Raw genomic sequence first — 71,739 nt, 5'->3', positions numbered from 1 at the left:
GTGTGTGAAAACTATTTTACTAGTGGAGTTCCGTAGGATAGCATAGCCAAGAGTCAAAGCTGGCTTGATGCAATAAATCCACCACCTTCTTGAGAATGAGCATGTATAGTAGGTTCTGATGTAAGACTTGCTGAGTACCTTGTACTCATGTTTGCTTATTTACTGTTTTCAGACGACAACACCGCCCCCTCCGATGGGTTCTATGTAGACCTTGATGTCGATGAGTGACTAGCCACACAGGTGGTGATCCTAGCCATGGAGGGCCCTATGTAGATAGACAGGCTTCGAAAGCCTTCTTGCTTTCTAGTGTCTGTACCCAGACTATTTACTTCCGCTTGTGCTTGTATGATTGTATGACTTGAGTGTTGGGTCGTGTGACCCCTACTTGTATGAACATGTTATGTATGGCTCTCTGGAGCCTTTAAATAAAGTACTTGAGTTGTAGAGTTTTGTTGTGATGCCATGTTGTATGTACTCATATCGGGCATATTGTGTGTATGATTGAAATGCTTGGTATGAGTGGGATCCGACAATCTAGTTGTTTATCCTTGGCAGCCTTTCTTATGGGGAAATGTAACCTAGTGTTCCTCGAGCCATAGTAGTCCGCTACAGCCTGGTTCACCGGAGTCCTGCTAGCCTAGCACTACTGCTCAGGACACTTGACTGGCTGGCATGTGTTTCACTTCGTTCCTATGTATGTCCCTTCGGGGAAATGTCACGCGGTGAAATCCGGAGTCCTGCCTAGCCTGCTACAGCCCGGGTTCCCCGGAGTCCTGTTAGCCCAGTGCTACAGCCCGGAATCACTCGCTGATGACCGACATGCTCGATGTGATTCATGTATGCCTGTCTCCATAGGCCTATGCCGCTTTGGGTTCACGACTAGCCATGTCGGCCCGGGTTCTCCGTCATATGGATGCTAGCGACACTATCATATACGTGAGCCAAAAGGCACAAACGGTCCTGGGCCATGGTAAGGCGACACCCGTGGGATACCGTGTGTGAGGCTGCAATGTGATATGAGGTGTTACCGGCTAGATCGATGTGACTTGGAATCGGGGTTCTAACAGCATTGGCATCAGAGCCGGACTGCCTGTAGGTTCGTTGAGCCAAACTGGTCGATGTCGAGTCTAGAAATGCTTTAGTTATATGTAGGGGAATTGATTGTGGGAGAGAACGTAAGGCTCTTTTACTCCTTTACCTTATGCCCTCTGATCTGAGTTATTTTCTTCTCATTCAACGTGGGTTAAGGACTAGGCTCTCTCCTTCTATCAGGTTCACGTGTTACTAATCCGTAGTAGCTTATAGGATTGGTATTACAAGCCTCAGTACAGTTTCTACTACTTTTAGTATGTTGCCAGTTGAATCGGAACCTTGATATGATATTGTTGAGTGGTATTGCAAACTGTTGTGGATGTCTCAAATCTCTTTCTGAGCATTTACAGCTGTTATGCTGTCCAATTTTCCCTAGAAATTCTAATGTCTTTGCATTGTGGTTGTGCTTTCAGATGGCCACTCGTGCTCAAAACCAAGTGGTTCGCCTGACCCGGTGCCTTGATGTGCCCGGTCATACTGCTATGTTAGTCCGGGTAATGATCGAGACGGGTTACCGTTGGTATCCCGAATACACCGTCGAAGAGCAATTCTGAGACTTTAATCAAAGCCAATATTTCTGCACCGTCGGGATATTTCCTTCTTATCCTGGATCTACCGAGCCCCTTCATTGTTCCTATGGACTCGGGGTTACTATTGAGATGGCTGTGCAGGATGCTGCCTATTCCATGATGACCATCATGCGAGTCAGGACTGGCCTGCTTCGGAACACCGACTTCCGTTACATGCCAGCTTCACTTCCGGGAGTGCAAGGGTATCTCCAGGCTATCTATGCTGACTCCACTCAGGAGGACTCACTAACTCATACCACGGCCGAGATGCTCGAGGATAAAGACCGAGAGAACTGGGCCTTGAGGCTGGAGCTTTTCAATACCCGTGCTGATCATTGGGCCACATTGACTCGGTTTGCACCTGCGGTGCAAGCTGGATGTATGGATACAAGGGATCTGTATCCTGTGAGATCTGCTTTGCCAGACATGGTGGATTGGCGTGATGTAGGAGGCATCACCCCACCCCGTGGTCCCCGCAGGCCACCGTTTGTTGGTCCAAGACCTCACCCTAGCCCCTTTGGTCCACAAGCTCCTCAGGACCGTCTGTTCCCGGATGATCACGTTGAACTTCCAGGCTATGGAGGTGACTTCTATGAGGACTACTACGGAGCCGTCTAAGTTAGCAGTAGTACCACTAGTATTGTAATAGTTGTATCTTCACTGTCCTGCGTGACTTGTGGAATATGACTTTGTGTGTAATCGATTCCGGAGGTGTAGACAAATAATGTATAGGAGCTTGGAATGCCTCTGATGAGATGTAATGTCTTTCACTGTAGTTGTACTCTAGCCTGGGCTTGTACTAAACTATGTACGGTGTGTATGACCAATGGTATATATATGGCAGTTTCTATATTACCATGTCGTGCAATGAACATCTTAGCATTCCATGTTATCCATTACATTCTGCACTTCCTTGCTAAGTTGTGCCATCCTTATCTAAACCGTTGTCTTGTTTTCTCCTAGGATGGTCAACACCCGCAGCAACCCTGCTGCCCCGGAGCAGGGGGAAGCCAGTGCAGCTAGGGGTGAAAATCTGCCTCACCCGCCTTCCCTGGCCGAAGTGATGCTGGAGGCGGAAAGAAACAAGCGTGAGACTAACCGCCTGCTGGAGCGGATTGAGCAGAACACTGCACGCCATCAGCGAAATGACTTGGTGTCAATCAATGACTTTATCAAGCTGTACCCACCAAAGTTTAACCATTCCGTCGAGCCCCTCAACGCGGATGACTGGCTTCGCAGCATCACCCACAAGATACGTTCTGCCAACGTAGCCGAAGCTGATAAGGTTACTTATGCTTCCTACCATATCGAAGGCCCTGCTAGCCTCTGGTGGGAAAATTTTGAAGCTATGCGCCCGATCGGCCAAATCACTACTTGGGCTGAATTTAGTGAGGCTTTCCGTGAGCATCACATTCCGGAAGGTCTCATAGATCGCAAGAGGGAGGAGTTCTGCAATTTCACCCAAGGAAGACTGACTGTGGATGCTTATAGTCATGAATTTGGGAATTTGGCACGTTATGCTCCTGAAGAGGTATCTACCGATGCTAAGAAGTAGGCAAGGTTCCGCAAGGGACTTAGCCCTGAGCTTCGCCGCGATCTTCGTCTGCACGAGTGCACATCTTTTCAGAAGTTGGTCAATAAAGCCATCAGTGCTGAGTCAGGCCAGTCTGACTATGACGCTTCACGCAAGCACTCTCGTGATTTTGGCTCTGCATCTGGCTCTGGGGCTCAGAAGCGCCGGGTGTGGATCCCAAGCACGGCACTGCCACCCAGGTTCATTCCGAGGCCATCCTTTGAGGCGCCTCGTCCCAACCAGCAGTTTGCACCGCCCAAGCCCTATGGTGGCCCCGCTGCTAATGCTGCTCCACGCCCCAATGTGGTGACATGCTTCAAGTGTGGAGAGCCGGGTCACTATAGTCGAGAGTGTCCCCAAAACAACCCCAATCAGTTTGGAAAGTCCGTTGGCCGTGGTAAGCCAGCGGGAAAGACATTCTACGCCAAGCCGGTCACCACTGCACGTGGCCATGTCAATTATGTTTTAGCCGAGGAGGCTCATGAGGATCCTAACGTCGTCCTTGGTACGCTCCTTGTTAATTTCCATCCGGCATCTGTTCTTTTTGATACTGGAGCATCTCATTCATTCATATCCGAGAACTATGCTCGATTGCATAACACGACATTCTGTGACATGCCCTCTACCATGGAAATTCAAACCCCTGGCTCTAGATGGCAAACTTCAAGAGTAAGCCATGGGAATGAAATTCTTGTCGATAGACTGGTCTTCCTTGCATCCTTAATAGCTCTCAAGTCCTCGGACATAAACATCATCTTGGGTATGGACTGGATGTCAGCTCATTATGCTAAGATTGATTGTGCCACTAGAACCGTTCAACTTACCCACCCATCGGGCAAGACATTCAATGTCTTAACTCGAGTGGCCAAGCGCCAGCTTTACTCCCTAAATGCCAACCCCCTTCCAGACCTTGAGGATGTTCCGGTAGTCCGGGACTTCCCAGATGTCTCTCCCAAAGAACTGCCAGGTGTTCCACCTGACAGGGATGTCGAGTTCGTGATAGACCTTGTCCCAGGAACCGTTCCAATTTCTAGGAGACCCTACAAGATGGCACCCTTAGAACTAGCCGAGCTTAAGAATCAACTCGATGAGTCCTTGAAAAAGGGTTTCATCCGTCCTAGTTCCTCTCCTTGGGCTTGCCCCATCCTCTTCATCAAGAAGAAGGATGGAACGGATCGAATGGTTGTAGATTACCGACCTGTCAACCTGGTCACCATCAAGAACAAGTATCCGCTTCCCAGGATCAACGATCTGTATGATCAGCTCGCTGGATCCTCAGTCTTTTCCAAGATGGATTTGAGGTTAGGCTACCATCAAATCAAAATCAGAAACGGGGACATTCCCAAAACGGCCTTTGTTATCGTTATGGCCAATACGAGTACACCGTTATGTCCTTTGGTTTAACCAATGCCCCAACTACCTTCTCTCGGTTAATGAACTCGGTCTTCATGGAGTACTTGGATAAATTCGTCGTAGTATACCTCGATGACATACTCATCTACTCCAAGAATGAAGAGGAACATGCCGAACATCTAAGGCTGGTATTAATGAAACTTCGAGAGCATCGCCTTTATGCCAAATTCTCCAAGTGTGAATTTTGGTTGCCAGAAGTGACCTATCTAGGCCATCTAATCTCTGGTAAGGGTATTGCTGTCAATCCCGAGCAAGTTCAAGTTGTCCTTGATTGGACTCCACCTAAGACGGTCAAGCAAGTTCGGAGCTTCCTTGGCTTAGCGAGCTACTGCCATCGCTTCGTCGAGAATTTCTCCAAGGTTGCTAAACCTCTAACTGAACTCCTGAAGAAAGATAAAAAGTTTGAGTGGACTCCACAGTGCGAGTTCAGCTTTCAGGAACTGAAAGACGCCTGACATCTGCTCTCGTACTGGTACCACCGGATTTCTCCAAGGACTTTATTATCTATTGCGACGCCTTGCGACAAGGACTAGGTTGCATACTCATGCAAGATCGTCAAGTAATTGCCTATGCTTCACGGCAATTACACCCACATGAGGAAAACTATCCCACACATGATCTAGAGCTTGCAGCTGTAGTCCATGCACTCAAAACATGGCGACATTACCTCCTCGGTAATCGTTGCGAGATCTTCACCGATCACCAAAGTTTGAAATATATCTTCACCCAACCGGATTTGAATCTCAGGCAACGACGTTGGGTCGAGTTGATCTTGGATTACGACTTAGGAATAACTTACACCCCAGGCAAAGCCAATGTCATGGCTGATGCGCTAAGTCATAAATCTTATTGTAACAACCTGATGTTACACCAAAGCCAACCACTTCTCCATGAGGAATTTCATAAGCTTAATCTTCACATTGTTCCTCGAGGTTTTCTATCCACCCTGGTGGCAAAAGCTACCCTTATGGATCAAATCATAGCTGCCTAGAAAGCATGATAAGGGCATATTCCGGATTAAGGAAAACATTGCTAGCGGAGTTGCTAAATGTTTTTCCATGGATGAGCGGGGTGCTGTCTTCTTCGAGAACCGTTTGGTGGTTCCCAAGAAACAACATCTACGCCAGTTGATTCTCAAGGAAGCTCATGAATCCCCTCTCACCATTCATCCCGGTAGTACCAAGATGTATCAAGACCTACGCCAGAGGTTTTGGTGGACTAGGATGAAGAGAGAAATCGCTCAATACATTGCTAATTGTGATGTTTGTCGTCGTGTCAAAGCAGAGCATCAGCGGCCTGCTGGCACCCTTCAACCTTTGGCTATTCCTGAATGGAAATGGGATAAAATCAGTATGGATTTCATCACCGGGTTTCCCAGGACCAAGAGAGGGAATAATGCCATCTTCGTCGTGATCGACCGTCTTTCCAAAGTAGCCCACTTTCTACCTGTTCGTGAGAGTATCACCGGTAGCCAGCTAGCTGAGTTATACATCTCCCGAATAGTGTCACTTCATGGTGTCCCATTGGAAATTAACTCAGACCATGGGAGTCTCTTCACCTCTCGATTTTGGGAAAGTTCCCAAAATTCTATGGGAACTCGTCTCTCTTTTAGCACCACCTTCCATCCTCAATCAAGTGGTCAAGTAGAGCGAGTCAATCAAATTCTGGAAGATATGCTCCGAGCTTCTGTCATCTCGTTCGGAATGGGTTGGGAGAAATGCCTTCCATTCGCGGAGTTTGCTTATAACAATAGTTATCAAGCTAGCTTGGGCAAGGCTCCTTTCGAAGTTCCCTATGGACGAAAATGTCGAACGCCTCTTAACTAGTCAGAAACCGGGGAAAGACAACTCTTTGGCTCGGATATGATTCAGGAAGCAGAAGAGCAGGTTCACGTTATTCGTGAGAAATTGAAAACGGCCCAATCTCGTCAAAAGAGCCAATATGACCGTAGACATAAGCTCATGACTTATGAAGTCGGCAAGAAGGCTTACCTTCGGGTTACTCCGTTAAAGGGAACCCATCGTTTCGGTATCAAAGGCAAATTGGCTCCTTGTTACATCAGACCCTTTCGCATTCTTGCCAAACGAGGAGAAGTTGCCTACCAATTGGAACTACCTTCGCATCTTTCCAGAGTTCACGATGTCTTCCACGTTTCTCAACTCAGGCGTTGCTACGCGGATCCTATCCGTGGAGTGGACCACGAAACGCTTGATCTACAAGATAACCTCTCATATCGGGAATATCCCGTTCGTATCCTTGATCAAGCCGAGCGTACCACTCGACGTCATAATATCAAGTTTCTCAAGGTTCAATGGTCACACCATTCCAAGAAAGAAGCCACTTGGGAAAGGGAGGATCGTCTTCGACTCGAGTACCCCACCATCTTTCCGGAGGATCCTAAATCTCGGGATGAGATTCTTTTGAGTGGGGGTGAGTTGTCACACCCTAGCTAGTTCAACCATTAGAGTGTGCATCATGTTTAAATTCCTCTTAAATTTGAAATGGGGAAGACAGAACCCCCAGCACCCCCCCTGGAACAACTAGGGTTTACTAAAAACTTTTCCAATGACCTGAAATGCCCTTCTAAAAAGCCCACCCTTTTTGTTTTGGGTTAAAAACCTTTGAAAAAAATGGTGCACATTTTTCTAGGACATCAAAGGTCATTGGATTAATCCTTATGGTATTTGCATTTGGGCATTTAAATGCTATAAAATATTTTAAATGCTCAAATAATCATAAACTAAAATGTTTGCTGTTGGATATATTCTAAGCAGTGGCCATGATTAATTTTATGATTTTTGTTAATGCCCTGGCATTTTTAATAAAGCCCTGAAGTTACAGAAATAATAAATAAATAAAAAAAGAAAAGGAGAGAAAGAACAGGGACTTACCTGGCGCAGCCCACCAGCCCACCCGGCTCGGCCCAGTCCACTGGCTTATGCCAGTCGTCCCCCTCCTCTCGCTAGGAGAACGAGGAGCGCGTGGCCGGCGCTCGCGGCCACACGCCGGCCACCTCCTGCTTCCGCCGATGCCCTGGAGGCGTCCACGAGTGCCACGCCGACCCCCACGTCTCCCTCACTTTCTTCCCACTCTCCTCGTGGCCTCTCCCCCTCTCTGGCTCTCTCCCCATCTTCCTGCCGAGCGCAGCCGTCGCCGCCGACAAGCTTCACCGTAGCCACCGCCGTCCATTCATTGCCCTGTCATGCCAGGAAGCTCCGCCGTCATCGACTACATCAAGTAGGCTGAGCCCCGAGTGCTCGCTCGCCCCGGAGACGCTGCACCGAGCTCGTCCTCAACTCCGGCCACCGGAGATCCCCTTCGCCGCCCCGCTCATTCCAGCCCTTCCCCGAGCTCGCCGTTCGCTCCCCTGTAACCGCTGTGAGCTCCGCCACCGTTTCCCCCTCTCCCCACGCTCGTCCGTGTCCTCTAACCACCTCTGCCATCGAAGCCGAAGCTCGCCGCCGCCACCGCACGTCGCCGTGATGGCCATAGCCACGTTGGGACGCCACCGATAACGCCTTTGTCTTCCACGCACTCGCAGGAGCCCGTAGCACCCCCGCACGCCCCTCGCCGTGCCCCCTAGCGACTAGCTTGACCTCACCCGAGCTCCGGCCGCCGCCAAACTCGTCGCCGGCGACGTTTCCGGCCACCCCAGCTCCACCCACTGCCACCACTCGACGCGGCTTCCTCCCTTCATCACGTAGATAGTCTCGGACGCCCATTTGGTCGCCGGAGTGCAAATCCCGCACTGCTCCGCCGCATCTGGCCTCGCCGGCGGCTAGACGCCGGCAAGTTTGACTCTGTTTGACCCCTGTGTGGGCCCAGGTTGACCCCCCTGATTCTATGACAGGTGGGGCCGGTCTACTAATTAGTTTAGGATTAGTTTTAACTAAATTTAATTAGTTTAGTCACTAACATGTGGGCCTAGGCCCCACTGACAGCTAATTAGTGTTAATTTAATTCTGTTAATCAGTTGTGACACTGACAGACAGGGCCCACCAGTCAGGTTTGACCTGGCCGACCCAGTTGACCGCTGACGTCACACCTATGTCATGCCGACGCATTAATTCAATTACTGGATTTAATCTTTAATAAGAAATTCCAGAAAATAGCCAAAACTTCTAAAAATCATAGAAAATCAACCACAGCTCCAAATGCAAAGATTTATATATGAAAAATGATCAGAAAAATTCAATCTATCCATCTGTAATGGTTTCATGCTTGACAAAACAAGTTAACCTTGCTGTTTAAGCAGAATAAGGTAATGCACTAATAAGGCCATGTTAAATGAGCTAACATTTGAATCTTTGATTCAAATGAGTTCATTCCATCCTGTTTTAGCTTGCATTAGGCCAAGACACATTCATTTTGCCATGTCATAGCATGCATCGTATTGTTGCATATTGTCATGTGTTGATTATGTTCGATGTGTCTTCCGTGGTAGGTTCTGCCTCCGAGGATAACCCCGGGTATCCGTCTGAAGGGCAGTACCCTACTACCACTACAACAGGCAAGCAACCCATTGATCATTCTGATACAAACCCATGTTCTTGCCTCTGCTCTTGTTTACTGCATTAAGACAACGCGATTCAAACTACTGTGTGCTACGGTAGTTAAACCCTTATCCTCTGCATGACCTGTCATTGCCACAGTAACTACATGAAACCCACTAGCATGTGTAGGAGTTGATTGAGCCATGTATGTGATTCCTACCTTGCTATGCCTGCTATGCTTAGAGTTATGTCAGGTCTGGTCCATCCGGGTGATGGGCTAGAGTGAAATGATTATGTCGGTAATGTGAGGGATGTGTTGAACATGTTTTGGTAAAGGTATTGATTAGAGGCCATGTAGGAGTACATGGTGGGTTGTTTCATTGAGGCCGTCCATAAGAACTAAGATCTGTATGCGTGATTTAAGATTCAGCTACTACCACACATTGGGCCCTGAAATATGACCCCGCTCGACTTACTGACCCCTCTAGCCCTCTGTCCAGGAGTTGCAACTAGTTTCTGGTGTTTGTAGGTTATGTGTTGGCGGCCGTGCGTAGCGCTGACCATAGGGGTGGGCTATGATGCGGTAGATACACTGTGGCCGGGTATGCCGGGCGCCCGTTTGGCGTCCCGGGACCCTGTACACATCGTTTGGGGCCGTTGAGGACACCCCGGCCGGATTTCCTTGCGGATGGAACCTGAATAGGCGATAAACCTGGACTAGAGACTTGTGAGGTTAGTCAGGTCGTGGTCTACACCCGCGTCGGTTTTTGCTTGAAGTCTGCCGAGCACATGTCGTGTGCAGACGCTAAGTGGTGGAAACATGTGTGACGAAGTACACCCCTGCAGGGTATAAAACTATTCGAATAGCCGCGTCTGCGGTAAAGGACTACTTGGTTGCCTATACAGTTCATAGACAAGTTAATGGTTACTACTAAAAGACTCAAGATAAGTGTGAGTACCAAGGATGGCCCTCTCGTAGTATGATGAGGGAGGATCCCCGGTGGAGTATTGTGTTGGTGAGTAGTGGACTCGTGTGTGAAAACTATTTTACTAGTGGAGTTCCGTAGGATAGCATAGCCAAGAGTCAAAGCTGGCTTGATGCAATAAATCCACCACCTTCTTGAGAATGAGCATGTATAGTAGGTTCTGATGTAAGACTTGCTGAGTACCTTGTACTCATGTTTGCTTATTTACTGTTTTCAGACGACAACACCGCCCCCTCCGATGGGTTCTATGTAGACCTTGATGTCGATGAGTGACTAGCCACACAGGTGGTGATCCTAGCCATGGAGGGCCCTATGTAGATAGACAGGCTTCGAAAGCCTTCTTGCTTTCTAGTGTCTGTACCCAGACTATTTACTTCCGCTTGTGCTTGTATGATTGTATGACTTGAGTGTTGGGTCGTGTGACCCCTACTTGTATGAACATGTTATGTATGGCTCTCTGGAGCCTTTAAATAAAGTACTTGAGTTGTAGAGTTTTGTTGTGATGCCATGTTGTATGTACTCATATCGGGCATATTGTGTGTATGATTGAAATGCTTGGTATGAGTGGGATCCGACAATCTAGTTGTTTATCCTTGGCAGCCTTTCTTATGGGGAAATGTAACCTAGTGTTCCTCGAGCCATAGTAGTCCGCTACAGCCTGGTTCACCGGAGTCCTGCTAGCCTAGCACTACTGCTCAGGACACTTGACTGGCTGGCATGTGTTTCACTTCGTTCCTATGTATGTCCCTTCGGGGAAATGTCACGCGGTGAAATCCGGAGTCCTGCCTAGCCTGCTACAGCCCGGGTTCCCCGGAGTCCTGTTAGCCCAGTGCTACAGCCCGGAATCACTCGCTGATGACCGACATGCTCGATGTGATTCATGTATGCCTGTCTCCATAGGCCTATGCCGCTTTGGGTTCACGACTAGCCATGTCGGCCCGGGTTCTCCGTCATATGGATGCTAGCGACACTATCATATACGTGAGCCAAAAGGCACAAACGGTCCTGGGCCATGGTAAGGCGACACCCGTGGGATACCGTGTGTGAGGCTGCAATGTGATATGAGGTGTTACCGGCTAGATCGATGTGACTTGGAATCGGGGTTCTAACAGCATTGGCATCAGAGCCGGACTGCCTGTAGGTTCGTTGAGCCAAACTGGTCGATGTCGAGTCTAGAAATGCTTTAGTTATATGTAGGGGAATTGATTGTGGGAGAGAACGTAAGGCTCTTTTACTCCTTTACCTTATGCCCTCTGATCTGAGTTATTTTCTTCTCATTCAACGTGGGTTAAGGACTAGGCTCTCTCCTTCTATCAGGTTCACGTGTTACTAATCCGTAGTAGCTTATAGGATTGGTATTACAAGCCTCAGTACAGTTTCTACTACTTTTAGTATGTTGCCAGTTGAATCGGAACCTTGATATGATATTGTTGAGTGGTATTGCAAACTGTTGTGGATGTCTCAAATCTCTTTCTGAGCATTTACAGCTGTTATGCTGTCCAATTTTCCCTAGAAATTCTAATGTCTTTGCATTGTGGTTGTGCTTTCAGATGGCCACTCGTGCTCAAAACCAAGTGGTTCGCCTGACCCGGTGCCTTGATGTGCCCGGTCATACTGCTATGTTAGTCCGGGTAATGATCGAGACGGGTTACCGTTGGTATCCCGAATACACCGTCGAAGAGCAATTCTGAGACTTTAATCAAAGCCAATATTTCTGCACCGTCGGGATATTTCCTTCTTATCCTGGATCTACCGAGCCCCTTCATTGTTCCTATGGACTCGGGGTTACTATTGAGATGGCTGTGCAGGATGCTGCCTATTCCATGATGACCATCATGCGAGTCAGGACTGGCCTGCTTCGGAACACCGACTTCCGTTACATGCCAGCTTCACTTCCGGGAGTGCAAGGGTATCTCCAGGCTATCTATGCTGACTCCACTCAGGAGGACTCACTAACTCATACCACGGCCGAGATGCTCGAGGATAAAGACCGAGAGAACTGGGCCTTGAGGCTGGAGCTTTTCAATACCCGTGCTGATCATTGGGCCACATTGACTCGGTTTGCACCTGCGGTGCAAGCTGGATGTATGGATACAAGGGATCTGTATCCTGTGAGATCTGCTTTGCCAGACATGGTGGATTGGCGTGATGTAGGAGGCATCACCCCACCCCGTGGTCCCCGCAGGCCACCGTTTGTTGGTCCAAGACCTCACCCTAGCCCCTTTGGTCCACAAGCTCCTCAGGACCGTCTGTTCCCGGATGATCACGTTGAACTTCCAGGCTATGGAGGTGACTTCTATGAGGACTACTACGGAGCCGTCTAAGTTAGCAGTAGTACCACTAGTATTGTAATAGTTGTATCTTCACTGTCCTGCGTGACTTGTGGAATATGACTTTGTGTGTAATCGATTCCGGAGGTGTAGACAAATAATGTATAGGAGCTTGGAATGCCTCCGATGAGATGTAATGTCTTTCACTGTAGTTGTACTCTAGCCTGGGCTTGTACTAAACTATGTACGGTGTGTATGACCAATGGTATATATATGGCAGTTTCTATATTACCATGTCGTGCAATGAACATCTTAGCATTCCATGTTATCCATTACATTCTGCACTTCCTTGCTAAGTTGTGCCATCCTTATCTAAACCGTTGTCTTGTTTTCTCCTAGGATGGTCAACACCCGCAGCAACCCTGCTGCCCCGGAGCAGGGGGAAGCCAGTGCAGCTAGGGGTGAAAATCTGCCTCACCCGCCTTCCCTGGCCGAAGTGATGCTGGAGGCGGAAAGAAACAAGCGTGAGACTAACCGCCTGCTGGAGCGGATTGAGCAGAACACTGCACGCCATCAGCGAAATGACTTGGTGTCAATCAATGACTTTATCAAGCTGTACCCACCAAAGTTTAACCATTCCGTCGAGCCCCTCAACGCGGATGACTGGCTTCGCAGCATCACCCACAAGATACGTTCTGCCAACGTAGCCGAAGCTGATAAGGTTACTTATGCTTCCTACCATATCGAAGGCCCTGCTAGCCTCTGGTGGGAAAATTTTGAAGCTATGCGCCCGATCGGCCAAATCACTACTTGGGCTGAATTTAGTGAGGCTTTCCGTGAGCATCACATTCCGGAAGGTCTCATAGATCGCAAGAGGGAGGAGTTCTGCAATTTCACCCAAGGAAGACTGACTGTGGATGCTTATAGTCATGAATTTGGGAATTTGGCACGTTATGCTCCTGAAGAGGTATCTACCGATGCTAAGAAGTAGGCAAGGTTCCGCAAGGGACTTAGCCCTGAGCTTCGCCGCGATCTTCGTCTGCACGAGTGCACATCTTTTCAGAAGTTGGTCAATAAAGCCATCAGTGCTGAGTCAGGCCAGTCTGACTATGACGCTTCACGCAAGCACTCTCGTGATTTTGGCTCTGCATCTGGCTCTGGGGCTCAGAAGCGCCGGGTGTGGATCCCAAGCACGGCACTGCCACCCAGGTTCATTCCGAGGCCATCCTTTGAGGCGCCTCGTCCCAACCAGCAGTTTGCACCGCCCAAGCCCTATGGTGGCCCCGCTGCTAATGCTGCTCCACGCCCCAATGTGGTGACATGCTTCAAGTGTGGAGAGCCGGGTCACTATAGTCGAGAGTGTCCCCAAAACAACCCCAATCAGTTTGGAAAGTCCGTTGGCCGTGGTAAGCCAGCGGGAAAGACATTCTACGCCAAGCCGGTCACCACTGCACGTGGCCATGTCAATTATGTTTTAGCCGAGGAGGCTCATGAGGATCCTAACGTCGTCCTTGGTACGCTCCTTGTTAATTTCCATCCGGCATCTGTTCTTTTCGATACTGGAGCATCTCATTCATTCATATCCGAGAACTATGCTCGATTGCATAACACGACATTCTGTGACATGCCCTCTACCATGGAAATTCAAACCCCTGGCTCTAGATGGCAAACTTCAAGAGTAAGCCATGGGAATGAAATTCTTGTCGATAGACTGGTCTTCCTTGCATCCTTAATAGCTCTCAAGTCCTCGGACATAAACATCATCTTGGGTATGGACTGGATGTCAGCTCATTATGCTAAGATTGATTGTGCCACTAGAACCGTTCAACTTACCCACCCATCGGGCAAGACATTCAATGTCTTAACTCGAGTGGCCAAGCGCCAGCTTTACTCCCTAAATGCCAACCCCCTTCCAGACCTTGAGGATGTTCCGGTAGTCCGGGACTTCCCAGATGTCTCTCCCGAAGAACTGCCAGGTGTTCCACCTGACAGGGATGTCGAGTTCGTGATAGACCTTGTCCCAGGAACCGTTCCAATTTCTAGGAGACCCTACAAGATGGCACCCTTAGAACTAGCCGAGCTTAAGAATCAACTCGATGAGTCCTTGAAAAAGGGTTTCATCCGTCCTAGTTCCTCTCCTTGGGCTTGCCCCATCCTCTTCATCAAGAAGAAGGATGGAACGGATCAAATGGTTGTAGATTACCGACCTGTCAACCTGGTCACCATCAAGAACAAGTATCCGCTTCCCAGGATCAACGATCTGTATGATCAGCTCGCTGGATCCTCAGTCTTTTCCAAGATGGATTTGAGGTTAGGCTACCATCAAATCAAAATCAGAAACGGGGACATTCCCAAAACGGCCTTTGTTATCGTTATGGCCAATACGAGTACACCGTTATGTCCTTTGGTTTAACCAATGCCCCAACTACCTTCTCTCGGTTAATGAACTCGGTCTTCATGGAGTACTTGGATAAATTCGTCGTAGTATACCTCGATGACATACTCATCTACTCCAAGAATGAAGAGGAACATGCCGAACATCTAAGGCTGGTATTAATGAAACTTCGAGAGCATCGCCTTTATGCCAAATTCTCCAAGTGTGAATTTTGGTTGCCAGAAGTGACCTATCTAGGCCATCTAATCTCTGGTAAGGGTATTGCTGTCAATCCCGAGCAAGTTCAAGTTGTCCTTGATTGGACTCCACCTAAGACGGTCAAGCAAGTTCGGAGCTTCCTTGGCTTAGCGAGCTACTGCCATCGCTTCGTCGAGAATTTCTCCAAGGTTGCTAAACCTCTAACTGAACTCCTAAGAAAGATAAAAAGTTTGAGTGGACTCCACAGTGCGAGTTCAGCTTTCAGGAACTGAAAGACGCCTGACATCTGCTCTCGTACTGGTACCACCGGATTTCTCCAAGGACTTTATTATCTATTGCGACGCCTTGCGACAAGGACTAGGTTGCATACTCATGCAAGATCGTCAAGTAATTGCCTATGCTTCACGGCAATTACACCCACATGAGGAAAACTATCCCACACATGATCTAGAGCTTGCAGCTGTAGTCCATGCACTCAAAACATGGCGACATTACCTCCTCGGTAATCGTTGCGAGATCTTCACCGATCACCAAAGTTTGAAATATATCTTCACCCAACCGGATTTGAATCTCAGGCAACGACGTTGGGTCGAGTTGATCTCGGATTACGACTTAGGAATAACTTACACCCCAGGCAAAGCCAATGTCATGGCTGATGCGCTAAGTCATAAATCTTATTGTAACAACCTGATGTTACACCAAAGCCAACCACTTCTCCATGAGGAATTTCATAAGCTTAATCTTCACATTGTTCCTCGAGGTTTTCTATCCACCCTGGTGGCAAAAGCTACCCTTATGGATCAAATCATAGCTGCCTAGAAAGCATGATAAGGGCATATTCCGGATTAAGGAAAACATTGCTAGCGGAGTTGCTAAATGTTTTTCCATGGATGAGCGGGGTGCTGTCTTCTTCGAGAACCGTTTGGTGGTTCCCAAGAAACAACATCTACGCCAGTTGATTCTCAAGGAAGCTCATGAATCCCCTCTCACCATTCATCCCGGTAGTACCAAGATGTATCAAGACCTACGCCAGAGGTTTTGGTGGACTAGGATGAAGAGAGAAATCGCTCAATACATTGCTAATTGTGATGTTTGTCGTCGTGTCAAAGCAGAGCATCAGCGGCCTGCTGGCACCCTTCAACCTTTGGCTATTCCTGAATGGAAATGGGATAAAATCAGTATGGATTTCATCACCGGGTTTCCCAGGACCAAGAGAGGGAATAATGCCATCTTCGTCGTGATCGACCGTCTTTCCAAAGTAGCCCACTTTCTACCTGTTCGTGAGAGTATCACCGGTAGCCAGCTAGCTGAGTTATACATCTCCCGAATAGTGTCACTTCATGGTGTCCCATTGGAAATTAACTCAGACCATGGGAGTCTCTTCACCTCTCGATTTTGGGAAAGTTCCCAAAATTCTATGGGAACTCGTCTCTCTTTTAGCACCACCTTCCATCCTCAATCAAGTGGTCAAGTAGAGCGAGTCAATCAAATTCTGGAAGATATGCTCCGAGCTTCTGTCATCTCGTTCGGAATGGGTTGGGAGAAATGCCTTCCATTCGCGGAGTTTGCTTATAACAATAGTTATCAAGCTAGCTTGGGCAAGGCTCCTTTCGAAGTTCCCTATGGACGAAAATGTCGAACGCCTCTTAACTAGTCAGAAACCGGGGAAAGACAACTCTTTGGCTCGGATATGATTCAGGAAGCAGAAGAGCAGGTTCACGTTATTCGTGAGAAATTGAAAACGGCCCAATCTCGTCAAAAGAGCCAATATGACCGTAGACATAAGCTCATGACTTATGAAGTCGGCAAGAAGGCTTACCTTCGGGTTACTCCGTTAAAGGGAACCCATCGTTTCGGTATCAAAGGCAAATTGGCTCCTTGTTACATCAGACCCTTTCGCATTCTTGCCAAACGAGGAGAAGTTGCCTACCAATTGGAACTACCTTCGCATCTTTCCAGAGTTCACGATGTCTTCCACGTTTCTCAACTCAGGCGTTGCTACGCGGATCCTATCCGTGGAGTGGACCACGAAACGCTTGATCTACAAGATAACCTCTCATATCGGGAATATCCCGTTCGTATCCTTGATCAAGCCGAGCGTACCACTCGACGTCATAATATCAAGTTTCTCAAGGTTCAATGGTCACACCATTCCAAGAAAGAAGCCACTTGGGAAAGGGAGGATCGTCTTCGACTCGAGTACCCCACCATCTTTCCGGAGGATCCTAAATCTCGGGATGAGATTCTTTTGAGTGGGGGTGAGTTGTCACACCCTAGCTAGTTCAACCATTAGAGTGTGCATCATGTTTAAATTCCTCTTAAATTTGAAATGGGGAAGACAGAACCCCCAGCACCCCCCCTGGAACAACTAGGGTTTACTAAAAACTTTTCCAATGACCTGAAATGCCCTTCTAAAAAGCCCACCCTTTTTGTTTTGGGTTAAAAACCTTTGAAAAAAATGGTGCACATTTTTCTAGGACATCAAAGGTCATTGGATTAATCCTTATGGTATTTGCATTTGGGCATTTAAATGCTATAAAATATTTTAAATGCTCAAATAATCATAAACTAAAATGTTTGCTGTTGGATATATTCTAAGCAGTGGCCATGATTAATTTTATGATTTTTGTTAATGCCCTGGCATTTTTAATAAAGCCCTGAAGTTACAGAAATAATAAATAAATAAAAAAAGAAAAGGAGAGAAAGAACAGGGACTTACCTGGCGCAGCCCACCAGCCCACCCGGCTCGGCCCAGTCCACTGGCTTATGCCAGTCGTCCCCCTCCTCTCGCTAGGAGAACGAGGAGCGCGTGGCCGGCGCTCGCGGCCACACGCCGGCCACCTCCTGCTTCCGCCGATGCCCTGGAGGCGTCCACGAGTGCCACGCCGACCCCCACGTCTCCCTCACTTTCTTCCCACTCTCCTCGTGGCCTCTCCCCCTCTCTGGCTCTCTCCCCATCTTCCTGCCGAGCGCAGCCGTCGCCGCCGACAAGCTTCACCGTAGCCACCGCCGTCCATTCATTGCCCTGTCATGCCAGGAAGCTCCGCCGTCATCGACTACATCAAGTAGGCTGAGCCCCGAGTGCTCGCTCGCCCCGGAGACGCTGCACCGAGCTCGTCCTCAACTCCGGCCACCGGAGATCCCCTTCGCCGCCCCGCTCATTCCAGCCCTTCCCCGAGCTCGCCGTTCGCTCCCCTGTAACCGCTGTGAGCTCCGCCACCGTTTCCCCCTCTCCCCACGCTCGTCCGTGTCCTCTAACCACCTCTGCCATCGAAGCCGAAGCTCGCCGCCGCCACCGCACGTCGCCGTGATGGCCATAGCCACGTTGGGACGCCACCGATAACGCCTTTGTCTTCCACGCACTCGCAGGAGCCCGTAGCACCCCCGCACGCCCCTCGCCGTGCCCCCTAGCGACTAGCTTGACCTCACCCGAGCTCCGGCCGCCGCCAAACTCGTCGCCGGCGACGTTTCCGGCCACCCCAGCTCCACCCACTGCCACCACTCGACGCGGCTTCCTCCCTTCATCACGTAGATAGTCTCGGACGCCCATTTGGTCGCCGGAGTGCAAATCCCGCACTGCTCCGCCGCATCTGGCCTCGCCGGCGGCTAGACGCCGGCAAGTTTGACTCTGTTTGACCCCTGTGTGGGCCCAGGTTGACCCCCCTGATTCTATGACAGGTGGGGCCGGTCTACTAATTAGTTTAGGATTAGTTTTAACTAAATTTAATTAGTTTAGTCACTAACATGTGGGCCTAGGCCCCACTGACAGCTAATTAGTGTTAATTTAATTCTGTTAATCAGTTGTGACACTGACAGACAGGGCCCACCAGTCAGGTTTGACCTGGCCGACCCAGTTGACCGCTGACGTCACACCTATGTCATGCCGACGCATTAATTCAATTACTGGATTTAATCTTTAATAAGAAATTCCAGAAAATAGCCAAAACTTCTAAAAATCATAGAAAATCAACCACAGCTCCAAATGCAAAGATTTATATATGAAAAATGATCAGAAAAATTCAATCTATCCATCTGTAATGGTTTCATGCTTGACAAAACAAGTTAACCTTGCTGTTTAAGCAGAATAAGGTAATGCACTAATAAGGCCATGTTAAATGAGCTAACATTTGAATCTTTGATTCAAATGAGTTCATTCCATCCTGTTTTAGCTTGCATTAGGCCAAGACACATTCATTTTGCCATGTCATAGCATGCATCGTATTGTTGCATATTGTCATGTGTTGATTATGTTCGATGTGTCTTCCGTGGTAGGTTCTGCCTCCGAGGATAACCCCGGGTATCCGTCTGAAGGGCAGTACCCTACTACCACTACAACAGGCAAGCAACCCATTGATCATTCTGATACAAACCCATGTTCTTGCCTCTGCTCTTGTTTACTGCATTAAGACAACGCGATTCAAACTACTGTGTGCTACGGTAGTTAAACCCTTATCCTCTGCATGACCTGTCATTGCCACAGTAACTACATGAAACCCACTAGCATGTGTAGGAGTTGATTGAGCCATGTATGTGATTCCTACCTTGCTATGCCTGCTATGCTTAGAGTTATGTCAGGTCTGGTCCATCCGGGTGATGGGCTAGAGTGAAATGATTATGTCGGTAATGTGAGGGATGTGTTGAACATGTTTTGGTAAAGGTATTGATTAGAGGCCATGTAGGAGTACATGGTGGGTTGTTTCATTGAGGCCGTCCATAAGAACTAAGATCTGTATGCGTGATTTAAGATTCAGCTACTACCACACATTGGGCCCTGAAATATGACCCCGCTCGACTTACTGACCCCTCTAGCCCTCTGTCCAGGAGTTGCAACTAGTTTCTGGTCTTTGTAGGTTATGTGTTGGAGGCCGTGCGTAGCGCTGACCCTAGGGGTGGGCTATGATGTGGTAGGTACACTATGGCCGAGTATGCGGGGCGACCGTTTGTCGTCCCTGGACCCTGTACACATTGTTTGGGGCCGTTGAGGACACCCCGGCCGGATTTCCTTGCGGATGGAACCTGAATAGGCGATAAACCTGGACTAGACAATTGTGAGGTTAGTCAGGTCGTGGTCTACACCCACGTCGGTTTTCGCTTGAAGTCTGCCGAGCACATGTCGTGTGCAGACGCTAAGTGGTGGAAACATGTGTGACGAAGTACACCCATGCAGGGTATAAAACTATTCGAATAGCCGCGTCCGCGGTAAAGGACTACTTGGTTGCCTATACAGTTCATAGACAAGTTAATGGTTACTACTAAAAGACTCAAGATAAGTGTGAGTACCGAGGATGGCCCTCTCATAGGATGACAAGGGAGGATCCCTGATTGGGTATTGTGTTGGTGAGTAGTGGACTCGTGTGCGAAAACTATTTTACCAGTGGAGTTCCGTAGGATAGCCTAGCCAAGAGTCAAAGCTGGCTTGCTGCAATAACCCCACCACCTTCTTGAGAATGAGCATGTATAGTAGGTTCTGATGTAAGACTTGCTGAGTACCTTGTACTCATGTTTGCTTATTTACTGTTTTCAGACAACAACACCGCCCCCTCCGATGGGTTCTATGTAGACCTTGATGTCGACAAGTGACTAGCCACACAGGTGGTGATCCTAGCCATGGAGGGCCCTATGTAGATAGACAGGCTTCGAAAGCCTTCTTGCTTTCTAGTGTCTGTACCCAGACTATTTACTTCCGCTTGTGCTTGTATGATTGTATGACTTGAGTGTTGGGTCGTGTGACCCCTACTTGTATGAACATGTTATGTATGGCTCTCTGGAGCCTTTAAATAAAGTACTTGAGTTGTAGAGTTTTGTTGTGATGCCATGTTGTATGTACTCATATCGGGCATATTGTGTGTATGATTGAAATGCTTGGTATGAGTGGGATCCGACAATCTAGTTGTTTATCCTTGGCAGCCTTTCTTATGGGGAAATGTAGCCAAGTGTTCCTCGAGCCATAGTAGTCCGCTACAGCCCGGTTTACCGGAGTCCTGCTAGCCCAGCACTACTGCTCAGGACACTTGACTGGCCGGCATGTGTTTCACTTTGTTCCTATGTCTGTCGCTTCGGGGAAATGTCACGCGGTGACATCCGGAGTCCAGCCTAGCCTGCTACAGCCCGGGTTCCCCGGAGTCCTGTTAGCCCAGTGCTACAGCCCGGAATCACTCGCTAATGACCGACATGCTCGATGTGATTCATGTATGCCTGTCTCCATAGGCCTGTGCCGCTTTGGGTTCACGACTAGCCATGTCAGCCCGGGTTCTCCATCATATGGATGCTAGCGACACTATCATATACGTGAGCCAAAAGGTGCAAACGGTCCCGGGCCATGCTAAGGCGACACCCGTGGGATACCGTGCGTGAGGCCGCAATGTGATATGAGGTGTTACCGGCTAGATCGATGTGACTTGGAATCGGGGTCCTGACAAAATCCTCTTGCCATTTTATTTAAATTCCTCACATTTTTGTGTGTCTGGAAAAATAACCCACATGCCCAAAATACTTCCCTAACCCTCTCTTTCTTTTCCTCTCTATAATTTCTTTTCTTTTAAAGAAATACATTTTTAAAGAGAGAGAGAGAGAAGAGGCCCAGCAGACATTCCAGCCCATCTGGGCCTCCCTCCCTCACGCGCCGGCCCAAGGTCAAGGCCTTGCATGTGCCCTCCTAACCCTAGCCCCACGGAGCCTGTTCCCTCGATCCCATCTCCCTCTCCCTTCGTTCTCCTCTTGCGCCACCAGAGTCACACGCACGCAGGCGCGACCCTCTCCTTGAACCCCCTGCTCGATCCCCATCTCCCTCACAGTCTCACTCTCCCTATCCCATCGCCTCATCTCCCTCGATCCCCTCCTGCTTCCCTCGCGTCGCCACTCTTCTTGATTTCCATGCCCAGCTCCATCCATGCAGCTCATCTCCCTCGTTCCCACACAGCGACGCCGCCGCCGAGCCCCACCCGGATCACGTCACCCTAACCTCTCCGCCATGTATAAGATGCCTCAAATTTCAGAAGTTTTCCATAATCCCACTACAAGTTTATTCGTTTCGTTGTTGGTTTTTCCAACAACTCCGTTATAACCTTCTTGGAAGGGTGCTCTCCAAGCTCTTTTGTGGTAGAAGTTGGTATTTTCTTCTCCATTCTTTCATTCCAATTATCTATCTTCTATTCTTTCTTCCGGAGGCATTATGATGTTGCTCTCTTCACTCAGCATCTCAAATCGTGAGGATCGTGTGCTCTTCATGCTTATCCATTTAACCGGAGTGTTGTGTCCTCTGCTCAAGTTCTTTTCATCTTATCAAGTCTTGCATCTCTTTTCAATCGTAGTGTTGTTCGAATTTTTTCTTCCTTGTTCCTCTTTTCTAACAAAGTGTTTTCAACTTCGTTCATCTCCGTTGTATTCTTTTCTCAAAAGGATTTAACCTCTCAAGGTTCTTTGGTTTCACTCGTTTGTCGAAGAAGCAACTTAGTTTTACTTTTCCTCTTCCTCTTATGTTTTCTCTCAAGTGCCATCCTTAGATCTCAGGTCGAGATCCTCTTGTAGTGGTGGAGTGTTGTAACTCCCCAAGACCGGCGCTCTAGATGCCTTCCATGGCTTCCAAGGATCGTCATGTGATTTGTTTTGCTTGTTGCATTCATCTTTGCATATTTTGCATTGCGTCATGTCATCATCTATCATGTCATTAATTCTTTTGCAACTCAACTTAATAAATCGTTTGGACCTTCGGTCCATTTAAATTGAGGGAATTCACTTGGTGTATTCTCTTTATAACATATAAAATTCTCCTACTATTATTAGGGAGCTATAGTATAAATATTCCATTATTTTGGAATCACCAAAACATACTTGCAATTTAATTCCCATGCCCATTCTATCTCAAGTTCTTCCTCAAACTTTCCCAACAATTCTTGTCACTTCTTGTCGAGGCTCCTCTAAAATCTTAGCCCATTTAGAGTCCTTTCGAATGGGTTTCAAAATTCAAACATGTTGAATTAAATTCAACATGTGTGAATCTATTTTCTCCAAAAATCCTCTTGCCATTTTATATAAATTCCTCACATTTTTGTGAGTACAGAAAAATAATCCCCATGCCCAAAATCCTTCCCTAACCCTCTTTTTTTCCTCTCTCTAATTTCTTTTCTGTTAAAGAAATAAGTTTTTAAAGAGAGAGAGAGAGAGAGAGAGAAGAGGCCCAACAGACATTCCAGCCTAGTTGGGCCTCCCTCCCTCACGCGCCGGCCCAATGTCAAGGCCCAGCCTGTGCCCTCCTAACCCTAACCCCAGGGAGCCCGTTCCCTCGATCCCATCTCCCTCTCCCTTCGTTCTCCTCCTGCGCCGCCAGAGTCGCACGAACGTAGGCGCGACCCTCTCCCCGAACCCCTTGCTCGATCCCCATCTCCCTCGCAGCCTCACTCTCCCGATCTCATCGCCTCATCTCCCTCGATCCCCTCCTGCTTCCCTCGCGTCGCCACTCTTCTTGATCTCCATGCCCAGGTCCATCCCTGCAGCTCATCTCCCTCGTTCCCACACAGCGACGCCGTCGTCGAGCCCCACCAGGATCCAGTCGCCCTCACCTCTCCGCCATGGCCGTAGCGCCTCCTCTTCCTTCCCCCTGCTCTAAGACGCCAGGGCGGTCGCCCGATGCCCGTCGTTCTCGCTCCGCTGAAGCAGGCCAGCGCCTCCGCTGTCGCCACCGATGACCGTGCCACCTGGACCCCCGTGGCCTCAAGTCCCTCGCCGTCCGGAGCTCCAAGTCCACCACTGGACCCGCTGAAGCTGCTGCCTTGCCTCAGCGACCTCCTCCAGTCGCGCGCCAGTGCTCCCTTCTCCTCCTCGCTACTGGTTCCACCCGCGCCGGAGTACGCGAGCAGCCACAGTTCAACCCCGACGCCCGCCATGGCTCTCCTCGCGCTGCTGCTCCTTGGCTTCGTCCTCTGTCGCGACCATATCCTTCCCCAACGCCCTTGCGGATGCTATTGCTGCAAGACCACCATGACACCATCTCCGGAGCCCAAGTCCGAGGACTAACGCGTTCGGGCAACTCGTCAAGTACACCTTCGTCAAGACTGATGCTTGGACAAGCACCATTTGCGCGGATTACGTCAAGTACCACGCCGTCAAGACCGCCAAGTTCCACTACCAATGAAAGTTTTGGAATCGCCAAGTCAAACTACAACGCGAAGACCATGTACAACTACTGATCCTATGGATGTCACCAAGTACCCCATCGGCAAGACCCTCGACGACCGACGCATAGTATCACTACGTTTGCCATGTACATCTATGCCTAGACCGGACCGGTAAGTCCAAAGAAGCAAGTACCACTCCGAACCATGTACGGCACCGTCATCGAAGACCCGTGTAACGCAAGCGCCAAGTTCAACTACCATCGCGTGAACCACTACTTCTAGTACCATGAACAACTACTTCCACTACATCGCGAGAACGTCTACTTCCACTATGAACTCGATCCGCCTCGAAAACGCACGCTTCGAAGGTATAACCTCGAGACGACCGCCCGTGAATGAATGCATGTGTGATGTATGAGATGCTCGTGCTTGCACCGTGCTCGAATTGTCGCTTGCACATTGTTCCTCGTTTGCCATGCCTCTTACACATGGGACACCCGGTAACTGGGAGCACCCCACCTTCTATCGCATGTCACGCTCCCGCCACACTTCCTTTTGCACTGGTATCTCCATAAGCTACCGGAACCGTTATGTTGCCGTGGCATCATTTTCGGATTCGTTGATGTCGCCCCCTTTTCCTTCCTCCATGGCGACAATGCTTCATATCTAGGTTCATATCAACATTTTCATAAAATTGCATAAACTTGAACATGGCATCCGCATCATGTTAACAACATCAAGAATGTTTAAATTTTTGTTGCATTAAATTACTAATGCACATGAGAAATTACCGGATTTGTTGTTTGATGTTTTCGGCCTCATTTAAAATGCCTCATTGTGTACTTTACTCATGTTTCACCTCTTGCCATGTTAAGAACATTTAATTTTGTTGGGTACATAACCGGGAGTGAACTAAATAATTGAATGTGGTGTTCCGTCTCGTTGCATATTGAGCTCCACTTAATTTGTAGTATTGTTTGTGCACTTTGACATGCCATGCCTCATTAAACCGGACATGCATCATACTTGATTGTGCATCATGCCATGTTTATGTGATGGTTGTTTACCATAATGTTTGCTTCTTTCAAGTGTTGCTTCTTCGGGTTAGTTCCGATAACGTCGCGTTTGTGAGGATTCGTTCGACTACGTCCGTTTGCCTCCTTCATGGACTTGTTCTTCTTCCTTGTAGGATCTCAGGCAAGATGACCATACCCTCGAAATCACTTTTATCTTTGCTTGCTAGTTGTTCGCTCTTTTGCTATGCCATGCTACCTACCACTTGCTATATCATGCCTCCCATATTACCATGCCAAGCCTCTAACCCACCTTTCCTAGCAAACCATTGTTTGGCTATGTTATCGCTTTTGCTCAGCCCCTCTTATAGCGTTGCTAGTTGCAGGTGAAGTTGAAGTTTGTTCCTTGTTGGAACATGAATATTGTTGGGATATCATTATTATCTCTTATTTACTTTAATGCATCTATATACTTGGTAAAGGTTAGAAGGCTCAGCCTTATGACTGGTGTTTTGTTCCACTCTTACCGCCCTAGTTTCCGTCATACCAGTGTTATGTTCCTTGATTTTGCGTCCCTTACGCGGTTGGGTGTTATGGGAACCCCTTGACAGTTCGCTTTGAATAAAACTCCTCCAGCAAGCCCCAACCTTGGTTTTACATTTGCCTAACAACCTATACCTTTCCCTTGGGAGTAATTAACCCGAGGGTCATCTTTATTTTAACCCCCCGGGCCAGTGCTTCTCTAAGTGTTGGTCCGAACTAGAGCCCATTGCAGCGCCACCTCGGGGAAACTTGAGAGCTTGTTTTAGTTGTACAGATTTCTCATCCGGTGTTGCCCTTAGAACGAGATATGTGCAGCTCCTATCGGGATGTCGGCACATCGGGCGGCTTTGCTGGTCTTGTTTTACCATTGTCAAAATATCATTTGTTGACAGTGAGAGTTGTGATGGGCTAAGTTGGGACACCCCTGCAAGGTTTTGAACTTTCGAAAGCCGTGCCTGCGGTTATGGGCAGATGGGAATTTGTTAATGTCCGGTTGTAGAGAACTTGACACTTAACTTAATTAAAATGCATGAACCGCGTGTGTAGCCGTGATGGTCTCTTTCCGGCGGAGTCCGGGAAGTGAACACGGTTCTTGTGTTATGTTAGGACGTAAGTAGTTTCAGTATCACTTCTTGATCACTTCTAGTTCACGATCGCTGCGTTGCTTCTCTTCTCGCTCTTATTTGCGTATGTTAGCCACCATATATGCTAGTGCGTGCTGCAGCTCCACCTCACTACCTTTCCTACCCTTAAGCTTAAATAGTCTTGATCTCATGGGTGTGAGATTGTTGAGTCCTCGTGTCTCACAGGTACTTCCAAACAATTGCAGGTGCCGATGATACCAGTGTAGATGACGCAACTGAGCTCAACTGGGAGCTCGATGAAGATCTTGTTCGTTGTTTTGTGTCTTTTCTAGTTGATCAGTAGTGGTGCCCAGTTGGGACGATCGGGGATCTAGAAATTGGGGTTGTCTTATTTTATTTTGGTTCCGTAGTCGGACCTTGATTGTATTCTGGATGATGTATGTTTAACTTGTATTTGTGTGAAGTGGCGATTGTAAGCCAACTCTGTATCCCTTTCTTATTCAGTACATGGGATTGTGTGAAGATTACCCCTCTTGTCACAAACCTACCATGCGGCTATGCCTCTAAGTCGTGCCCCGACACGTGGGAGATATAGCCGCATTGTGGGTGTTACAAGTTGGTAATCAGAGCCTTCCCAGACTTAGGAGCCCCCTGCTTGATCGAATCGCTGACATTGTTGAGTCTAGAACAAAATGTTTTGAGTCTTAGGATTATATATATCGGAGAGTAGGATTCTTTTTACTCCTTGGTCCCTTCATTGCTCTGGTGAGGCCTCCTGACGTAGAGTTTTGACTCTTCTCTCCTCAAATTTCATGAATTTTTTTTAGGATCATGCGGGTATCTTGGAATCGTTCCGATATTCTTGTGATGAGAACATTATTCTTGGTGCCTCCTGAAATTTAGGGGTTGTGGCAGTGTCCCGGGGAGTTGAGGTCCGAGGTGTTGTTGAAACAATTCTATCGTTGTAGTTCTGGAATACCTGAGTTCGCCGACATCGAAAATCTCTTTTATGTAGTTGTTGGTGAGATAACCTCGACGCCACCCAGTACTGGGGTGGGAGTTTGGGAGTATTGTCATAACTTGTATAACGGATGCTTTTCGAAGGTTGAGGTACACGATTTCCGAAGGTTTCTTGATTATGTGTTGAAGGATGGATACAACTGGATGTAGGAATTGTTAGTTTGGGTGAGATATTATGCTTCCCCTATATCCCCAACACCTGATTGCATAACCAGAAAGTTTCGCGAGTTTATAAGTGGGAATTCAAGTATCACGTAGGATATCTTTCCAACAGACACATGATATGATATGGGGTCTATCATATGTTTGTTCTGGCTTATTCTGCAAGCCAATCCTTTGTTTTGTTTTTAGTTGTGGTATTCGAGTTGCTTCGAAGTCAAGTGTTGATTCCATACCTTCCTTAAGCGCTGTCCTCATATTTCTATGTGGATGCTAATCCTTCTTGCTTATCGAGATTGTCATGCTAATTCTTTTCCAACCGATGTGCTTCTCTTCTAGTTGATCTGATCATTTTCAACATCCGCAACATCAACTCTAAGTTTTCTCAATGGTGTTTGTCCCATCCGTCCCACGTAGCCTTTGTTTTCCCGCCCTCCCACCCTATTCTTCAAGGACTCGGATTTCTTAATCAACTATCCATTTTATTCACACGAAGTCTCTTCATTCTTTTCCTTCAATGTTCTTATCTGGTGATTCTCACGAAGATACTAACGGAGCTTCAAGTTCATCATTATTCATTCTTTTCTTCTTCGCTAGACAAAATTCAAGATTTTAGTGTTGATCACATTCCTTTCCTTGTTTCAAATGTTTTCTCATGTCGGTGCACCTCTTAATCATCCACTTCTCGCTATTCAATTGTTCCGGAGTGCTGAAGATATCTCATAAGATTCAATCTTCCATTCTCAATTTGCTCAAGTTCTTTTGAGGATGTTATCTCATTCAATTCATTTAAATCAACCGGCACATTATCTCTTTTAAATCGTTCAACGGTGTTTCCCTTGAGTGGGCCCTAACCTAGAGGTCTTTTCCCAGGATCTTACCTGACTCTTCTAATTTTCCCGGAGCTATTCTAAAATTCATTTCAAAGTTTGATGTAAGAATGAATTGTCATGAGTCAAATGCCTTTCTCCAAGATCTTTCAAATTCTTTTCATCGTTGGTTCAACCTTTCTATTCTTCATTCCGGAGTGCCTCAATAATTCATCACTCCAAAAAAATACACTTTCGTGATGATACGTGTTTGTCACAGTAGGTCACGTTTTTTGTCATGCATGCACATCCATGACGATTTTATGACAGAATCAAGATAGTCATACCTGTGTTGTCGTAGAAGTGTTCCATGACATTACCAAAATTATCATCACGGAAGTGTGCACTTCCATGATGATAAATCACGCGTCACAGAAGTTCTTTCGTCAAGGGTGACCGACACGTGGCATCCACCGTAACGGAACGCCGTTAATCTATCGGGTCGGGTTTTGGATCCGATAACCCGTTAACAGCCCCAACCAATGGGGATTTTCCACGTGTAAAATCATCATTGGCTGGAGGAAACACGTGTCGGCTCATCATTGGGACAGATGTCATCCACTCATTGGACAGAAGGCGCCTATGATACGTCGACACGTGGCATGACCCAACAGAGGCCCATTCCTGTGAAAAGGCCGGCCCATTTGACTTGGTCAAAAGGTGGCGGGCCGGCCCATGGAAATCCTGTTAATGGCATGTACGCATATAGCCCATTTACAGCCCGCTAACCCAAGGCCCGTTACGCCCTATCCGAATTAGGCCCAGCAGCGTCATCTGGGCCATCCAATATGATTCCAGCCCGTTTTCACTTCTGGCCCATGTATGGCCCATGACGTCTTTCGGCCCATATGAGGCCCTATGTAACTCTTGGCCTATTAATGGCCCGTGGTGAAACTGGCCCGTAATGAACAGTGTATCACTTTATACCCATTAACGGCCCGTGGTGAAACTGGCCCGTAATGAACAGTGTATCACTTTATACCCATTAACGACCCGTTATTCCGTTGGGCCGTTTCCAGCCCATGTTATCTTTCGGCCTTCTCAGAGCCCATTTATTCTTGGGCTCATTTCTAGCATTCGTTTACTTATGGCCCGTTACTGTCATTTTCTTCTTGTGGGCCAAATTCGGCCCGTGGTTATAGTCGGCCCATTTGTGGTCCATTAATAGGTTTGGTCATTTTCATAGCGTCATCAAATACAGCCTATTAACGATGGCCCGTTATGGTCGTCCCATGAACGGACGATTCCAACTCTAGCCTGTTTATGGCCATAATGCGGCCTGTTATTGGCCCATGTTTGGCCAATCGATCATATGGCCCGTATTAGGCCCATTGATGATACGGCCCGTAGAAGGCCCATTGTTTCTACGGCCCGTAGAAGGCCTACTGTTTTTACGGCCCGTAGAAGGCCTACTGTTTTTACGGCCCATAGAAGGCCCACTGCTTCTACGGCCCGTAGGAGGCCCAGTGTCACTACAGTAAATATTAGCCCATGGTTATTGTGGCCTAGTTTTAAAAAATAGGTTATTGCAGCCACTAGCAAACCACGGAAAAAGAACTGCACTGACTACAAGCAAACAAATAAACAAGACAATAAGGAAATAAATAAGCAAGCAACTTATGCTAGGCTATCACGGCTATTACACATATTACATCCACTGGGCATCAAAGTTCGCCACCAGTGCAAATATAGGGAACAAAGCAGCATATAAATGCCGCAGCAAAACAAGTCTAGAACTGAAACCACTTCAGAAGAGTTCAAGAAACAATATCCTGGGTACTGATGATGCTGGCAAGATGTTTAGCAAGCTTATTAACTTTCTCTTGTTTGGCGCTTAAATCCTCCAGTGCTTGCTGTTGCACAAGAAAGTACGCATCTGAATTGTGCAGGGACTTCCTTAGTCCTTCGGCTTCTTGCCGTAGCATAGCTGACTGATGCCTTTCAGCTTGTAGCTGAGACTGAAGAAGTCGAAGTGATTCAGGCAGCTAGTTAGAAGAGCTTGTGCCAGCGGTACTGGCCAGTAACTCGAACACTACATCAATGCAGGACTGTGGGGTTTTCTCACTGTCTACAAGTTCGTTTTTATCACCTTTCTTGGAGACCAACAGGGTTGTCTCACTATCTTGAACCTTATCTGCATTCTTTCTCTACCATTGCATAGTGGGGTGCTCTTCTCCAATATTCTGTTTGCATACTACAAGAGAAACAAGCAGACACATCACATGTTTAGCTTGTAGTATACGAAACTCATTTTGGTAAACCAGTTCAGTAGTAAGGTGGACAGGATAACAGCATGAAACAAACATATATCTATATACTATGGTCAGTGTATTGTCCATATCATTCTAGTTTATGTTCCCTAATCAAGATAGAGACACAGTTCAACTCATATATTTTTAAGACACAGCAGCATAGAAAGAATATAAGTGTGAGAAACTACACAACATTGGCAGCACTTGTAATGTGCATCACATGAGAGCATAACTGTTTATACAACTTAAACTGAAATCAACATAGAGCAAGAAGTTAGAACTGCAATCCAGTTAAAGAAATAGGTTTAAAACATACCTGTTGCGCCATTGGAGTTTCAATTGGATCCTTCAAATTCAAAAGTAGTTGGTATGAGTAAATACAGTGATGCAACAGCAAAGGAGTATTACAGAATCTGACCTGAGAACAGTTGCTCTTCTGCTTTAAATGTGGAGTTTGGGTTAGCTGTGGTGGTCTTCGTGCTTTGGGCACTGCAGTAGCTTTACAAACTGCTCGTGTGGGGGTACTCTGTGGTGGACATAGTGCTTTGTCAACTATAAGTGGGTTACTATCTGCTGGGGTTGCGGTTAGATGGGTTGTAGCTGGTTCTCTGCCCAACGGTGTAAGTGTGCAATATGGAAGAGTCTCGATTATGTGTGGTGGGGCTAGTTTGTGGGCCAGTACAACCATGGTTCTATCTGCATCGACGGGTAGCACTGTCTTTTGTGAAGAACGGGTTTTTGCTCCCTTAGATACTGCCATCACCCCTTCCAATTCAAATGGATGATAAACAAGAAAAGAAATTGAACGTACAGACATTGTATGATAGACAGATGTGGTAATTCACATATATGTTGTCTAACCAAACAGGACAGCATGACACAATTTCACATATATGATGCCTAACTAAACAGGATAGCATGACACCGTTTCAGATATATGATGGATAACTTAACAGGATATAACGGCATAATTCAACATATGATGAGTACCTAAACAGGATGACATGACAAAACTATATGATGTCTTTCTAAAATAGGTTGGGATGAAATAATTCACATACATGTTGTCTAAGTATACATGATGGCTTGATATAATTGACATAATTGATTCATATACTAAGCAGCTAGCACTCGCATTTATGATCTCTAAATTAACCAGATAGAATTCAATATTGTGCATATGATGTCTAAACTACGCAATGCAAGACACCATGTGAATCATATGAGAAATATAAACATTGCAACTTAGAGCATACACCTTAGGTGGGATATAGGACTGGTCATCTGTCTCTGAATCCTCCTCTGAGGAGCTCCCTGTAACCATCGAGATATATGCTTCAACAGGTACCATTGCCTTCTCTGAAGACCTTGTTTTCACTCCAGATTTTTCCATAACCGGCTCAAATGGCTGATACACATGAAGAGTAGTTCAATATACACAGATTGTCGACAAATGGAATACGTAATGAAAAAAAAAGATGGCATGAGATAATTCACATATATGATGCCTGGCTCCATGGCGGTGCATAATTCACATATATGATAACTGGCTGAAAAACATGGCATTGCATAATTCACATATCTGATATAGAAAGCAAATAGGAGGCATTCACACAAAGCATGTCTAATCTAAGCAGATGGCATGGCAATACAAGACACCATATGCATGATATGAGCAATATAACCCAGCCAAGTTAGAGCATGCACCTCGGGGGAGGGGGGGAATACGACTGTTCATCTCTCTCTGAATCCTCCTCTGAGGAGCTATCTGTAACCAGCAAGAAATCTGCATCGACAGGTAGCACTGACTGCTCAGAAGACCTTGTGTTCACTCCAGATTTTCCCATGACCGACTCAAATGGCTAATGCACAGGAAGAGTAGATGAATGTATAAACATTGTTGACAAATGGAATACATTATGGAAAAAATATGGCACGATACAGTTCACATATACGATGACTGGCTAAATAGGATGTCATTGCATGATTCACGTATATGATGCCTGGCTAAAGAAGATGGCATTGCATAATTCCCATATACTCCCTCCGTTCCTAAATATTTGTCTTTTTAGAGATTTCAAATGGACTACCACATACGGATGTATATAGACATATTTTAGAGTGTAGATTGACTCATTTTGTTTCGTATGTAGTCACTTGTTGAAATCTCTAAAAAGACAAATATTTAGGAATGGTGGGAGTATGATATAGAAACCAAACAGGTGGCATTCACACAAAGCAAATCTAAACTAAGCTGATGACATATAAGATGTATAATGTAAGCAATGCAAGGCGCCATATGCATGATATGACCAACATCAGCATGCCAGGTTAGAGCAAACACCTCAGGTGGTAAACAGGCGTGGTCGGCTCCTTCTGAATCTCCATCTGAACAGTTATCTTCCTCTGGAATACAATCTGGAAATGCAGGAGGGGGGGCACTTCGCCCACCATGGAGCGGCATCTGCATGACATTATATTCGCACGCAACGGTCTTCTATTTTTCTCTACATGTTCAGTACGATTGTGTACAATATCTGAGATACATAATAAAAAATAGTTAGATTTTGTAAGGCCTAAGGGGTGCATGCAAAAGTCAAGACTGATGGTAGCAAACGAGTGGATGGATCCAAAACTAATGATAGCAGGTAGATTATAGCTTCAGTTTAAAAAGATAGACAATGGATCATCTATTGTTTGTTGCCCACCCAACATGAACCACATAGAAGACCCCAGATGAACCAGATAGTAGACAGATACTATTCGTTGCTGGCTCGATATGAGACCCATGAGCAATTCAAAACTCAAGATTGAACGATAAAGTAGCAGGTAATAATAATCGATGTATAACGTAAGCAAACACGAAAGACTGTGACCTCTCTTCTGGAACTGTGTAGTCCTCAGGTTCATCTGCTCAGTCGATGATGGTAATGCAGTTGGCGTGGCTGCCGGCAACGGGGAAGATGATCTGGGGCGGCGAAAGGAAGTCTGCAGGGGGATCTCTGCTGCAGTGAACGCTTCTGTCGATGGTGCACCTCAGGTGGGGTGGATGACGGCACGGCAGGAGCAGGACATAACACACAGAGTTTTCTTTGACACCTATCTGAAAATGAAGTAAATTTGTAAGGGATCGTTAGAATTGGAGGATTCTATAAATGCAGGGACAAGAAAAACACAGGAATAGGATAGGAATGCATGTGCAAAATAGAGCATTTGGAAACATAGGATTTCAGTCAACCTGGGTGTTTCGCTCACATGAATTGGAAGAACAGAGGAATGGAGAAACAAAGTGATGCGACGAGTGTACAACCTCTTTGGCATTGCCTTGTGGACCTCAGCATCGTTGGGTTGGACATGGAGGATGGTGATGATGCTGGTGTGACTGTCGGAGGCGGGGAAGAAGATCTGAGGCCTCTGGAAACGGCGCCGAGGGTACTGCTCCGCTGTGATGGACGGTTCCGTCGTTGGAGCACCTCTACTAAGGTGTACGGCGACGAGGCTGAAGCATGACAAGACAGACAACGTTAATCTGAAGTGGGACCCTAATATCATCTGCAATAGATGATGTAAAATACATCACCAAAAAGTGCTAGATGTAAAACGCATCAGCCGCGCCACGGCCGCTCCGACAGATGTTGTAAGTACTGTTCACTTTGAACTTAACTGAAGAAAATGAACTTCATAGTCAAAACTGAATTTTACTGTCAAAACTGATCGAACTAGTAACAGAGCATTGCAATAGATGTTTAGGGCATTCGAGCACTAGTAGCAGAGAAGCAGTGATCTAAATCAGCAGACGCTCGAGCAAGGAATGCACTAGCAGAGAGCAAGTCATGCAGTAGCACCGCGAGCGAATGCTAAAGCAGCAACTCCTATAGCTGTCGGAGGTCGTGCAGCAGCAGCAGTAGCACAAGCAAGAGCAAGAGCAGAGCAGTAGCATGAACGAAAGCAGGAGCAGTGCAGCAGGCGACTGACAGCAAGAACAGAGCTGCAGCACGAGCGAGAGCCGGAACAACTGCAGTTAGTGTCATTGTGGAAGTCGCCGCCGAGGAAGCAATGACATGGGGGAGAGACGCCGTGGATGATGTGGCCAGCGACGGTGCCGTCGATGGAGACACGCCATGTCTACTCGGCATCGAGCACCGGCAGCCCCATGAGATCGAATAAAAGATAAAATGCAGCGGTGAGTGCAGAACCTCCTTGGTGGCGTCGAGTTGGCCTCGGCTTCATCGGAGGAATTGCTGAGGGTGCTGCGGTTCCGGTGGGGCAGGTCAAGACGACGCTGTGGGGATTGAGGAGGGGCGATAGACGAGGCAAATGTCAGGGCAGCTCCTTGGAGGTGGAGGACGGGGCGGCTGATCTGGCAGGACGACGAGATCGACAACGGATCCTCATCCGGTGCGGTGGATGAGGGACGGCGAGCTGTTGCGGTGGACGACGTAGTCGGGGAAGAGTCTCCGGCTGGGCGGCGGTCGGGAGGCTGGCGGAGGAGCATGGGGTTTCGCGGGTTTTGGCGGCCTCGGTGTATGAATGGGGGTGAAGGGGGAGGGGGGAGCCAAGCTTAGGGACTCGCTTATCCGAAATGTAGGGTAAGTTACCAGCGTACCCCCACCGGTTTTGACACCGCGACGTGGAGCTTCATTTCCAGCTGAGGGGTAGAAGGTGGATTTCGCGTGTCTGGGCTGCGGGAGGGATTTCGGACGAGGAGGGAGTTCTCGCGCGCGTCCAAATTTTGGGATAACAAGGCGCGGCGTGGGTTGAAGAAGCAGGAGTTTCAAAGCAGGTGAGACAAAAGATACTCGAGCTTGAAAATTTCGGGATAACAAGGTGCGGATTCCTTGTTCGGCAGAACAAACTTAACGTGTAAAAAAACAATTCATACAAGACAAAAGAGAGTCATGTCCCCTTTTAGTACATTGCTATAGATGCCATTGAAAAAACTACAAGAAAAATGTAAAAAAATCAGGAGAACAAGATTACCCTGCACAGTACCAAATCGATTCGCACTTCCCTCAACAACAACAAAAAACAAATCAATTCCCACCAAATAAAGAGTAATGTTCCTTTTTATATGATTACAGATGCCATGATCTCGAATTTCAATTTGTGAATCCACGTTATGTTGAATTCGAATATATCATTAGGTGACCTTGCGGTTTATAATTGATGTAGTCGTACATTTTGATCTTCCATCATATATGAACATTTTACTCCACCATGTGAACATATATATTGTCGTCTACCATATGGACTAAATTTGAATCAATTTTCCTTATTTGAATACGATTGTTGTCAAGTTATACAATAATTTAAATATTATCTTGATAACAAAAAACATACATATAGCAGTAATCATATTTCACTATGAACTACATGTACCATACGCTCTCCAATTCAAATATTTGTATCCATTTTATGTTGAATTCAAATCACAGTACATTATTGGTCTAGGTAGCGAGATGTTTGGGATAATCTAAACCCTGTTTTCATACGTATAATTTTTGGCTGAATTGGGACAAGTTTTGGTATAAGCCTCTTGCAAAACCGGAGATTCTCTCAACAAGCCTCGTGGTTCCGAGAGGGAACGTGTCACCTTTGTGTGCGAAACGATATACACTGCCTCCCCCCTGATTTTATTTACAAAGGCAACATAGAACTATATGAGTGTCCTGTTAAATTTTGGAATTATTTTGGGTTCATTTGGCCTTTTTATACATTAATTGATTTTCTGGACTTTTAATTTAATGTTCATAATCTAAATATGAATTGCATGCACATGCTCCGGTGCACCAAAGTGGGTTGAAAAATCACATGTGTGTCCTTGGTTGAATTTCTAGCTCCCATGGAAGAAATGAGAATGAAATTCAAACATCTGGGCGTCATGACTCGGCCGAGAACATCGAGAAACTTTGATTTTAAATTCATGTAAATCCAAAACTCGCCTGGAAATCATGAAACTTGGCATGGTGTCATGTCATGGCACTAACATGTTGTGGTAAAAAAATTGGGCCGATTTCGAAGCTCGTGGTTCTAAGAGGGAACGTGCCACCTATGAGTGTGAAACGATATACGCTGCTCCCCCTTGAGTTTCTTAACAAAGGCAACATAGAACTATATTAGTGCCCTGTTAAATTTTGGAATAATTCCCGGTTCATTTGTCTTTTTTATACATTAATCGAGTTTCTGGTCATTTAATGTGCATAAGTCAAATTTGAACTACAAGCACATGCTCTCGTGCACCAAATGATGAGGACATCCCAGGTTCACCTCGTTTATCATCTTCTCCTGATGATAAATCTCATCCATCAAGTGAAGATTCTAAAAAGAAGATCTATTTGGGTCCCATGACAAGGAGCCGTGTCAAACAAATAGCACAAGAGGTGTACGCACTCCTAGCTTATCATAATTCAAATGAGCATGAGAACTTTATACTGCCTAAATCTCGTGTGCTGATTTTACTTAGGTACAATGTTAAGGACAACCAACAACATTCAGCACATGAAGAAACAAGTTTTGGAGCCCATACAACAAGTTTGAAGAGAACAAGTTTCAACTCTGAAGAAAGCCTTGTTTTGGTGACAAGGACGACTAGTTACACCGCAAGGAAGAATATCAAGCCATCTCAACACTCTATTATTGCATCTGCAGTTCCAGAATTCATCCCAGAACTTGCTGAATCACGCAACGCAAATATATGAGCATCCAGCATGTGTGGGAGTACAAAATGGAGAGCATATGAAGTCTACTTTCAGGAAAATCAAACGGTGCATCATTTGGAGTCCTGAGTCAAAGAATATGAGAGTTCCAATGCAAGCTGTCTAGGGCATTAATTGTTGCGCGAGGCTCCATGAGTTTGCTCCCTTGACCAGCTGGTTAGCACGAATTTGATCCCCTCTTTTGGCCTGGTTTCACACCTAAACTAGGAGGGTTGTTCCTAGTATAAATACCCCTTCCCCCACTTCATCCACAACTCTTTGGCAATTTGATTTCAGCATAGGTTAGCTAAGTGCAACCAGAATATTGTTTGAGAGTTCACTTCCTCCTTAGCTCTTGTAGTCTTGCCTTGTGAGAGGGTAAACTCACTTTGTGATTTTACAACAGCAGCCGTTGAGGCGGCGACCAGTTCGTGCTTCCAACTTCATGCGTGATTGCATGGATTGGAACTAAGAGTGTGGTTGGGCGAATACTTGTCTCTGGCTGTTGCATTTGCAATAGTTAGCTTCGGTCTTTTCAGGTTGCACTAGTTATCCTTTACCCGACAGCGTTGTTGGTTGGGATCGAGGGTTTCCTTCGTACCCTTCAGGTGGCGTTGATTCGCAACATAGAGCAGATCCTTCGTGTTCTTGTTCATCCTAAGAGTCCAGAAAATAGCCCCACAAAAAAATCCCTTTACCCAGCCCTTTGCAGCCTTTAATCTATTATTTGGTGAGTTTTATCAAGTTCTTGTCCACTAGATCTTTGTTTTTAGTTGTTGAGTTTCCCCCCATCCAATCTTGTGTGTTTGTGTTCATTTTCGTGCACATATTTCAGATCTGCATCCTCCACCAAATCATGCATATCTTTGTCATCCGGAGTCCGTTTTGAGTGTTTTTGTGCATTTTGAAAAGCCCACACTGTGTGCTCTCCATTCATCCTTGTTAGATCTGATTCCCATCGTGTTTTCCACCTAGTAAAATCAGATCAGTTCGTGTGTGTTTGCTGCCAAAGTTTTAGCTGCATGTTCTTGTTGGTTGACTTCATCTATTGTGATTTTCGTGATTCCCCCAAAGTGTGTGTGCAGATCCAAGTCCCTTGTTGAAAGTTTGTCAAAAAAGAGCAAAAAAAGAAGAAAAGAGGCAAAAAAGAGATCTGCCCAAAGAAAGAATGTGTGTGCAAGAAGCAAAAGAGAGAAAACTTGGGACTGTTCTTCACTTGTATCTTGAGAAATCCCTGTTTGTGTTGTGAGCTGAAACGTGTCAAGTGTGCAAAGTCTTCAATCCTTGCTTGTAGCAAATCTGATTCCTTGGCGAGAGTTGTGTGTACCTCACGTATATCTCATTCATCAACTAAATGCATTAGAATCTTGTGTGGATGATTACTTGGTTCAACAATATCTAGATTGCAGATTAGTGCATCTTTTGCTACATATATACCCCACCCAAACTCCATCAAACAGCCCCGCATGTGCACCCCGAGACTTGTATTCGCTTGATTATCACTCTTTGTATACGAACCACTGACACCATGGTTGAGCATGATTCTGCTCTCACTTGGAAGTTACATGAGCTTCGGTTGGTAAGTGAGGTGAGCTTGAGTTAATATCCACATATATGCTTCTAGTGCTATAGGGCTTTTGGAGAACTAACCATGACAGGTGAAGAAAACAAGTATGATGTTGAAGGAAATGTGCATGTCAATCAGCCCGTCACATGGTTTCACTTCAACGCATTACGTGATCATCCACGCCGAGAGTTCAGAAATAGCCTTGACCCAATTGAAGAGAAGCAAGACAAGTTGTCGAGAGATTTGCAACAACTTATGGGTAATGTTGATGAACAACTCACTCAGAACATGGCAGCCATGAGGACTGGTATTGTTGCTGATATTGTGCCAGAGCTTCGTCAGAACCAAGAAGATGCAAGTGTCCATGGTGAAGAACAAAATGTAATTGATGGGGAAGGTGCTGCCTCCAATGCACAAGCTAGAAGAAACCGTGCTCCTGCTCCCCATGCCATGGACCTCCCGGTCTGGGACGTGGTCATCATGAAGCTACTGCTGGTCGTGGTCTTAGAGGAGGCCACCGAAGAGCAAATCTGCACCATGAAGGTAGTGGAGATGAGATTGATGAAGATGAAGATGGCATGCACCAGAATGACAGATTTCATCATCGTAGAAACTATGGTCGTGGACGGCAGGAGGAGGAGAGGTTTGGAAAGCTGAAATTTACCATGCCCAAGTTTGATGGTGGATCTGATATAGAAAGTTATCTCACATGGGAATTGAAGGTTGACAAGATTTTCCGCATGCAAAACTACTCAGAAGAGAAGAAATTAGCAATGGCCTCACTTGAGTTTGAAGACTATGCTCTAATTTGGTGGGAGCAAGTTCAGATTCAGCGAGAAGAAGAAGGAGACCATGTTGTTGCTACATGGACAGAAATGAAAAGAGAGATGAGGGCAAGATTTTTCCCAAGGCATTATAGACGTGACATCTTTGATAAGCTCCAGAATTTGAGGCAAGGAAAGTTATCAGTTGAGGAGTATCATAAGGATATGGAGAAGGCAATGATAAGAGCCAACGTACATGAAGATGAGGAGCAGTCCGTGGCAAGGTTCCTCTATGGGCTAAATCCTAATGTTAAACGAGTGGTTGATTTGCAGCCATATCGTAATGTGGTAGAGCTGGTACATCTTACTTCTAAGGCTGAACATCAATTGCAAGAAGACTCGAAGAAAAATAGAACTACACCCTTCACAGCTCGAGCTACATCAAGTGGGAGTAAGTTTGTACCTCAATTCAATGTTGGTCGATGTATTATGACTAGTTCTGGTGGTGGAAATCAGCCCCATGCACGTGCAACCACGAGCAGAAATGATGCATCAAATTCGAAGGAGAAGAGCAAATTTGCAGCTCCTAGTTCATCCTCCATTGGCTCCACGGGGAAAACTAGTGAGATAGAGTGCTTTACATGTAAGGGACGTGGCCACATGAAGAAGGATTGTCCCAACAAGTGTACCATGCTGATCACCGAGAATGGAGAATATGGGTCTTGTAGTGAACCTGAAGAAGAAACTGAATATGGTGATGAGCAAACCTATTGTGATTATGAGCAAGGTGCGTCTCTTGTTGTCACTAAAGTTTTGAGTGTGCAGATCAAAGAAGCTGAGAATGGACAACGACACAATCTGTTTCAAACAAGAGCCAAAGTACAAGACAAGGTATGAAAGGTAATTGTTGATGGTGGGAGTTGTCACAATCTTGCAAGCAAAGAAATGTGTGATAAGCTTGGCCTGAAGCTGCTACAACACCCTTATCCATATCATATACAATGGTTGAGTGAATGTGGAGAGATTAAGATCACACGCATGGTACAGGTGCAATTCAAGATTGGAGATTATAATGATACCGTTGAGTGTGATGTGGTGCCAATGAAGGTGTGTCACTTGCTATTGGGCAGACTGTGGCAATATGATCATTCAGCTCAACATTGTGGTAGAACCAATCAATACACCATCAAGTGGAGAGGAAAGGACTTGGTGCTTAGACCCATGACACCCCAACAAATCATGGCTGAGCACTTGCAGAAAGTTTCTGAAGTAAAAATAGTGAGTAAGAAAGAGGGAGAGAAAAAGAGTGAGAGAGAGAGATCCACAAATCGGTGAGTGAGCGCCACAAGCCAAATCTGAGAGTGAAGAATAAAAGAGAGGGAGAGAACTTAGTAATGTTAGCCACCAAATCAGAACTGAGAGATGTGAGGCTCAACCCAAATCAAGTGGTCCTTGTACTTGTGTACAAAGATGCTTTGCTTTCAGCTAAGGACTTAACATGTCTCCCTAGTGCTGTTTGTGATGTCTTGCAGGAATTCAAGGATGTTTTTTCGGAGGATGTACCCGCTAGTCTACCTCCCTTGCGTGGCATAGAACATCAGAGTGACCTCATTCCAAGAGCATCACTTCCGAATCGACCTCCCTACCGCACCAATCCTGAAGAAACAAAGGAGATACAAAGGCAGGTACAAGAACTTTTAGATAAAGGTTATGTGCATGAAAGCTTAAGTCCTTGTGATGTACCTGTGATTTTGGTGCCCAAGAAAGATGACACATGGCGATTGGTAATGGATTGTAGGCCTATCAATATTATAACTATTAGGTATTGTCATCCTATTCCTAGGTTAGATGATATGCTTGATGAATTGAGTGGCTCTACTGTTTTCTCTAGAATTGATGTGAGGAGTGGATACCATCAGATTAGGATGAAAGAAGGATATGAATGGAAAACTGCTTTCAAAACAAAATTTGGGTTGTATGAGTGATTAGTCATGCCTTTTGGATTAACTAATGCACCAAGTACATTCATGAGATTGATGAACCATGTTTTGAGAGCTTACATTGGCAAATTTGTTGTTGTGTACTTTGATGACATCCTAATCTATAGCAGATCCATTGAGGAACATGTTGAACATCTAAAACAAGTGCTGAATGTGCTAAGGACAGAAAAACTATATGCTAACGTTGAGAAGTGCTCCTTTTGCACAAACAAGGTTGTTTTTCTTGGCTATGTCGTTTCAGGACAGGGAATTGAAGTGGATGAATCTAAGGTGGAAGCAATCAAGAATTGGCCAACTCCAATGAATGTAAGCCAGGTGAGAAGTTTTCATGGCCTTGCTGGTTTATACAGGAGGTTTGTGAAAGATTTTAGTACAATTGCTGCACCTTTGAATGAATTGACAAAGAAAGGAATTCCCTTTAAATGGGGTGCACCACAAGAAGAAGCATTTCTTGATCTTAAGAAACAATTAACTGAAGCACCTTTGCTGATTCTACCTGATTTCACTAAAACATTTGAGATAGAATGTGATGCTAGTGGAATAGGTATTGGAGGTGTGTTAATGCAAGAACGAAAACCAATAGCATATTTTAGTGAGAAGCTGAGTGGTGCACAACTGAAGTATTCTGTTTATGATAAAGAGTTGTATGCCTTGGTTAGACTGCTTGAAACTTGGCAACACTACTTATGACCTAAAGAGTTTATTGTACATTCTGATCATGAGGCCTTGAAACATTTGAAAGGCCAAGCTAAACTGAATCGCATGCATGCTAAATGGGTAGAATTCATTGAAACGTTCCCATATGTTGTGAAGTATAAGAAAGGAAAGGAAAACATGGTTGCTGATGCTTTGTCCCATAGGCATGTTCTTTTGACACAATTAGAAGTGAAGGTACCAGGAGATGAGAGCTTAAAATAACTGTATTGCACTGATCATATATTTTCAGAACCATATGCAAAATGTAAAGGGAAAGGTTGGGATAAATACCATGTGCATGATGGGTTCCTTTTTAGGGCTAACAAGTTGTGTGTTCCAGATTCATCGGTTAGGCCTTTGTTGTTGCAGGAATCACATGCAGGAGGATTAAGAGGACACTTTGGTCGTGCGAAGACTTATGATCTATTGGCCGATCACTTTTATTGGCCAAAGATGAGGAAGGATGTTGAGAGATTTGTGCAGCGATGCATCATATGCCACAAAGCTAAGTCTAAACTAAACCCCCATGGTTTATATACTCCCCTACCTATTCCAAATCCTCCTTGGGAAGATATTAGCATGGATTTTGTTTTAGGACTGCCTAGGACTAAGAGGGGGAGGGATCAGTTTTTGTTGTGGTTGATAGGTTCTGATAAATGGCACACTTTGCCGGGGTACTGATCCACGGGCACCTATGGGACCGGCGGACCGAGTCCCTTTCGGTTCGGCGGGGGCGGAGATCGTGCAAAGAGCAAATCGAGGCGATACACGCGAGCGATTTACCCAGGTTCGGGCCGCACGGATGCGTAAAACCCTACTCCTGCATTGTGGTTTGTATTGATTTCTTTCTCGGGAGCGCGGAGTGCTACAGTACACTTCAGCAGCTAACGAGACCGAGCGTGAGTGTATCTGAGCTAGCTAACCCCCCCTACATTGCGCATGGGCCTCCTTTTATATGCTCAAGGGGTCACCGACAGGTGGCAACGTAGACAAGGGTAAAAATGTAAAGGTGCTGCGGTAGGTACAGCTACCTACTACAGTGTATCATACCTAACCCTGACGGCAGGGGACAAGGGCATTAAATGCCCGTCTGTGTCGCCTAAACAGTGCAAAAAGGGACCGTCAGGGACGCCACCGCTCGCCACGATGGCAATCTTATCAGCGCCGCTTGCCACCGCATGCCGCTGGCTGCACAGCCTCCCGCCACGTACACCTGGAAGGGTCCCAGAGCGACACGTTGGTGGGTGTGCTGGAGCGCGGGCACAGAGTAGTGGCTTGCTGCGGCAAGCGCCTTGCCGCGGTCGTTGTCTTGTCGTGCCCGGGAGCTTATCGCTCACCGGGCCTTGCCGGGACGCGTGGCGCGTCGCGGCAAGATCCTTGAGATGCCTTGGTTGGCCTTCCCGGCAAGATCCTCTTGTCGGGGTCTTGAGGTGCCTTGGTTGGCCTTCCCGGCAAGCTCCTCTTGCCGGGGTCTTGTCTCTTTGACTTGGATACTTTGTTCTTGAATGGCTCCAAAGGAACCACGGAGGACCTTGGCGGTCACCCGGCAAGCCTTGCCGCGGGATGCTGCGACTGCCCGTGCACAAGTTCGGGATACTAGGGTACCCCTACTCTAGTACACCGACAGGAGCCCCCGGGCCTGGGCCATACACGGTGCCGAGCGCTGTTGGGCCAGGCCCAAAACAGGGCACGGGCACGCGCGGCCTAGGTTACGCCATATCTCACTCCGTATCCACCGCGCCCTCCCCGAACGGCACGCGTTGAATGCGGCGTCGTGGGAGAGATCGTGGGTGGTTTCTTTATTCAGAAATGCGGAACGTCCGCCCTCTCCCTCTTTTATAAGCAGGGGAAACATGGGCAGTTCGCCCACTCGCCCGTTGCTGTTCCAATCTCAGAAATCTCCGCCGCTCCCTCGCCTTCCCAAAGCTGAGAGAGAGAGAGCAGCGCTCCGCCCCCCATCACCACCAGCACCACCAACGCCGTCAACCTCCTCCACTGCTTCCGCCATGGCTCCAAAAGCCGACAAGGGGAAGGTCGTGAAGTCAACCGAGGCGCAGCGGCTCACGGCGCTGCGGAAGAAGCGGGCCGTCTTCCCCCCCAAGCTTGCCGCGAAGGAGCTGAGGGAGAACTACTACCTCTTCTGGTCGACGGAGACGCGCGCGCATCCGCGCACGAAGGTACTCCCCGCCGCCGCTTGGAAGAAGGCCCCAAATGGATAACCTTTCTTCGCATTGTTCTTCTACTGCGGGCTCTGCCCGCCTTTCTCTAAATTCTTCTGCGACATCATGAATACCTACGGATTCCACCTCCTTGACTTCACCCCCAATGCCGTTCTGACCATGGCAGTTTTCGCACATCTCTGCGAAAACTTTGTCGGTGTCCATCCCAACGTAGCCCTCTTTCGCCACTTCTTCATACCCCGAGTAGAGAGAGGAGAGCCTCTATCCGGCGGAATCGCCTGGATCTCGAGGGCCGGCAAGAAGGAAACCTATCTGGAGGGAGAATTCCACAGCAAGTGGGAGGAGTGGAGAGCAGACTGGTGCTGGATTGACGAGGAGAACCCGCAGCCATTCACCACCCGGCGCCGAACCCCGGTAGCACGCGGCAGTGATTGGAGTGACGTGGCCCCGGAAGATGACAGGCTGAAGATTGCTGTCACCAGGATCCTACGCCTCAGGCTTGCCGGGCTCACTGTAGGTGCTGTTGGCGCAGATTTCCTTCGCCATCGCATCGCCCCCCTGCAAGAACGGGGGAGGCCCACTTGGGAGTTCAAGAACGCGGCAGATATCATGAGGCTGCGGCCGGGCCTCAACTTCAACTTCACAGTTCTGGAGCTCAACGTGATGCTACAGGAGCTCTTCAAGTATGACCCCCAACATCCTGAAGTTTTCAGGTTGCCGGGGGGCGTCGTTCCGCTGTGCAACAATTCCTCGCTCGACCGCATCCATGCAATGATGCCGGAGTGCGACTCGCATGGAATTGTGCCAACTTGGCAGGAGCCTGCAGACGACGTCGTGCAGCAGTTCTTCGATGACTTGGTGGAAGTGCCGATCTGCTCTGATGAGAAGGATGGCCTCACCCGCGACACCACCGACGAGGAGATGACGCGCATCGCCACTAGGTTGGAAGAGGCGGCGGCAGCCGCGGCCGTGGGTGAATTTGGATTCACCGTGTAGGAGGCAGATGCAGCAGAAGCGGCAAGCCATGCCGAGCGAGGGGAGCCCGCCGGCAAGAAGGAGCTTGCCGGGTGTGACGCTGAGCCGAGCGAGCCCGCCAAGGACACGAGCGGCTCGTTGGAAATCAACTCCTCTTCCTCCTCATCTTCGGGCAGCTCGCCGCAAGCAGAGCCTCCATCCCCACCAAGAAGGCGTCTCCGCAAGGCCGGTGATGTGGCGGAGTGGCAAGCGGGTCAACAGTCACCACGCCGCGTGACACGCTCCACCGCGGCAAACACCGTTGCCGCGGGAGCGCCTCATGCTGCGACGGCAACTGGAGCGGAGTCTAGCCGGACCACCGCTTCAGTTCCTGCCGCTGCTCACGCCGCGCCGGCAGCCGGGCGGGGTCGTCTCAGACCACCGCCACTGCTCCCGCCAAGCGGCCAAGGGAAGCTTCTCCTCCGCCTCCTCGCGCCGGGCGCGCGCCGGACTTCGACTTCTCCGCGTTCATCTCCGACGAGGAAGAAGAAGAAAAGTAAGCTTCTCTTGCTGTACTTGTAGTTCTTCAATTCTTGCTATTTTTCTTGTATCTCATTTGCTTTTCTTTCTGAACTTGTTCCTCTTTAGGACTCTGGTCCAGAGAGCGGCAAAGAGAGCTAAGGTCCCGGTGATCGTCATCGAGGACGAGCCCACTGCGACAGAAGGTGGCGCGCCCGAGACAACCTTGCCGGACCCGGCGACTTTTCTCCAGAGCAGCCCCCAGCGTAAGTGTATGATTTACTTTCTGCTGCGAGGCGTGCATGGGTGCTTGTCTTTGCTGACATTTGCTTGTTGATTTGTGCAGGAGCAGAGCAGCCCCACCAGGAGCCAAGGGGGAATCCCCCGACAAGGGAGAACTCTCCAACAAGGGAGGGCTTTCCGGTAAGGGAGAAGTCTCCGGCAAGGGAGGGTTCTCCGGCAAGGGACAGCGCCAGCGGCCCTCCGACGGCGGAGAACCTGACTGCAGAGACTGGCACAAGTAATCCTTTTGCTTCAAAACCTCCCTTGGGTTCTTCTTCTCTTGATCTTCTTTTTGTTGGATATTTGCTTGACTCTTCCCCCTTTTCCGGCCGTCAGACCCATCCGCTGCAGAGCAGATGGAGACCGAGGTCGCCGCCGACGAAGCAGCCGGTGGTGGTGATGCCGCCGGTGCAGAGGCCGCCAAGGCTGCCGCCACGGCAACTGGCGAGGGGTCTGGCGATCGCACTGACGGCCCTGAGGCCGCAGGAGCGTCAGGCGCTGCACCGACCATCGACTCGTCCGCCGGTGCCGCAACGCCAGGCTCTGAAGAGCCCCAGCCAGGCGTATACTTGAAGGCCGGTGAAGGCGTCTTCATCAACCTCCCCTGGGCGTCGAGCTCCAGGGCGCCGGTCGAGGGAGAGATCTTCGACGGGGAAGTGCTCGCCTCCGCTGGGCTGACGCTGGTCGACGCGCCAAGCAGCAGCAGCAACGAGTCTGAGGAGGAGCGGCGTCTTCATCAACGAGGGAGAGATCTTCGACGGGGAGCGCGCGGCAAGCCAAGCTGGAATCCCGCGAGGCGCTTGTCGCAAAGGCGGGAGTAGACATTGAAAAGCGCGTGGAAGAGCTCGGGGGTTTCCACCGGGAAGCCCTCCAGTCCCTGGCGGAGGAGCGGGAGCAGCTCGCTGAAGCGGAGAAGGTCTTCCTCCTCGAGAAGGCTGAAGTCGAAGAGTGGCAGCGACTTGCCGCTGTGAAGCTAGCCGCGGAGGAGGGCGAGCTGGCGCAGCGGAAGGTCAATCTTGACGCCCACGAGGAGGAGCTTGCCGCGCGCGAGGAAAAACTCGGCGGAGCCCTCAAGCAAGCAGAGGACGCTGCCGCCACCGCCGAGGCCGCCAAGAAGGAGTTGGAGACGAAGGTGGCGCAGCTAGAAGCCGATCTTGCCGAGAAGGGCAAAGAGCTCAGCGCCGCCAAGGACTCCAACGCGGATCTTGAGTCGAAGCTGACCACTTTGACCAGGACGCTGGACGGCGCCAAGAAGCAGGAGGCGGCCTTGAAGGAGGAGATCAAGGCCGACAAGGCGCTGCTAGAGAGTGTTGCCGCTACCCAAAACGCCTTCAGGGAGACTGTGGAGCATTGAACGGAGAGTCTTGTGGTTGCCGCCACAGATATTGACAGGGACTTGGCACAGCTGGGGATGGAGGATCTCGGGTATCCCTCCGACGAGAACCTTCAACCCAGTGCCAAGCTCGTCTTGTTCTTCAAGGGCGTGGCGACAGCCCTCCAGCGACTCCGGGAGAGGATCCCGAAGCAGCTGGCCGACGAGTCGCGCAAGATCTGCGCAGGAGCCCTTCAGAAAGTGTTGGTGAAGGTGGCCTTCCGGAATCCGGGCCTCAACCTCTCCAACGTCCTCAGGATCCTGCCACCGGATGCCGATCTGGAGGCGCTCAAGGCCCTTGTCGCACCCATTGTGGACAAGGTGAGCGGGATCAAGAGGATCGAAGGCGATCGCGTAGATTAGGCTGCCCATTTCTTCTTTTCTTGTCGCTGTTTGTCATGTTATGAAAACAATCTATTAGAGCGGCGACAAGCTATCTTTGTAATATAACTCTATTCTAGGCAATGATTGCAACGTTATTCCCTTTACTTGGTTCCTCCCTTTGTATGTCTTTTTACCCTACGCTTTTAGGGAACTTGCCGGTGCAAGCACCAGAGCCGCGAGCGCTGAGTGCGGGACGTCAGCAGCCTGCTGGCGGTGCCGCTACCGACAAGAAACCTTGTCACGACTAGTTGCAGCTCGCTTAAGTTGTTGAGCGGACTCGAAACAAAGTAAGGGCGCAACTAGCTACGAGTTGGTTCCTCCGCGCACAGGTTTTCCATACAAAGTGCGGTCGTTCAAGGGAGATAACTTAAAAATTTTAAAAATCTGATTGCTCAAACTTTGGCAACTTAGCTTTTCTGTTGTTTGCTTCCCGGCAAGGCGAAACTTTCTTGAACGACGCCTGGTCCATACCATCGTCTCCTCCTTTCCCCCCCCGGCAAACTTGTGGGCGAGGGGAACCTTCCTTTCAAAAGAAAGAAGAGACAATACAGATATGGAGCTTTACGGCTCGTTATTGCTTACCGTGGAGTAGGTGCTGCACAAAGTGTCAGATCATATATGCCAAAAATAGAAAGCATGAAATTGACAAAATGTGCGGAGCACATGAGCTTTACTTATGCACGGGGTCTGCGCCTGGCTTTGCACAAAGGATTACATGCAACAGCGGCAAGACTTGTACAAAAGGTGGTTGTCGGAACAGGTTCCGGCAACCGCGCCTTACGGGTAAAACTTACGAAGATGCTCAATGTTCCAGGAATTGCTCACCGGAATGCCATCTTCGGTCTCAAGGCGGACAGCGCCAGGCCTAGTGACTCGTTTCACCCGGTAAGGGCCTTCCCACTTCGGCGTCAACTTGTTGGAATTCTTGGCGGACTGAACACGCCGAAGAACAAGGTCGCCTTCCTCGAGACTTCTGGCGTTAACTTTGCAGCTATGGTAGCGGCGCAAAGCTTGCTGGTAGCGAGCAGCTCGCACAGCAGCCTGAAGACGGTCTTCCTCAAGGAGCACTGCGTCATCTTGTCGCAGCTGCTCTTGCTCAAGCTCATCATAAGCGAGCACTCGAGGTGACCCGTATACGAGTTCCGTGGGGATAACTGCCTCTGCTCCATAGACTAGAGCGAAAGGTGTCTGGCCAGTGGCTCGATCTGGCGTCGTCCTGATCGACCAAAGAACCACCGGCAGCTCCTCGATCCAGTTTTTTCCGCACTTGTGCAGCCTGTCGAAAGTTCTGGTCTTGAGCCCGCGCAGCACTTCAGCATTTGCCCTCTCCGCTTGACCGTTGCTTCTCGGGTGAGCAACAGAAGCGAAGCAGACCTTGGCGCCAAGATCTTGGACGTACTGCATGAAGGTGCGGCTCGTGAATTGTGTACCATTGTCGGTGATTATCCTGTTAGGGATCCCGAAGCGGCAAACAATCGACCTGAAGAACTTGACTGCTGACTGTGCTGTCACCTTCCTCACTGGTTCCACTTCCGGCCACTTTGTGAACTTGTCGATTGCAACGTACAAGTACTCAAAGCCCCCGATTGCTCGGGGAAAGGGGCCGAGGATGTCGAGCCCCCAGACCGAAAATGGCCAAGATAAAGAGATCGTCTGGAGAGCTTGAGCTGGTTGGTGTATCTGCTTGGAATGGAACTGGCACGCTTCACACTTGGTTACTTGTGCAGTTGCATCTTGGAGGGGTGTTGGCCAGAAGAAACCTTGCCGGAATGCTTTGCCGACAAGTGCTCTTGCGCCAATGTGGTGTCCACATATGCCTCCATGTATCTCTGCCAACAGCTTTTGTCCGTCTTCCCAGTGAATACACTTCAATTTCACACCGTTGAGTCTTCTTTTGTATAGTGTCTTGTCGACAAACTGGTACATACTTGACTGCCGGGCTACTCTTTCCGCTTCTTCTTGCTCCTCGGAAAGTTCTCCTGTCTGAAGGAAACGGACAATCTGCTGCGCCCATGCTGGAGCTTGTGGCTCGACAACAAGGACTAAAGGCAAATCTGCCGCTGCGGGAATATCCGCTTCTACGGCGAGAACCTGCGGATCTGCCGGAGCTTGACGTTCCCCGGCAAGCGTGCCGGAGCAAAACTTGCCGGGAGCTTCTGCTTCAATGGAACAAACCCTGGGGTTTGCCGGAGCAGACTGCTCCTCAGCGCTCTTGGCGTTGATCTTGGGGACTGCTGCGGGAACATCCGCTTCTACGGCGAGAACCTGCGGCTCTGCCGAAGCATGACGTTCCCCGGCAAGCTTGCTGGAGCAAAACTTGTCGGGAGCTTCTGCTTCAACGGGACAAACCCTAGGGCTTGCCGGAGCAGAGTGCTCCTCAGCGCTCTTGGCGTTGATCTTGGGGACCTTCTTGGCGGCGGCTTCGGGAAGCTCTGCCGGCAAATAGTCACCAGAAATCAACTTCCTCTTCTTGCTCTGTCCAGTTGATGGCGTCACAGACGGCTGAGTCAGCTTGAGCACAAAGATCCCTGGTTCCACAGGTAATTTAAGTGTGGCGCACTTTGACAGGCCATCGGCAATGGCGTTCTGAGCTCTTGGAACATGCTCCATTTGTAGGCCGTCAAAGTGCTCTTCTAGCTTTCTCACTTAGTCGACGTAAGCTTCCATCAACGGACTCTGATAGTTCTTGTTCACTTGGCGGACGACAAGCTGTGAGTCACCCCTGATAATGAGCTTCTTGATCCCAAGGTCTGCTGTGATCCTGAGACCGGCAAGCAAGCCTTCATACTCTACAGTATTGTTTGTTGCTTGCTCCTTGGGAAAGTGCATCTGGACTACGTACTTGAGGTGCTCTCCGGCGGGTGCAACAAGCAGCACGCCAGCGCCAGGGCCTTGCAGCGAAAAGGCACCATCAAAGTACATCAGCCACTCTTTGCTTGCTTCCTTGAAGGGGATGCTCGTTTCTGGAATCTCTTCATCTGGTGTTGGCGTCCATTCTGCTATAAATTCTGCCAATGCTCTGCTCTGGATAATTCAAGTACTCTCAAACTTAAGGCCAAAGCTTGACAGTTCCAGTGCCCACTCAACAATCCTGCCTGTCGCTTCTGGATCTGCAGTATCCTCTTCAGCGGAAAGCGGGTGACAACTGTGATCTCATGTGCTTGGAAGTAATGGCGCAGCTTTCTCGAGGCCATGAGAAGGCCGAAAAGCAATTTCTGCACGCCAGAGTATCTTGACCTAGCCCCCTGCAGAAGGGAGCTGACAAAGTAAACTGGGCGCTGCACCATTTTCTTCTGTATTTCCTCGCGCATCTGCGCAGATTCATCTTTGTCGGGACCAGAGCTTGTCGGGGAAGCCCCTTGCTTGTCGCTGGATGTGCTTGCCGTGGTTGCGGGCTCGTCATCTGCCTCCCTCTCTGCTACTAACGCACCACTAACCACTTGATTGGTTGCCGCTATATACAACAGCAACTTCTCTTGTGGCTTAGGTGCGACAAGTATTGGAGGGGAGGACAGGTATCTCTTCAAGTCTTGCAGCGCAGCCTCCGCTTCCGGAGTCCATTTCATTGGACCTGCCTTTTTCAATAGTTTGAAAAATGGCAGGGCGCGCTCAGCAGACCTAGAGATAAACCTGCTGAGAGCAGCCACGCAACCGGCAAGTCTTTGTACATCCTTGACGCGCTTTGGTGCTTCAATCTGCTCAATGGCCTTGATCTTGTCGGGATTGGCTTCAATTCCCCGTTGAGACACGAAGAACCCGAGAAGCTTGCCGGAGGGAACTCCAAACACACACTTCTCTGGGTTGAGCTTGAGGCTGATCTTGCGCAAATTTGCAAAGGTCTCGTCTAAATCTTGAATCAGGGTTGCTCTGTCCTTGCTCTTGACCACTATGTCATCCATGTAGGCTTCCACATTTGTGTGTATTTGTGGCTCAAGAGCGACATGGACTACTCTTGCAAATGTTGAGCCAGCATTTTTTAATCCGAAAGGCATCCGTATGAAACAGTACGTGCCACATGGAGTAATAAATGCGGTCTTCTCCTCATCTTCTTCTGCCATGAAGATCTGATGATATCCTGAGTATGCGTCAAGAAATGAAAGCAAATCACATCCGGCTGTGGAGTCAACAATCTGGTCAATGCGCGGCAAAGGAAATGGGTCTTTGGGACAAGCTTTGTTAACATCGGTAAAATCGATACAAAGTCTCCATTTCCCGTTTGCCTTGCGCACGACTACAGGATTGGCCAACCACGTAGGATGGAGCACTCCTCTGACAAGGCCTGCTGCTTCCAGCTTCTTGATCTCTTCTGCAATGAATTCTTGGCGCTCCACTGCTTGCTTCCTGACCTTCTGCTTGACGGGTCGCGCATGAGGACAAACGGCAAGGTGGTGCTCAATTACTTTCCTGGGAACACCGGGGATGTCAGACGGTTGCCACGCAAACACGTCGACATTCGCCCGCAGGAAAGCAATGAGCGCGCTTTCCTATTTAGGGTCGAGAGTGGCACTGATGGTGAAGGTACCACCAGTGCCGTCCTCCTTGGCGGACACCTTTTTCGTCTCTGGCGGAGCTGCCATCGTCTTCTTACACTTGCCGGTGGAGCTCGATGGTGCGTCCTCGACGGCAGCGCAGCACTACGAAGAGGTGCGCTTGCCGGAGTGGGCATCAGAACTCTTGCCGGACTTGGTCTTCTTCCCCCCGGGAGCTTCAGCGGCAAGTGACTCGCGTCCTGCTGCGGCTGCTGCTTCCCAGTAGATCTTGTCGGCGCAGATAAGAGTGTCCTTCTTGTCACCGGGGACAGAGATGACGCTTATCGGGCCTGGCATCTTCAGCATGTTGTATGCGTAGGGAGAGGCTGCCATGAACTTGGCGAGTGCTGGACGGCCAAGTATCCCATTGTAAGGTAATGGAATATCGGCAACGTCAAAAGTGACCCTCTCAGTCCTGAAGTTCAGCTCGCTGCCAAATGTAACTGGCAACGTGACCTTCCCCTTCGGCTTGCTCCTTCCCGGATTGATTCCTTGAAATGTGCCGGTCTCTTCAAGCTCGCTGTCAGGGATCTGGAGTTTCTGGAGTACAGCGGAGGAGATCAGGTTCAAGCCGGCCCCGCCGTCAACTAGCATCTTAGTGACCTTGAGGTTGCGGATAGTTGGTGAAACCAACATCGGCAAGCACCCGACCGCAGTTGCGCGATCAGGGTGGTCCTCAATGTCAAAGATGATAGGCGTGCTGGACCATTTCAGAAGCTTGCACGATTCGATAGGTGGTTCTGCTGCATTGACTTCCCGCACCCACTGTTTGAGTTGGCGGTGCGAAGTATGCAGAGAAGCACCACCGTCAACGCACAAGACCTCTGTGGCTTTCTGGAACTCCTGCTCACTGGTCTCGACATCATCCATGTCTTCGTCGTCGTTGTCTTCATCGTTGTCGCGGCCGTGGGGAGGTCTATCTCCTTGCCGCTGCTTGGCCTTGCCGCGGCGTCCTCCCCGGCCGGTGCGCTTCTTGCCGGATTCTCCAGCACCTCCTTGGGCCCTCTCCTTGTCGCGTCGCTCGTATTCAGCCTTTTGCTGCTGAACAAGCTGCTCGACTTTCTTGCAGCTCTGGAGGTCATGGCCCTTGGTACGGTGAATCTTGCAGTACTGCTTGTCGGTGCCGTCCTGCTTGTCGGCGACCGCCACATCCTGGCAGTTGGCGCATGCGGCAATCTCCTTGCCGGAGCTACCAACCTTGGCTTTCTTGGCGCCACCTTCGTTGCCAGACTGCTCAACGACTAGCACGTCTTTGCCTTTCTTCTTGTGGTTCCGGGGAATCCAGTTACAGGAGAACCAGGAACGGGGAGCTCTCCCCTTTTTCTGCCCGACTCTTTGATCTTAAGAATGCTGGTTTTAAGAACGAGTGATTGCCCTTCTCCGACCCTTACTGCCCAACCGGAGAGCGGCTTGTTCCGCCGTCGGTTTCTCTTTGTCGGGGCAGCATCCTCGCTGTCAGATCCTTCTGCTCCGGTCTTCTCTCCCGGGAGTTTCCTCCCTTCCTCAGCACGTGCACACTTGTTGGCCAGGGCATACAGCTCACTGACGTCTCTAATCCTGCACATCGACATCTCCTCCCGCATCCTGCGGTTACGCACGTTCTGATGAAACGCGCTGATAACCGCGGCGAGGTGGACGTCTGGGATGTTGTACTGTACACGGCTGACTCTGAATGTACTTGCGCAGGGGCTCTCCTTCCTTCTGGGCGAGCAGATGAAGGTCACTCTCTTGGCCATGAGGTTTGTGGCCGCCTGTAAAGGCGCCGACAAACTGATGGCATAGGTCTGCCCAGGAGGATATGGAGTTGTCCGGCAAGTGCATGAGCCAGGACCTGACGTTGGGCTTGAGCACCAGCGGGAAGTAGTTGGCAAGGATCTTGTCATCCCGCCCCCCGGCAGCCTGCACCGCGATGGTGTAGATGCTGAGGAACTCCGACGGATGCGTCTTGACGTCGTACTTCTCTGGTACGTCTGGTTTGAAATTCTTCGTGCTGGGCCACTGGACTTGCCGCAGCTCACGAGTGAACGCAGGGCAACCTACCGCGTACGACAAGTCGCCTGGTTCTCCCGGCGCATGCATGTCGACAGAGGGCCCAGCGCGCTGGTCTGATTAACGTCGCGCTTCTCTTTGGCGCTCGATGCGAGTATGAGCGTTTTCTTGTTGTCGTTCTTGAAGAACTTGGCGCTGATCGCGACGAGCTCGCGGATCTGACGACGCGGTGGAGTCGCTGTCGAGGTGGATCCGGCGAGACAGCGATCTTGGCCTTCGGGGCGGAGAGTGCACAGAGGTTGCACCCCCACCGGTCTTGTCGCCACCGGCTCGTGCCTGGCTGACTGGCTGCGGCTGTGACGTGCTCGGCTGCCGTTGAGTGTCGCCGTTGGCGAAGCCGATGAGACTCTGAATGGTAGCCCTCAAGTCATCGATCTTGTCTGCCGTTCGAGGGTAGTCCAGGAGCAGTTGAGCTCGCGCCAAAGCTTCCGCTGCAGTGGCGGGTGGCGGTGGCGAACGGTGCGAGGAGCGGGATATGCTCGGACTTCTAACCACGTTAGAAGGAGCAGTATCCCGTCCAGGCGACCGTGTCTCGCTCACGCCAGCATGTTGGTGTGCATGGTGGTCCTGAGCGCTCCGAGATCCACCAGCTCGATCTTGGTCTAGCAAACGCATGGTACCGTGAGTACCATGACGCTGCCGGTCCCGCGCCTCCTGAGATGGGCGCGGTGCATGTACGGACGCCGAGGTCTTGGAGTGCGCCCGGTCGTTGTGGGAGCCGGCTACGCCGCCGATGGGCAGCGCAGCCTTGTCCTTGGACCTGGCAGCACCGTGAGCTCCCTCGTCGACGCGCGTTCTTCCGCCGGCGCCTGCCCCATCAGCCGTTTGCTCCGGCGATGGTGGGTTCGGCACGGACGGAGCAGCCGCCTCCGAAACCTTCTTCTTCGGCGGCATGTTGATGAAGATGATGAAGATCTAGCTCGCGAGAACACCGGATCTGGTTCACACAACTTCGACGCCCCCTACCTGGCGCGCCAAAGATGCCGGGGTACTGATCCACGGGCACCTATGGGACCGGCGGACCGAGTCCCTTTCGGTTCGGCAGGGGCGGAGATCGTGCAAAGAGCAAATCGAGGCGATACACGCGAGCGATTTACCCAGGTTCGGGCCACACGGATGCGTAAAACCCTACTCCTGCATTGTGGTTTGTATTGATTTCTTGCTCGGGAGCGCGGAGTGCTACAGTACACTTCAGCAGCTAACGAGACCGAGCGTGAGTGTATCTGAGCTAGCTAACCCCCCCTACATTGCGCATGGGCCTCCTTTTATATGCTCAAGGGGTCACCGACAGGTGGCAACGTAGACAAGGGTAAAAATGTAAAGGTGTTGCGGTAGGTACAGCTACCTACTACAGTGTATCATACCTAACCCTGACGGCAGGGGACAAGGGCATTAAATGCCCGTCTGTGTCGCCTAAACAGTGCAAAAAGGGACCGTCAGGGACGCCACCGCTCGCCACGATGGCAATCTTATCAGCGCCGCTTGCCACCGCATGCCGCTGGCTGCACAGCCTCCCGCCACGTACACCTGGAAGGGTCCCAGAGCGACACGTTGGTGGGTGTGCTGGAGCGCGGGCACAGAGTAGTGGCTTGCCGCGGCAAGCGCCTTGCCGCGGTCGTTGTCTTGTCGCGCCTGGGAGCTTATCGCTCACCGGGCCTTGCCGGGACGCGTGGCGCATCGTGGCAAGCTCCTTGAGATGCCTTGGTTGGCCTTCCCGGCAAGCTCCTCTTGCCGGGGTCTTGAGGTGCCTTGGTTGGCCTTCCCGGCAAGCTCCTCTTGCCGGGGTCTTGTCTCTTTGACTTGGATACTTTGTTCTTGAATGGCTCCAAAGGAACCACGGAGGACCTTGGCGGTCACCCGGCAAGCCTTGCCGCGGGATGCTGCGACTGCCCGTGCACAAGTTCGGGATACTAGGGTACCCCTACTCTAGTACACCGACACACTTCATTCCATGCAACAAGAACGACGATGCTTCACATGTTGCTAAATTATTTTTCAGGGAAGTTGTTCACTTGCATGCAATGCCAAGGACTATTGTTTCAGATCGAGATGTGAAGTTCATGAGCTACTTTTGCAAAACATTGTGGGCAAAATTAGGAACCAAGCTGTTGTTTTCAACAATGTGTCACCCCAAACTGATGGGCAAATAGAGGTAGTGAACCGCACACTCTCAGCATTGCTGCGTACAATGATCAAGAAGAATTTGAAGGAGTGGGAAGAGTGTTTGCCGCACGTGGAGTTTGCTTACAATCGGGAAGTTCACTCTACCACAACCATGTGCCCATTTGAGGTGGTATATGGATTCAAACCACTTGCACCAATTGACTTGCTGTCACTTCCATTGCAAGAGAGATGTAACATGGAGGCTTCAAAGCGTGCTGCATATGTGAAGAAGATTCATGAGAAGACCAGAGAAGAGATAGAAAGGAAGTCCAAGTACTATGCTGCTAAGGCAAAAAAAAATCGCAAGAAGGTGACTTTTGAGCCCGGAGATCTGGTTTGGATACATTTGCGCAAAGATCGGTTCCCAGAGAAGCGCAAATCCAAGCTAATGCCGCATGGAGATGGACCATTCAAAGTCTTGGCCAAGATCAATGACAATGCTTACAAGATCGAGCTTCCTGAAGACTATGCTGTGAGTCCAACATTCAACGTTGTTGATTTGTCTCCATGATTCGATCAAGAGGATCAAGAGTTGAGGACAACTCCTTTTAAAGAGGGGGAGGATGATGAGGATATCCCAGGTTCACCTCGTTTATTATCTTCTCCTGATGATAAATCTCAGCCATCAAGTGAAGCTTCTATAAAGAAGATCTATTTGGGTCCCATGACAAGGAGCCGTGCCAAACAAATAGCACAAGAGGTGAACACGCTCCTAGCTTATCATAATTCAAATGACCATGAGAACTTTATACTGCCTAAATCTCGTGTGCTGATTTTACTTAGGTACAATGTTAAGGACAACCAACAACATTCAGCACATGAAGAAACAAGTTTTGGAGCCCATACAACAAGTTTGAAGAGAACAAGTTTCAACTCTGAAGAAAGCCTTGTTTTGGTGACAAGGACGACTAGTTACACCGCAAGGAAGAAAAGCAAGCCATCTCAACACTCTATTGTTGCATGTGCAATTCCAGAATTCGTCCCAGAACTTGCTGAATCATGCAACACAAATATATGAGCATCCAGCATGTGTGGGAGTACAAAATGGAGAGCATATGAAGTCTACTTTCAGGAAAATCAAACGGTGCATCATTTCGAGTCCTGAGTCAAAGAATATGAGAGTTCCAATGCAAGCTGTCCAAGGCATTAATTGCTGCGCGAGGCTCCATGAGTTTGCTCCCTTGACCAGCTGGTTAGCATGAATTTGAACCCCTCTTTTGGTCTGGTTTCACACCTAAACTAGGAGGGTTGTTCCTAGTATAAATACCCCTTCCCACTTCAGCCACAACTCTTTGGCAATTTGATTTCAGCATAGGTTAGCTAAGTGCAACCAGAATATTGTTTGAGAGTTCACTTCCTCCTTAGCTCTTGTTATCTTGCCTTGCGAGAGGGTAAACTCACTTTGTGATTTTACAACAGCAGCCGTTGAGGCGGCGACCAGTTCGTGCTTCCAACTTCGTGCGTGGTTGCATGGATTGGAACTAACAGTGTGGTTGGGCAAATACTTGTCGCTGGTTGTTGCATTTGCAATAGTTAGCTTCAGTCTCGATGGGTTGCACTAGTTATCCTTTACCAGACAGCGTTGTTGGTTGGGATCAAGGGTTTCCTTCGTACCCTTCAGGTGGCGTTGATTCGCAACATAGAGCAGATCCTCCGTGAAGATTGGGCAACCCCGTATCACCAAAGTTGGTTGAAAAATCATATTTGTGTCCTCGGGTGAATTTCTAGGTCCCATGCAAGAAATGAGAATAAAATTAAAACATCTGGGCATCGTGGCTCGGCCGAGAACATTGCGAAACTTGGTTTTAAAATTCTTGTAAATCCAAAGCACGTCTGAAAATCATGAAACTTGGCATGGATGTCATGTCATGGTACTACCATGTTGGGGTAAAAAAATTGGCCGAATAGGAACAGATTTTGGTATAAGCTTCTTGCAAACTGAAGCTTCTCTCAAGAAGGCTGGTGGTTCTGAGAGGGAACATGCCACCTTTGAGTGAGAAACGATATACGTTGTCCCCCTTGAGTTTATTTACAAAGGCAACATAGAACTACATGAGTGCCCTGTTAAATTTTGGAATTATTCCGGCTTCGTTTGGCCTTATTTACACATTAATTGAGTTTTTGGTCATTTAATGTGCATAATTCAGATTTGAACTACAAGCACATGCTCCCGTGCACCAAAGTTGGTTGAAAAATCACATTTGTGTCCTCGGGTGAATTTCTACTCCCTCCTTCCATCTATATAGGTCCTAATGCGTTTTTCGAGGCTAACTTTGACCAAACGTTAGAGCAATAATATATGACATGCAACTTACAGAAAGCATACCTTCAAATTTGTATGTCAAATGAGCTTCCAATAATATAATTTTCATAGTATACATCTCATGTGCTATTAATCTTGTCAATAGTCAAAGGCTGTCTTGAAAAACACATTAGGCCCTATATAGATGGAAGGAGGGAGTAGATCCCATGCAAAAAATGAGAATAAAATTCAAATATCTGGGCATCGTGGCTCGGTCGAGAACATTGAGAAACTTGGTTTTAAAATCATGAAACTTGGCATGGTGTCATGTCATGGTATTACCATGCCGTGGTAAAAACAATTGGCCGAATAGGAACAAATTTTGGTGTAAGCTTCTTGCAAATCGGAGCTTCTCTCAAGAAGGCTCGTGGTTTTGGGAGGGAACGTGTCACCTTTGTGTGCATGAAATACAAGCACATGTTCCAGTGCACCAAAGTTGGTTGAAAATCACATGTGTGTCCTCGGGTAAATTTCTAGGTTCCATGCAAGAAATGGGAATGAAATTCAAAGTTCTGGGCCTCGTGGCTGGGTTGGAAACATTGAGAAACTTAGTTTTTTAATTCCTGTAAATCCAAAACACGCATGAAAATAATGAAACTTGGCTTGGTGCCATGACATGGCACCAACATGCTGTGGTAAATTTGCAGTCCGATTTGCGAAGGCGCACACATTAACAATCAACAAAGTCATTTTGGAACAAGTGCTGTCACGTTACAATCGGAAACACAAGTATTATTGAAACCGTGGGCGTTCTACTTACTAGTACCATTTACGTGCCGCCATGCGTCCCCATTTTTTATTAGCTAGGAGGCGTCGTGCAAGGTAGCTATTTGAGTACGAGAGGCATGCGATCAGACTCCTACGCGTGCTTATCGAGAACAGAGCCCTTTGACCTCCATCTGCCGTCCACCTCTCTCCCAAGGTCTCCATTAATGGCGCCCGAGCCTCTGTTTAATGGCGTGGCTATGTCTCACTCGACTGAGATTTAAGAGAGAAAAAAGAAAATCTGAAAGCACGGATCTTGATGTAAGATCCGACGGACCTATATAGCATCTAGTGCGACTTATAGTAAGACTGATGAATATATAAGGATGATTCTTTTTTTATCAAAGAAGGGCTTTCCCCTTCCGATTTTCATTACTGAAAACCACCACAATTCACAAGAAGTTCAGCACAACTCCAGCCTAACACGAAGGACTAAAAGCTACCAGATTGAAATCGCAACATCCCAAGAGGCCAACAAAGGCCAAACATCCGCACTAGAACCCAACATTTCACAACCGACGACACAATCCACATCCTAAACCGATTATTACATCAAAAGAAGCCAGGAAACTAGTCTCCGCGGCGAGCAGCGATGAGCTCTTTCGTGTCCTCAAGATGCTGCTTGAGAACATCCACGGATTCCTCCACCAGCCTTTGGCGCTCGTTGCGGAGCATGTCATTCTCGTCCATAAGTTTCTTGACGATGACGTCAGTCCTCTCCAACAAGGCACCGGTCTCCTCCTGCTGGTCTACACTTCGTATGATCTTCTCCCTCAGCAGGTCGCGCTCGGCCCGGAGCCTCTCATTGCCCTCCCTTAGTTGCCGGATGACGCCGTGCCTATTCAAACGAGGCTATCATGTCGTCCTGCAACCTCGCCGAGCCGGAGATCTGATCCATCTGGCTATGGACGATCGCATGCATGCGCCTGTAACAGTCGTCGCCTGCCCGCGAGAAATTTTCCCAGGCCGACGCGGCGCGGCGGGACATCTCTGCTGCATTCATGACGCGGCAGGATATCTCTGCTACTTCCACAGTGCGGCCAGACTAGTCTGCTGCATCGATGGCGTGGCGGGACCTCCGTGCTGCTTCAGCGGCACGGCGGGACCTCTGTGCTGCTACTTCCGCGTGGCGGGACATGTCGGTTGCTCTCGCAGTGAGGCGGGACATCTCTTGTGCTTCCGCTTCCATGCTCGCCTCTCCCTGGTGGCAATCTCTCGACCCGGAACTCACACTGGCCATGGCAGACGCAAGGGAAGGATGTTGAATGACTTGTTTGTTTTTCTGGATGAGGAGTTGAGGAGGAATGTGCAGTCATCTTGGCATAGTAGTATTTATAACAGAGTACTAATACGCTCCTAAGTGGGAAACCGTTTAGGTTGTGATCGGTGTGAACAGGTTTGCAATTCAATATACTCCCCTTTTGTAAGGCCCCACTTTGGAAAGGTGCATGCATGCAACCATTTCATTGGTTGCATTGAAAGCCGTTGTTGTTGGTGCCATGGCTGAAAAATTAATATACTTCATGCGTGCTTTTTCATTGGCTGCATGCATGTGAGAGAGTGCATTGGGAGTGAAATGAAATAATTAATGTGAGCAAATTACTATGTGTCTTGGTCTAAGAGAAATTGTCTTTAGGCCTAATAAACCCGGACGGAGGGAGTAGCGTGGTACTAATATGCTCCTAAGTGGGAAATCGTTTAGGTTGTGATCGGTGTGAACAGGTTTGCAATTCAATATAGCGTGGTACTAATACGCTCCTAAGTGGGAAGCCATTTAGGTTGTGATTGTTGTGAACAGGTTTGCAATTCAATATAGCGTGGAGTAATTTGCAATTCAAATTTTAGTTTTACCATTTTATAAGGCTCAATTTGGTTGTTCCCCAACACATGTTCATATTCCAAGGTGCATTAAATCATTGCATGCAAGTATTAAGAGAAAATTGACCAATGCATGTACTTTATGCATGCATGCATTGCAATTAATGCATTGATAATTTTTTGAGAAAAACAAGAGCATTAATTAGGTGCTTTTGCAAACTACAAAAAATATTCCACCACTCACCATCTTGGTTGGTGAGATTTTTGAATTAAGCCCTATAAACCGGAAAGGAGGGAGTACTCCTGTGTACGTGCAATAACTAGCACCGTCGTATACATATCTTACAGTTAATGGGGCGTTCGACAGGAATAGCCGCGTGGCGAGCTCTAAGCTAGTCTTTTTTTCAGACACATTAAAGCTATATCTCAGGACTTCTCGCACGCACCATCGTGCCACCCACAAAAACTTGTACTCTGAGTTTAGTAGTACGTTATATGGGAAGAGAAGAGGTGCACGCACGCACTTGTCCTCTCACACGCACGTCTATTTTTTCTCGAAAAGGAGGATGATGACCCCCGGCCTCTGCATCTGGGAGTCACACACGGATCTGTAGCTATGAATTGTAGTGTTCTCAACCATCCGATTGACTCTATCATGGATGTACCTATATACTAAAACATGTCTAGATACATCTACATTTTGACAAATGGAAGGCATGTATTGTGGAACGGAGGGAGTGCTTGACATCAAAATGGATAAAAAGGGACGTATCTAGAACTAAAATACGTCTACATACATCTCCTTTTATCCATTTTGATGACAAGTAGTACTTCTTATCCGTTTGACTGTTGGAAATTACTGATATGATGTCGAAGTAATTGTTGCATCGCCACCAAAACCCACTATTTCTTAAGATAAAGTAGACCAAGGTAATCCCTATATTAGCATATTACTAAGATAAATAGAAGGCACTGTAGAAACATTTAGGACGTGAGCTTGTCAATCTGAATGTGGAGGGACACAAGCTTAGCCCCGGCCAGCAGCTTGGGTGGAACTGTCAAGAAGGTCAGCTCCTGGACGTCGTCGTCGCCGGGATCCTTACTGCTTGTCACCTCCATTTCCAACTTGACGGCGTCGGTCATGCCTTTGGGCTCCCCCGACGGGCCATTCGCCCACAGCTTGGCCACGTAGTGCGGCAGTGGGGACGCCCCTGCTCTGATGCAGACGACCGACATGGTGATAGGCGCGCCGATGTCGAGCACGCCGCCAACTAAGAAAAATGTGCGGCGGTCCTCCTCCGTGAATAGCAAGAGTCGTGGCTCCGACAGTGGCACTTGCAGCTGGAGCACCTTACCGTACTGGATCCTGTGCACAGGCATGGGATGTGCGGTGCTGATGTGGTGGTAGAGCGCCGGCGGTGGGCCTTCGTAGCCGTAGACGGGCACGGGGCATTTGCAGGGCGCGAGCAGACACACGCTCTGGTGATTGGCGAGCTTGTGGTAAGTGACGTAGAGCCCATAGCCTTCGTGCGGGCACTCCACCCTCACCGACGAAACGACGGAGTCCACCGCCGTGTTCCGCACGTTGAAGCCACCGCCGCGCTCGCACTTCTGGCACTGCCACTGGTTCCCGGGGCGCTCAACGCGGCAGTCCGCGCAGGCCAGGTGCCCTCCCTTGCACTGCAGAAATCAATCGAACAACACATCAATCAAGAAACCTGGACCTTGCTCAATCAGCCGAATGGACGAGGTGTATTCGAACCTCATACACTGGAGGCGTCAAGGGGTGGAGACACAAGGGGCAGTGGAGCACGGCGAGGTCCATCGAGACCTTAGAGAGCTCCATCATCGGGTCTTTTTCGGTCTGCATGATCTCGCCCTCCTCGTGCACAACCATCTCTCGACTTGGACCGGGGTATTACAAAGCTTTACTGTCATATATTTTATACTACTTCAAGGTGCATTAAATCAAAACATGCAAGTACTCCCTCTGGTCCTTTTTACTCCGCACATTAGCTTTGTCTGAAATCAAAGTTTGCTAAGTTTGACCAAATTTATATTAAAAAATATTAACATCTATAACATCTAATAAATATAATATGAAAATATATTTCGAGATGGATCTAATAATAAATATGTTGTTATGTGAATGTTAATAATTTTATGTATAAATTTGGTCAAAGTTGGATGAGATTGACTTCAGACAAACCTAATATGCAGAGTAAAAAGGACCAGAGGGACTATTAGAAGGAGAGTCACGACATGCATGCATGCGTTGTAATTAATGCATCGGTAAACGCAAATTATTGAAATATATCGAATATAGTGCTTTCATGTGTCGCGTCAACTTGTACATCAACGAGAAGTTTGATTATCCTCTCCCTCATGGACTTAACTGCACGTGCCTTTGGCTAATGACAGGTTGGCCACACACCTGTCGGGCCCACCTATCATACACGCAAAGGCAGGAGCGTCCCTCCCTCGCCCATGAGCATGGTGGCTGGCAAGACTAGGACAAGCTTTCGCTACACGCTCTCCCCCCCCGCACGCGGTGGACATGCAGCAGTTCAATCGGTGTCAAATGGCCAGAAGCGTACTATAGTACTCCTCCAGTGCAGTAGTACTCCATCATTGTTCGACTTCCCGAAGAGGCGAAGAGCCAAGCGCAGCCCGGACGCTCGTGTGGCAGTTTCATGTGTAGAGTAGTCTAGGATAGCGTGTACCGTGCCTGTAAGCTCAAAATCGTTGCGGTCGGCTCCATGCTATGTGGCTGTCTCGAAGTTTAAAAAAAAATTAAAATAGTCTTCTGGCCCTTCCTGACACCCTCATGATTGTAGTTTGCATGCTCATCTGGTCAAGACAGGAATATATATTTTAATTTGTTTTTTTTGAAAAGGGGGGACTCCCCGGCCTCTGCATCAGAACGATGCATACGGCCACATATATTTTAATTTGTGGTGGGTAAATGGTAGAGGTTGCAGCAAATATATTGTACACTGCGGGTCTTTCAGCCAAGTTTAGAGGCAAGCATGTGGAGCCAATGCTATGATGTGTCGCATCAACTCGTACAACGAGGATAAACTTGATTTTACTACACGCCTTCTCCCTCACCCATGCGCGCGGTTGCTCGCAAACAAGGACATGCTTTTGCTTAGTAGTACTTCTACAACAAGCTATCCGTCCCGCTCGTGGTTGACGGACATGCAACAGTGGATTCGACATAGTAGAAGTAGTAGTAGTAACATCATTGTTCGTCTTCTCGAAGAGGCGAAGAGCCAAGCGCAAACCGAATGTTGCAGTTGCGAACATTGGAGCACGCATATAGCCAGGCTCTTGCATGAGACAAAATTGCTATGTGAGCCCACTATTGTACTAGTACATACAACTACTTGCTAGTATAGCCCCACCACTCCAATCCGTCTACTCCCAAGTCTCTGTGCAACACTGGTCACTCCAATCTAAGACCAAGTGACCAAAAGCCACAAGCACCTATGGAGGCGATGGACACGAGTGGCAGTCGGCTGTTCCAAATCATCCAAGGCGCCGGCCTGCGGCCCCGCACCGCGCAACGTTTCCAGACGATGCTGGCGACCGCAGGCATCGTTGACGCGGTCATCACCGCCGAGGGAGGAAACCCACAGCTGCCGGAGGGGCCCGATCCTCTGCCTGTGTTGTTCTCTCCGACACAGCGCTCGGGAGGTGCTCCGACCCTTCTTCCTCCCTGCCTATTGTCCGCAGATCTGACCTGCCGCCGCCGACATCCCGGCGACCCTCAGGTATAAGTTCTTCCAAAGCAGCCTTGCTCTACTGCCCCAGCTCCCCATGTGTCTGCATGTGCATCTTTTTGTACTCCCATCAGCTCTTCCAAAGCCACCTAAATTTTTAGTTTTATTAGAGGTAAAGCTACTTCATGCATTCGAATCTAGGGCTTTATTCAAACAACGAAGAAAGGCGGGAAAGTTGTAGCATGAATCTAGGACTTGATTCAAAGAGGAAATAATATGGTGAAAGTAGTAGAGACCGGATACCCAACTGGTCTCTTGGTTGAAAAGGGAAATAATGGGAAAATGAAGTACAAATTGGATAAGTAACAGATCTATTATTGCTTGAAAAAAGGATAGAAAGTGGCGGTTGGTGGACAAGTCAACAGAGTATGTCCAGTATTAGATTTGCTGCCATCACATAGTAAAAGGTCTCCAGGATTAGATTTGCTGCCCTCACATAGTAAAAGGTCTCAGGATTAGATTTGCTGCCCTCACATAGTAAAAGGTCTCAGGATTAGATTTGCTGCCCTCACATAGTAAAAGGTCTCCATGATTAGATTTGCTACCCTCACATAGTAAAAGGTCTCCAGGATTAGATTTGCAGCCCTCACATAGTAAAAGGTCTCCAGGATTAGATTTGCTGCCCTCACATAGTACAAGGTCTCCAGGATTAGACTTGCTGCCCTCACATAGCATGAACAAACTCGGCATCACCACTTTATGCCTCCTTGTAGGTACATTGTGCTGATGCGTCCACTGTCGCATGTCCTTATACCAACCTTTTGCTGTTGTTAATGTAAGGGCGCATGTAAAATGAAGCGATCACACTATTACCTTAGGGACATGTCTAACCAGTGTTATTGTTAATCTAATGCCTCCGGTGATAAGATGCAATTAAACTGTGTTACAAATGGCACTCCTCCTATTTTCCCCAGTATGATAAGTAAGTTTGCTCCTTTACGCTGCTGAGTGTCCTGGTGTCCCCACGATCCCATGCCCTTAAACCAACTCTTTAGCTGCTGTTGATTTACTGTGTCTGGTAAACAAGCAATTCCACCATTAAAGTAATCCCATATTTGAGGAATCTCATTGTTGATCGTAATGCTTCTGGTAACATGAAGCATTGCTGATGTTTTAAAATTTCTACTGTCCTTGCGTGATTGCCATGAACATAATTAAGATGCTTCTTTTCATTTTGTATATGTTTCGTATATTCTTATTGACCAGCAACTGTTTACTTTCTATGTTTTTGTGCAGATAGGGATATCCATTTCACCTTGTTGCTATTGTGACCTTTTGGTGAACTGCACAAAACACTTTTTTTGGAATGAGTATCTTGTGCAGTTCAACTAAAATGTCACGTGGGCAACATCTCTCAATTTTGGTGGAACTGCACAAAATGGTGATTGGAGTTTCCAAAATCTCCGTCAAGTTCTGCTGGTAATCTCATGCAACATTTTATTAGCCTTTGCAAGATGGAGCCGTCACTGTCACCACAATGGCACTTTATTTTAGTGGAACTGCACAAAAGGATAAGAAAATTATAGTTGCACCTTACATGAGCCGGACAACCAACCTTAATGTTCCTCAATTTTAGTCCTACTACTAAATAAGAACCTGCCAGCTCACAAGAGCAAGTACTTCTTGCTAGCTGAATGATGCAATCTTTGTTTCATTTCAGGTGAACTACAGAAAAAGCCGCATGAATTGAATCATGGAACTCCAGGGAGACCTCATCCATGTAGAGCTGGAGGTTGAGTTCAAGGAGGCCGCTATTAAGGAGAAATCATGCTCTCCTGTCTCCTTGTTTCTGCTGTGCAAACATGCTGTGCAAACAGGAATACTCAACTACAGATGTTGTGACAGTCAAGAGCATTCGCCAAGTTCTTCGATTGTATGACATGGCTAGCCAAGATGGTTTTAATCCCGATATTCACTTTATCAAAAGGCTCTAATGGGTTGGTTCTGAATCTTGCAAGCTGGGTACCAGTGAGATGTGTAGGCATCTTAGTTGTACTTATTATTTGAATCTTATTTGTTGGTTCTGAATCTTGCAAGCTGGGAATCAATGAGATGTGTAGGCATCTTTGTTGTACTTATTATTTGGATCTTATTTGTTGGTTCTGAATCTTGGAAGCTGGGAATCAATGAGATGTGTAGGCATATTTGTTGTACTTATTATTTGGATATAATTTGTTGGTTCTGAATCTTGCAAGATGGGAAACACGGCATGATGATGCAGAGGACAACAACCATAACAAACATTTCAAAATTGGTAGTATTATTTTTGTGAAAGTGCGACAAATGTGTTGATCATGTGCGTCCTGAGAATAATAATTCTAATTGTTGTGCATGTTGATCCTGTGGCACTGATAGAACGAGCGAATGCATTGCTTGTTTTAAGTATAAATTTCTATTAAAGCTAATTAAATTTAAGTAAAGTGACCACTAACTCCTGTTATTACAGTACCAATACAGACCCGCTCGTGAACCGACGTGTGGCCGAGGGTGCATCTTCTGCCAAGCGTGCAGCGGATGAAGGAGAGGTAGTAACTGTTGTCGCCTGTACACACTCAACTTACTGTTGAATCCAGTTCCCCAAGAGCTGAAAAACGAACTGCTGCCGCCGCCTACACACTCGTTCACTCGAAGAGACTCCAATGGCGATCCGAGGGGTGAGCTTGTTGGATATGGACTTCAGCAAGGAGTTCCCCTTTGAGTTCGCCATTCAGTCCTATGGCTGCACCAAGTTGAATGTGATGTACACCAACGATACGGACTCGGTGAAGCTCTGCCTCGCCTCAGTCCTATGGCTGCACCAGGTTCTGGAGCATTCGCCCATTTCATCGGCAGCGCCCACTTCACCTTTGCTACGGTGGAGAGAAGGAAGAATGCGACGATTCGGCCATCTGGTGCAACAAGCTTGTCGACATCCAGAAGCAATACAAGATCATTAGCAACGGGCAGGAGAAGGACTCCCTGGTTGACCTCGCTGAGACCATCATCGACCCCTGATACGCCAACATGAAAGAAGACGACCTGAACATGTGGGAGGTACCTCTGAATCTAGCCTACATAACCTACACGGCCAAGGACGCATACGCATGCTACGACATGTACAGGCAGATCTTGGACATGAGGGCATGTCTGCTTCCCGTAACCGACGAGTACACGGACAGCCGCAGCATCATGATCAAGCGTGCCAGGAAGGTCTAGATGTTCTAGTTTATCTGTTTATAAGCACCCTTATCATCTGAGTGTTTCATGCATTAGCCTATGTGTCTTAATTATCTGTTTTGTCTGAAATATTTCTTATAAGAACCCATTAACCTGATTGCTTTTTTAGTGGCTACATTCTTATGTATGTAAACCAGTTCACTTGTCCATAAAAAAACTAGTTCACTCGGCTGCCGTGCTTTGAATATCCTTCCTCCCAACATATTCCCCTCCTCAGGTGGACCCAGAAGGTCTCTGAATTTTCTCCCACTTTCTTTTTCGATGTAAACTGAGTTTTTTCCCAGTACTTTCCCCTAGAACCAACTCAACTGTCCCACGTCTAGCCTAAAAAACAATAATACCCCACGTACTATTAACTCATCAAATTAAAATGATATTTTATTTCGTAAGTTGAAAGTTCTTACAAAATAACAATAATTGTTTATATATAACTTGGCAAGTTAACTCCTAGTGATTGCGTACATAAGCTTGCAAAGATTTTACTGACGTGCAATCATGTGTTTATGTTTTTATAACATTTCTCCGTCTAGCCCAACATGATATTTTCACCCAGCCGTGCAAGTCCGCGGATTTCGAGAAAAATGCAAATGGGATTTAAACGGGCTGCATAGATGCTACATCATTGTTTCACCTAGCCCACCAAATGGACTAAAAAACAAATGGACTGGCTGACATGTGGACCAGTAGGTCGAAGCCTAAGAAGGCGTTGGATTTACATCCAACGGCCGGCATCCCTCTTCAATCTCTCGTCTTCTTCCCCCAGCGCTTCCGGAACCACCATAGTGAGTGGATGACTTGTGGGCCTACTAAGTTGACGAGGACGGAGGGCGTTGTCAACTTAGTCAATATGAACGATTCTAGCTCCAGTGATCGTACGATGTCCATCCAATGGCCGTAGTGCTTCTTCAACCTCTGGTCTTGTTGCTCCAGCCGCCCAAAGCAGAGCCGGTCGTGCCGCGTGCTCGTGCCTCTCGTGGCCGACTATGATGCCATGAAGGCCTCACCGCCCACTACTACTCCCACCGCTGGCCCAGGGTATCCCTCTACTCACCCACGGCCCCTGTTATTCTGCGGCGACGGCAGCGTCACACCGCAGACGAACCAGTGAACCCTGGTACTCCTCTCTGCGTGAGCATCCACTGCCGCGTCTTCCCCGACTCCGCGTCGTCCTCTTCCTAGGCCTCACCGTCATCCACCGCCTTGGTGCTCTCGGCGCGGCGTGGTCAATGTGGTCAATGACCGACTTCCATCGAAAGATTACTGTACATGGAGAGGCTGACAGCTGGGTCCACGGCCACAGCCCAGTTTTTTTGTGATTTGCCAAGTAAGTCGCTTTGTCAGGCCTGTTGGGCCGCAAATATTTCAAGACGAGGAGAGCTTCATTCGGCTGGCCGAGAAAATGGCCTATCAGTAATTGGAAATGGTTTGTACATTTTTAAAACACATCAAACCGAAAATTAGTTTCAAATATCTTTTTTTCATTTCGAGATTTTAAATTACAATAATTTTTATGCGTGGAGAATTTGTTGGATTTTATATCGATATACATTTATTTTTAAAATCACTTTGAATGTGAGTCGAAATTTCGGGATTAAAAACAGTTCGGACCGCACAAATATGCAATATTTCATATAATTTTTTAACCGTGGCCACAATATGGGTTGTAATGCTAACAAAAAGAATATGGGCTCCAAAAAAACCTTAAGAATTAGCAAATGGGCTGTAAATTATTACAAATAATGGCAGATGGTTTGTATGCTATTTTCCACAGATTTGAGGCTTTCCTAAAAAAAGGTTGACGCACAAGCAGTGACTGTTGGATGTCCATCGAACGGCCGTCATGCTTCTTCAATCTCTGCTATTCCTGATCTAGCCGCTCAAACAAGTGCCGGCGGGACTGCCTGCTCCCTCCTCCCCACGGCCGGCTGTGCTGCCACGCAGGCCTCACCGCCCCACTGTACTCCCATCGTTGGCCTAGCCATCCCTCTACTCACCCACACCTGCTGTTATTCTCTGGCGACGGCAGATGAACCAGTAAACCCTCGTACATCGTACTCCCCTCCGCGTGGGAAACAACTGCCGAGTCTTCCCTGCCTCCGTGTCGTTCCCTTCCCAGGCCTCGCCGTCGTCCACCACCCTGGTACTCTCGGCGCGGCCTGGTCAACGTGGTCAACGACCGACATGCATCTGAAGTGGACTGTACGTGGAGAGGCCGACAGCTGGGTCCACGGCCGCACGCAAGGAAATGCCTCATTATTACACGCAAAATAATGATTCCTCCACCTGACATCAGGGACCCACCGAAAGGGCCTCTGTATTTCATGAAAAAAACATTACCACTGCTGACAACTCGGACCCACCAGCTATATCTTTGCACGCAAGGAAGTGCCTCCTTATTATGCACAAAAAAATGAATACTCCCCCTGTTAGCTGGGACCCAGTATAGTGGCAGGCTGACTTGTGGGCCTACTAAGTTGACGGGGACGGAGGTGTAACGCCCCGAGACCGATGTGCCAGGTGTCTTCTAGTTATTCGTTGTTGTTGCCTTGTAATTGCTTGCGTGTCATGCATTGCATATCATGTGATCATGTGCATTTCATTTGCATACTTGTTCGTCTCATGCATCCGAGCATTTTCCCAGTTGTTCGTTTTGCAATCCGGCGCTCCTATGTCCTCCGGTGTCCCTTTCTATCTCTTTTCGTGTGCGGGTGTTAAACGTTTTCAGATTGGACCGAGAATTGCCATGCGGCCTTGGTTTACTACCTGTAGACCGCCTGCCAAGTTTCGTGCCATTTGGACTTCGTTTGATACTCCAACGGTTAACCGAGGGACCAAAAAGGCCTCGTGTGTGTTGCAGCCCAACACCCTTCCAAAGTGGCCCAAAACCCACCAAAATCTCCTCCATCCTCCCGGTCGTTCGATCACGATCGCGTGGCCGAAAACCGCACCTCATTTGGACACTCCTAGCTCCCTCTACCTATATATACGTGACCCCCTCCGAAATTCGCGGTGCAAAGCCTAACCTCCTCCTCCGCGCGTCGCCAGACATTTCTTCTCCACCGACGGACATGTCCGCGCCGCCCGCCGCAGCCAACCACGGCGTGACACATCAGCGCCGCCGCTCCTCTCTCTCCTCCCCACCGTGCCGGCCCGCGGA

The 71,739-nt window shown here is 48.3% G+C and overlaps 2 protein-coding genes across 2 annotated transcripts; one reads left to right on the top strand and one right to left on the bottom strand.

Annotated features, from left to right (window-relative positions):
• The first annotated feature begins 39,469 nt into the window (after positions 1-39,469).
• On the top strand, positions 39,470-45,440 carry LOC147990544 (uncharacterized). Its single transcript, XM_087538278.1, has 5 exons — positions 39,470-40,459; positions 41,101-41,275; positions 41,810-42,222; positions 42,382-42,459; positions 45,333-45,440. Exons 1-5 carry the CDS (start codon positions 39,470-39,472, stop codon positions 45,438-45,440), a joined length of 1,764 nt encoding a protein of 587 aa, XP_087394404.1.
• Positions 45,441-62,565: 17,125 nt separating this feature from the next.
• LOC147990543 (putative E3 ubiquitin-protein ligase SINA-like 6) lies at positions 62,566-71,652 on the bottom strand. Its single transcript, XM_087538276.1, has 3 exons — positions 71,606-71,652; positions 63,344-63,485; positions 62,566-63,261 (listed from the first exon to the last, which is right to left on the bottom strand). Exons 1-3 carry the CDS (start codon positions 71,650-71,652, stop codon positions 62,566-62,568), a joined length of 885 nt encoding a protein of 294 aa, XP_087394402.1.
• Positions 71,653-71,739: the final 87 nt, after the last annotated feature.

This window comes from Triticum urartu, chromosome 1A (genome assembly GCF_056163025.1).
Source record: "Triticum urartu cultivar PI428250 chromosome 1A, HENAU_Tu73, whole genome shotgun sequence".
Classification (NCBI taxonomy): domain Eukaryota; kingdom Viridiplantae; phylum Streptophyta; class Magnoliopsida; order Poales; family Poaceae; genus Triticum; species Triticum urartu.
This window is presented reverse-complemented; position numbering and strand designations above follow the sequence as displayed.

What these genes read in the sequence shown, in the direction of transcription:
- LOC147990543 (XM_087538276.1), bottom strand. Translation starts at nt 71,652, where the DNA reads ATGTCCGTCGGTGGAGAAGAAATGTCTGGCGACGCGCGGAGGAGGAG. An exon ending in GGCGACGCGCGGAGGAGGAG is followed by an intron (nt 63,486 to 71,605) that starts GTTAGGCTTTGC and finishes CCCCGGTCCAAG; the next exon opens with TCGAGAGATGGTTGTGCACG. An exon ending in TGACGCCTCCAGTGTATGAG is followed by an intron (nt 63,262 to 63,343) that starts GTTCGAATACAC and finishes TGATTTCTGCAG; the next exon opens with TGCAAGGGAGGGCACCTGGC.
- LOC147990544 (XM_087538278.1), top strand. Translation starts at nt 39,470, where the DNA reads ATGCCCAAGTTTGATGGTGGATCTGATATAGAAAGTTATCTCACATGG. An exon ending in GAGCCAAAGTACAAGACAAG is followed by an intron (nt 40,460 to 41,100) that starts GTATGAAAGGTA and finishes GATGTCTTGCAG; the next exon opens with GAATTCAAGGATGTTTTTTC. An exon ending in TGACACAATTAGAAGTGAAG is followed by an intron (nt 42,460 to 45,332) that starts GTACCAGGAGAT and finishes TCTGATGAGAAG; the next exon opens with GATGGCCTCACCCGCGACAC.